At 43.5% G+C, this 60,948-nt stretch overlaps 2 protein-coding genes across 2 annotated transcripts; both read right to left on the reverse strand.

Moving 5' to 3' along the window:
* Window positions 1-590: 590 nt before the first annotated feature.
* CLDN15 (claudin 15) lies at window positions 591-10,343 on the reverse strand. The gene is made up of 5 exons (XM_042473050.1): window positions 10,077-10,343; window positions 5,052-5,216; window positions 3,882-3,963; window positions 2,060-2,170; window positions 591-1,289 (listed from the first exon to the last, which is right to left on the reverse strand). The coding sequence occupies exons 1-5, from the start codon at window positions 10,294-10,296 to the stop codon at window positions 1,166-1,168; spliced, it is 702 nt and encodes a 233-aa protein (XP_042328984.1). The 5' UTR covers window positions 10,297-10,343; the 3' UTR covers window positions 591-1,165.
* A 30,300-nt stretch (window positions 10,344-40,643) lies between these two features.
* FIS1 (fission, mitochondrial 1) lies at window positions 40,644-60,558 on the reverse strand. Its single transcript, XM_042473072.1, has 5 exons — window positions 60,402-60,558; window positions 49,779-49,911; window positions 45,889-45,965; window positions 43,426-43,531; window positions 40,644-41,801 (listed from the first exon to the last, which is right to left on the reverse strand). The coding sequence occupies exons 1-5, from the start codon at window positions 60,444-60,446 to the stop codon at window positions 41,704-41,706; spliced, it is 459 nt and encodes a 152-aa protein (XP_042329006.1). The 5' UTR covers window positions 60,447-60,558; the 3' UTR covers window positions 40,644-41,703.
* Window positions 60,559-60,948: the final 390 nt, after the last annotated feature.

Genomic DNA, 60,948 nt, shown 5'->3' on the forward strand with positions numbered 1-60,948 from the left:
ACCTCCTCATGCATAATTTAACCACCTCATGCCAGAAGAAGTATTTTCTTTTCAGCCAGAGCCCATGAAGGTATTTGACTAGCCACTGTTTTAGATCTTGAACTATGAATTATTCCTACACATTGCATTTTAATTTCCCTCCTGTAGGAATGGAGATTAACCCAAGGGACCCTTTTGGCAACAACCTCAACGGCAGCAACCTGATCACTTGGTGGAAGTAAGAGGCCTGCAGAAGGACTCCGCCAAGCATATGCCATGATGTGAAATTGAAATGTATCAACTCATTCCCTACAATGTAGTCTTCCATGAAAAAATAGCCATTTAAAAGTGGGGAGGAGACCTCTTCTACCTTTGTCAGCACAAGCCTATGAGGGTCTACTCAAAAGCAAGGTTTGCTGGCTTCAGTGGAACTTACTCCCTGGAAAGGATGTATCAGATTGCAGTGTTGCTAAAGCAAATATGTTTTCTGCATCAGTTCTCTTCATTCAACACTTGTGCTCCATTTCCTCCTCTTAAGCTTTACATCCCACCTCCCAGTCTATTAAGATATATATTCATAGGGTTCAGAAAGATACACAACATCCATAATATTAGGAAAATAGTCATTTAAATATATACAAGCAAATTTGTGGCTAGGTACCCCAACCACTTGGATCAATGCTAGTTCACAGCTCTGGAATATAGGAAGGAAGTATCAGTCCAGTTCTTTGCATTAGCTGAAAGGGTCCTTTACTTGATCTGAAAACCTCTGCAAGTAAGTGAAGAAGGAGCTGCTTCAGGGAAAAGATGTGATTTGATGGAGTCCCAGTACATTTCCTTTTCAATACCATCTACTGATCACAGAGCTACCAAAACCCTGCAAGATAATTTCATCCAACCAGAGGGAAAAGTGGACAAAATTGTGATACACAAGACAGTTTTCCTCGGCAATAAATAACCACATACAAGGCAGCATGATAGGGTCAAACTCAACAGAGCCTTCGTCCAGTTCCTAGCATCATTGTGAGTTCAAGTCCGAAGACCTGAGCTAGAGATAGGACAGCGATTTCCTTCGTCCCTTGCCATCTCTGTTTCCAAAGCAAACTCCTTCAGGTTCCAGGGTGCCAGAGAAGTACCCTGATAACGTCTTTCCAGGGGACCATATCCCCCTGTCTCCCACGCGGGCTCAGACGTAAGCGTTCTTGCCATACTTTCCACCACTGCTGGCATTAGACTCTATGCGAGGACGGGGGACCGAAGCTGCAGGAGCTGACATTGCATTCTTGGAAGCCTTGTATGGATACGTGTAACTGTCAAGACACAAAGGCAGAGGAAAGGGAACATCAGTATTACTGGTTGATAAGCAAATTTAAAGACATAACCATTTTTGTCTGGAAAAGCAGTATGCAAAGGGATCTTGTAGCACCTTTGAGACTAACTGAAAAAAAGCTGGTAGCCTGAGCTTTCCTGGACTTGAGTCTACTTCCTCAGATGCATGGGGTTGAGTGGAGGGTCCAGAGACTGACTATATAAGCAGGCTGTGTGGGAGAATAGCAATAGAAATGCAAACATTTGTGGGTATGGAGATTAGGTGACAAGTTGGTTGGATGGTCAATGGCTATTGTGACACAAAGGCAGGAGAAGGATGCTGCAGAAAGCCAAGGTGAGTAGATAACCGTACGAAAGAGTATTGGAAAGTAGTGTAGGAAGCAGAAAGGAGACATGATGAACTGGCCAAGAGAGCCCCTATGAGTCTGGGGGGTTAGTTAGTGTTAGAATGTGTGTAATATGCAAGGAAATCATTGTCTCTATTCAACCCACTGTTGATGGACTGGAGTTTGTGGATACATTTCTATTGTCGTTCTCACACACAGTTTAGATAGGTCCTGGCTTGGGATGGCAGAGTTGTCCAAAGAACAACATAACTATACTGTACACAGAAGCAACCAGCTGCTCAGAAAGGGACAGAGAGAAACAGGGCAAGCAAAGGGCAGTGATGACAATAGCAAGGAAGTGGCACAAGCCACAGAAATGAAATGGGCAGCAAGGGAATCATGCCCAACTCTCATGCTATTCTCACCTCTTGTCCTGTGATAACTGCTTCCGACATGAACTGAACAGACAACTGCCACCAATTATCACCAGCAGCGATGCACTCCAGCCCAAGTACAGAGCAGGCCCAATTTCATACCTAAAGCGTGAAAGAAGACACATTGGAAATCCCTGTCAATGAAGACACTGGAAGCCAACCCCCTCCCAGTTGTTTTGATCTGTATAAACACACCACATCTAGCACTTTCAACTTCTACCAATACACTGGATCTTGACAATAATAAAAATTTCCATTACATTACATCTGCACCAGAGAATTAGTCATTAAAGACCAAGTAGTGCTTTGACTCAAAATGAGTAGCTGAAAGTGGTACCCGTTTCAAGGTAGTGGTGAATCTACTCCAGGTTTCAGTATGAATCTTAAAGGCGCTCACCATCTTTTGAAAGATAGGGTTCAGCAATGTGTGTGTTTAATCACTACTGATTAAAACATGGACAACTCATAGCTGTATAGTCTTAACTATTTTAAAAAATAGCTGCTGTAATACAAGCAGCCTGCATATTATGCAAGGAATCTGTCCCAGGACCCTTCATATAAATATGACTTTTGCATAAAATCTGGAGGCATATTTCTCTTACCTGAAATGACAAAGTTTTTTCTTTAGGCATTTTCTAAATCCTCCAGCACAACTCTATGGTATACTTCTGCTGGACATGGACCATAAAGTCACGCAGGAAAATCTACATGTGCCTAGAGAAGTGTTCTCTTTAGGAAAGTCTAGGTCCTCCAGCATGACTCTATAGTCAACTTCCAGAGCAAGCATTTCATAGAATTGCCCTAGAGTACCTAGAAAATGCCTAGAGAAAAAAAAATTCCCGATGTATGAAAGTGAATCCATGTTATATGAACTCATATAATACGTGGCCCACCTGTAAAACCTGGGCTGGCATCCATAAAGGACCATAAATGATCCATAAATGATCCTAAAGCCCAATTTATAAGCTACTCAGCCATCTGGAGCAACAGAAGTCTCTTCTGCTGAAGGATGACATGGCACTCTCCCACCAGCAAGCAAGCCTGCAAAGAGCAGAAGCAAGGAGGCCTGTGGAGACCTGCCACAACTCTTCATCACAGCCTCAGTTGCCAGTGGGACGAGGCTGGAAGTTGGATACATCATTCTTTAGCATCTCGCTCTCCTGAAGAAAGACCTCCATCATTCCAGACAACTGGCCTTTAAGATGGGTTTCGTGGGGTGGGATGGGGAGTTAAAGCATAGCAATGAAATTGTAGCTATATATTTGTTGCAGAATCTCAGCCTCGGAGTGGATTTGTTTCCCCCACCGTACCAAGATGGGAACCATGGGCCACTGCTGGCAGCCATAGGAAGCTATCTTGGGACTACAGTATCTCAGGCCCTTGGGGTTTTAGTATTAAAACTTGAGACCTAGAGATAATCCCTTGTGATATTACAAGAAATGGGTCCTGGTGATGCCATTAAGCATAATACATTAAGCATCAATCAGAGTGGCATAAAGTGTGCCATTAAAATAAAAAGGACTAAGCCTAGCCAATGTGGAAAGCACATACTTTCAAGTCAGAACTCTCAACCTGAGATTCCTTCTCTTCAAGCCAGATGACTGAAGAATTGGTTCTAGGGCTTGAGGCTCAAGGCCAGGCCCTGAGATCTTGGAACCCAACCAAAAAACAATGTCTGTGGCAATCCAGTTATGGCTATTCCCCTGATGGCTAGCCTAAACATGTTTGCAATCCCTTAGTTTAGCATTATTAAATAATCTGCTGCCTAACATTCAACCCCAACTCCCTATTTGTCACTGTTTTATGCACTTACTTTGTGCCAGCAAAGAGCGGGTTAAAAAAATCACGGGTGATATTGAAAGCATACCAGGAGATAGTCACCATACCACAGATACCTAAGCAGGAAGAAGAAAAAGGAAAGTTAAGTGGAATGTGAAGTAGCATTAGGAAGATGATGCACAGAAATCCCTGTGTAGTGCTGGACTGCACAAGTTAAATAAGCTGCTATTAAGTAAGCTACAATTTAAGCCTTTGTGTGTTGTAGCCACAGTTTATGAGTGGCCTCCAAATACCAAGAAATAATATGCATGCAGGCATACCTTTTCTTTAAAAATTGGATATAGTAATACACATTTTTATATTAGCAAACATATGGAGGCTTTTACATTTTGTGTGCCTTAGAGCAGGGAATCATCTGTCCCTCCAGCTCCCAGCATTGCTCACCTCTGGATATACTGGCAGGTTCTGCTGGGAGGAATAGGCTTTGATGTTTTGGAAAATCATGGCCTGCACCTTGTATATATCCATAACTGCTCCATACAATATCCAGTAACACTACATATTTACAATCGTGACACTGTTGCAATGATCATAAATGTTCCTGCCATCCGTAGCCATTCCAGGTCTGGAGAAGCTGCTGGACAGATGGGAGAGGAAGGAGACTTGCTTTCCTGTCTACCCATCAAACCCAGAAAGAAGCTCCTTCCTGCCAGCACACTGGTTCACACACCCCTCTGAGGTGTCACCTAGTTCAGTCCATACACTTCACACACCCTTATTGATGCTTGGAATTAAGTTAGTGGTGTAAGATACCAATGGCTATGATTATTAAAGAAATTAATATGAAGTATGGCTATGTAGGTGATGAATACTCCATAGGCTTCAATAGTCTTTTCTGGGTCTGGTTGAACTGCTGTTTGAACAACAAATGGAGGCAGCTCTCTTAGCCACCTGGCCAACAAAATCGCCAGACGTGGAAGGCACCCTTTCCCACCAATGCACCAGATGACATCCCTTCTGAGGTGTCGTGTCATCCGGTGCAATCCACAGTCCTCGCACATTGAATGTATATACATATTTTCTGGCTTATACCTAGCAACTTACTCTACAGACCCTAGCAATTTCCTTTTTTAGTCGATGGCTGTCTAAATTCCTTCACCATTGTCTTTTGCAAAGATAAAAGGTCCCTCTTTATTTAACTTACCAGCCAAAATGAACATACATCCCCCAAGAACAGCCATCTTTGCCTTGACATTAGGGTTGCCTTCTGCCACTTTGGTGCATTGCAGCCCCAGCATGGCACAGAGAATTCCTAAGAAGCCCAGCACCAACGCAGTGATCATGAGCGCCCGGGAGGCTTGCAGGTAGGCTAGGAAGGAAAAGAGGGAGACATGATCAACAATGCAATAGACTCCAACAACACTTTAAACAACAGAAACTAGAAAACTAGGCTAGGATGTCAGGCCAATCTTACTATTAAGCCACAAGAAGCAGCTGCTTTGAGTATTAAGTTCAAGATGGAGGAATATAGGCTGATGCCATACTGCAGGATTGATGCAGTTTGACACCACTTTGACTATTACGGCTCCATCCCATGGAATCCTAGGATTTGCAGTTTAGCGAGAGTTGTTTAGAATTCTCAGCCAGAGTTTTGTGCCTCAACAAACTACAGATCCCAGAATTCCATAGGATGCTGCTATAGCAGCTAAAGTGGTTTCATAGCACTATATCTGTATAGTATGAAAGGGCCTCTAGACTTACTCTGCATAAAAATGCACATATAGGACTGCACAGAAAACAGCATTTCTGCTCAGAAACATTTTTGTCCAAAACATTGTTTCCTGCACAGAAACGTTCTTTCCTGCACAAAAGACATATTTTTTTGCTCAGAATAACTCCTGAAGTGAGAATAATCTTCAAAAACTGCAAATTTTTTGATGACTTCGTGAGGAGAAAAACAGTTAAATTATTCTCTCTTGCCTGCAAGAGCAAAATTTTTGGTTTATATCCCTAGTTCTACATATTGAATGGCTTTGTTATAGGCCATGAAACGGACCTGTTTACTCACTGTGCTTGCCAAAACCACAAATCCCTTTGCCTTTTCTTTCGAAAGGTGGTGACTGTTTGAGTAAAGTTGATAACATGGTTACCCTTCTCATGAGCAAATAAACATAACAAATAGCCTTTCAAAGTTCCTTCCTTCCTTCCTTCATGTTTTTCTGTCTATCAGGGGAAGACCATGAGCATGCAGTAGCCATGAAATGATGATTAAATGTAGGGAGGTGGAAAGGACTATCCTGGGAGCAAGTGTGAGTATCTGAGTAGGTAAGAAGATAGAGTTGGATAGATTTGAGTCCCTAAACTCCATCCATGCCACAGCATGTTATCACAGGTCCTCCTGGTCACTTCCTATGGTTCTGAAGTCATACTTAGGCAACCTGATTGTAAACCCTTGTTAGCCAAAGTTGGGTTTTGCTGGGCCTTTTGTACTAAGCTAGGATTGCCAGGTCAGGACTATACCAGATTTCAGGCCTAAGCCTGTAATCTAGAGATTCCCCCATTGTCACAAGACGCCCTGGTAAGCATGATGCCTTAAATCGAGCATAGTTGCACAGAGTAAGCCATTCAAATCAAAACCAGCAAGTCTTACCGAAAGAGGGCAATGTATAAACACACACACTTTTCAAGACAGCTCTCTCTCCTGAGATTGTTCCTGCTCACTCTGAGGATTGGAAAAACAGGGTCCAAGCCCTGAAACTCAACCATAGCCACCTTATCCTCAGTAGTCAAGCCCTTGGGTGAGTTTAAGCAGAAAGAACAAGGATGTATAGATAGTGATGCTAGGGGAGCTAGTTGGGACGAGGTCAAAGACAGGAGTGTTGGCCTGAGACTGGTCAATAATGCTGGGTTATGGGCCCACAGTTGAGCTATGAAGGGATGCAAGAGAGAAATGACAAAGCTCGTTCATTGCTTTCTTGTTTCTTTCCTGATTCTGTGCCACCTCCTCCAATTGCACAATGGACATCCACACACACATACACACACACCTTCCACAAAGGAATGGGACTGAAGCCAAAACAGGTCAGGGATGGGAGATAGTTCCCCCCAAAGGGTGAGGAAGTTGATGCTAGAGAATGGTCCAGGTTGGAGGCCTTCCTGTTTTCAACTTCCAAAGGTGCCACAAGCAGAATAAGGAGGAGGACTCGCCAAGTGCAGCAAATGCAACCAGGCCTGTTGTTCATAAAGCCTGTCAAGAAAGCCTCATTATTTTGATTGATTGATTTGCCTTAGAGTCACCATAAGTGAGAAATGATTTGAAGGCACACAGCAACAGCAACAATTCTATTGCCCAGATAACCCTAAAGCTCACCTTAAAAGCCAGACATCCAGAACAATGGAGGTTGGTTCTGCTGCTGAGAGGGGTGCTGCAGGATGATGTGACCACCCTTCTTCACCAGTGAGTAAGACTGTGAAGAACAGAAGCAGAGACCCCTATGTGGGGGCATGTCAAAACTCTTAATCGCAGTCTCACTCTCTGGTGAGAAAGAGTTGGCCATGGCATCCTGCAGTGCCTCACTCCAGGCGCATCACTACTGTAGTGCAGGGGTGCAAATCACACTGGGTGACACCTCAGAGGGGCGATGAACACACAGTGGGGCAATCACTCCCATCCATCCCAATACACATTCGCGATACCCTCCCTACACCAGCCAGGGCACCTCTGCTGCCCATTGCTGGTGGACACTGTTTGGAATAGGGTGCTACTGCCTCCTGGCAGCCTCTTTTGGGACTGGTGTGGCTGGTGGGCAAAAAAGGAAGGGCATCACCTCCCTTTCTCACTCACTGAACAGTTGTACCAGATCCGGAACAGGCTGGCAACAGCATACCCTATTCACATCATGGTAGAAGCAGCCTGGCTGGCAGAAGGGGTGTGCCAGTCAGGCAGCCTGTGGGGTGACCACATGAGTTATCACACTGGGGTGACACCAACTCTAATGATGCCAATGCCCCACTCAGCAGCCACAATAGACAGATGACTACCTTTTCAGGTGGTCTTTAGGTGTTGGATGGGAATTTAACATGTAGCTACAATGCTGTGGCTATGTGTCTGAGGCTGAACCTTGGTCATTACAGTCAGTGGTGTCCCTAGGGAGGTGCAGGGAATGCTGACCTCACTGGGTGACACCTGAGAAGAGGGGTGACACCTGATTGGACCCTCCTCCCACTGTGGGGTGAGAAGGAGCAAGCACAACTTCTAGGCTTGGCTGCAGCAGTGACTTCCTCTTGAGGAGGAGGCTGCTGTTGCAGCAAAGGAAAACATTGAATACATATTTTTGTCCACCCTACCCTTGGCAGCCCCCCTGTGCACCAGGTGACACCACGATTGGGGCCGTCACTGATCTTATCCATGTCCAAATTTCACTCCTCTGTGAAATGTTCAAGGGTACCCAGATCCTGCTGTGTCAAGGCAGGAGGTCAGCTGAGAAATTGGCAGCCTCTCTTTTGTGTCCAAGTTACCCTCCCTGGAGCGGAATTTCATGCTTTGGCCTTGCTCTCTGCCCATGTGCCAGTGGATACACAGCTTTTTTGAATGTTTTCAGCCAGCAGAAACCTACTGCAAACAACCTACCAGGATGCTAACAAGCACAATAAACAATGAAGAAAAAAAACTTGGCATTTTGGGCAACCGTCAAAAGCTACCTGTTCCCAGGTAGTCTTCTTAACCTTTCTCTGTCGAGCCTTCAGATAATTTGCTCCTTGCTGCTCCTTGAAGAAAGATGTTCGCAAGTTGACTCTGTTGTGGCAGGGAGGGAAACTGAGTGGCTTTCCTGATGATGGTAGACTAGAACTCACAACTTTCCTCACCATTACTTCTGGATAAGGACTGATGGGAGTTGCAGTCCAACAATGCCTGAAGAGCTCGACAAATTCTACTACACATTTGTGTCTCTGACTTTTCCAGATTTGATTAATATGTCCTCTCTAGGAATCTCTAAGTCCTCCAGTGCAATTCTGCTTTCTGCTGGAAGTTGACTAAAGAATTGTGCTGGAGAACCTAGACATTCCTAGAAAAAAGACTTCTCTAGGCATTTGTAGGTCCTCTAGAATGATTCTATGATCAGCACCTGGAGATTTTTAGGGAGGTATTTATGCAATTAAATTAGATTAAATTAAATTTTAAATTTAACAATTAAATATTACTAGACTATTGTCTAGTTCTTCCACAACTGACCTTCCAAGTCCTAAGCCGCATCCACACTGGAGAAATAATCAGTTTAACACCACTTTAACTGCCTTAGCTCAATTCTCTGGAATTCTGAGAACGGTAGTTTGTTAGGACACCAAAACTCTTTGAAAGAGAAGGCTAAATGCCTCACAAAACTACAGTTCCCAGAATTCCATAGCATTGAGCCAGGGCAGTTAAAGGGGTATCAAACCAGATTATTAGTCTTCTGATTTCTTGATTGCAGTCTCCATTCTGATCAATGACAGAATCAAGGTATGGGAAATCTAACTACAGTTGGGTCTTCCTTATCTGAAATGCTTGGGACCAGAAGGATTTGGGATTTTGGAGGGTTTTTTTCCTGATTTTGGAACATTTGCACAGGCGTAATGAGATATCCTGGAGATGGGACTCAACCCTCTAAACATGGCATTCCTTGTCCACATTGCCTGGAGGTAATTTTATACATGATATTTTAAAAATAATTTTGTGCACGAAACCAAGTTTGTGAACGCTGAACCATCGAGAGCAATCTCACTGTGGATCATTTGGGATTTTGGAGTATTTTGCTCTTTAAAGAGATTTTGAACTTCAAGCTCCCAGAAGCTTTAGCAAGTTGGCCAATGGTGTGGGATTTGAGGAGCTGAAGTGCCAAATCCCTTAAAGGGCACCGTTTTGGGACTGCTGGTTTTGAGGAAAGTGGAGGAGGAAGGTAGAGGAAAAACTTTCTCCCCCGAAGACGGGAAGGAAGCATCTGGGACACCTGAAGGAGCAAAGTTTGGTGCAGATGCACCCATTCAGAAGTCTATCAGTGAACTTGCTTCCAGCAATTTCGGAAACGAGTGTTTAAAGGAAAGTGGAGGAGGAGGGTAGAGGAAAAACTTTCTTCCCAAGGATGGGATGGAAGCTGCCTTCCAGGAGCCCACAGATCTTGTCCCTGGGGGCTGTGGGGCAACTGGGCCTCATCCATCATCATCCTCCTCATCCCCTGGGTTGCCAACTTACCAGGCAGCTCGAGCAAGGACTGGAACTCCCAGCAGTTGTAGACCCCAGTGGAGTCGGTGGCGCAGCTCTGCCAGAGGTTCTCGAAGAGGGTGGAGGTGGTGATGACGTTCCCGGAGACGGTGGAGACCCTCCAGTAGCTGTTGAAGAGGGTGATGGCCAGCATCCCCCAGCCCAGGGTCGCCAGGAAGAAGCCCGACGCCTCCAGCAGCGAAGAAGACATGATGATCAGGAGCAGGAGGAAGATGCACCAGGAGCAGAGAGGAGAGTGCCAGCCGGCCTTGGTCCTGGCACAGGTAAAGGGCCCGCCGGGCTACCAACCCTCCCACCCCTCCGCCCCCCGAGTGACGTGAGGGAGGCAAAGTCCACCTCCTCTAAGGGCAGGCAGAGAGGCAGGAGTGGGTCCTAGAGGTCATCTAGTCCGGAGGGATGAAGAGGGCAGGGGCTTTGCAGGTGGACAGGGAGGACAGACGGCAGGATAAGGAAGGAGGGAGCTGGGTTGTCCCCCCCCTCTCTCTCTCTCCTTTTAAGAGGATGCATAGATACAGAAGGGGAGCCCTAAAGGTCATCTGGTCCAGAAGGATGGAGTGGGCAGAGGAAGAGGCATGGAGAGGACGGGGAAAGGATGGGTTTATAGATGCCCCCTGTGTCTACTTTCTCTCCTTCTCCCTTTCTCTCCTCTTAAGAGGATGAATAGATATAAAAGGTACCCCTAAAGGTAATCTAGTCCAGAGGGATGAAGGGAGCAGGTGGATGGAGAGAACAAAGGATGCATAGATGTAAAAGGGATCCCTAAAGATAATCTAGTCTGGAGGGATGAGGGGGGAATGGGCATGGGGAGGACAGGGGAAAGACAGTGAGGGAGGGAGGGAGGGAGGGGTGTATGGATGCCTCCTGTGCCTACTTTTTCTTTCTCTCTCCTTTTAAGAGGGTGAATAGATGCAGAAGGGATACCCAAAGGTCATCTAGTCTGGAGGGATGAAGGGGACAAGATAGGGAAGGAGGGATGTATGAATGCTCCCTGTGCCTCTCTCTCTCTCTCCTTTTAAGAAGATGCAGATATGTAGAAGGGATCCCTAAAGGTCATCTAGTCTGGAGAGATGAAGGGGGCAGGGGCATGAGGAGGGCAGAGGGGAAGGCTAGGGAAAGAGGGGTGTATGGATGCCCCCTGTGCCTACTTTCTTTCTCTCTCTCCTTTTAAGAAGGTGAATAGAGGCAGAAGGGACCCCTAAAGGCCATCTAGTCCAGAAGGATGGCCACAACAACCTATAGGTCCCAGTATTCCATAGGATGGAGCCATGACAGTTAAACCGGTGCTGGTGCTTTAATAGTGGTGTCAGTGTGGCTTATTTCTGCAGTGCAGATTCAGCTGTGATGTTCTGAGTTGAAACGCCTGGCTGGTTGTTGGGTCTAGCAGCTTCCCAGGCAGGATTGGTTACAGGCTTGTGGTTCCTAGGCAAGCACAGGTTAAGATTTGCTTTTTAGTTACACACATACACAAATATAACTGGACATGCATATGCATATATGCACACACACACCCTGCATTATTCAGTGTCCTTGTGTTCTGTGTGCCTTCAAGTTTGTTTCTGACTTATGGCGACCCTAAGGTGAACCTATCATGGGGTTTTCTCAGCAAGATTTGTTCAGAGGAGGTTTGCCATGGCCTTCCCCTGAGGCTGAGAGCGTGTGACTTGCCCAAGGACAGCCAATGGGCTTCATGGCCAAGCTGGGAATTGAACCCTGGTCTCCAGAGTCGTAGTCCAACATTCAAACTATTATGCCATGTTAGCTCTTGTCTATGTCCTTAGCATCATAATACAATACAACCACTGCCTGGGTTTTACATTTTCTTGATTATACCGTTTGAAAATGTTGGGATCTAAGGGGTATGTATCAATAAATGAATAAATAACTTTGCTCCCTGAGGCAGCATCTTACTTCATGCTAGAGCCAGTCCTGCTCTTTATCATCTTTCTCTTCAAAACTCTCTCTCTCTCTTCCTCTTCAATTCATGCTATCTTTCCTTCATGTTTTCCTCACTTTCCAGCAGCTGGTATGCCTTCCATATTCGTGAGACACCAACTTGGCTCCAGATTCTAGTCTGAACTTTAAAGGAATGCTCCAAGGTGCTGAAACCAATTCTCCCTCACTCTCTCTTTCACATGCAAAAGTGCATAAAACAACCTCAGCACCTTGGACAGCTCCTTTAAAATGCCAACTAAAACCCGGAGGAGGATTCACTACCCTACTGACATGGAAGCCACCAATACTCCCCTTCTCTCTCTCCTCTGAGAAAAGGCACGTGCAATTAAAAAGTTCCTTCTCTTCCTTCATCTGAGGAATTTCTGGCAAGACTAGGCCAAATGTCTGGAGTGCATAACCCCACTTCAGAGGCTGTTAATATTCTACCGGATGCAGTTTCACATTTTGAAGTGCTGTGTGGCTATATTTAGCAGCCCAGTGGTGGATAGTTTACAGTCCTTCTTGTGTGACGTGCGGGAGATGATCCAGAGAGTCTTCTTCTGCCATTTCGGTTGTGCAAGGTTTTCCGAAACTAGAGGCCATCGAAAAGGGCTCCACGGATTGTACCTTTCAACTTGAAGTCTTGCAACACGATCCTAAGAATGCTGACTTGGGCTGCATTGACACTGTAGAAAGAATGCAGTTGGACACCACTTTAACTGCCATGGCTCCATCCAACAGAATCCTGAGATTTGTGGTTTTGTGAGATGCTGGCCCTCTTTGGCAGAGAAGGCTAAAGACCTTGTCAAACTACAGATCTCAGAATTCAAAGATATAGCCATGTTAATCTGTAGAATGAGTATTCAGAGAGATCTTGTGGCACCTTTGAGACTAACTGAAAGAGAGAAGTTGGCAGCATGAGCTTTCATAGACTTCCTCAGAGGCATTTATTTGGTGGAGTGGAAAGCCAGGGACAGACCTATATATGCCATTACAAATCCCAGGATTCCATAGGATGGTGCTACAGCATTTAAAATGATGAAAAACTGCATTCTTTCTACAGTGCAGATGCCTCCTTGGAATCAGTGGTGGAGAAGAGGCAGCACTGTGATTTTTGGATTAGCAGGGATTCTATAAATCCAGAAATCCTCCTTTTTTTCCAAAACTCCTGAAGAAGATGGCTCCTCAATACCAAACAGTTCTGGGTTAAAGTGCATGGTTGCTGGTTGCTCTGCTTTCCTAGTCAGGATTGAAAATCTGTGTTTCCAGTAGTGTGTACGCAGGTCTGTGATTGTTTTGTCCACCTACTGCAGGTGACATCCCAACATAAATAAGACAGCAGGTGATGTGTTGTTTAATATAGTAGCTCCTCCCAGTCAGTGTGCTCCTAAAAGTAAGAGTGTGCTCAAGGTTGTTGTGGGCTATATATATGGTCTTTTACCTCTTGCATTTTTCCTGCTGCACATTTGTGCATTTTGAGTAATCCCAAAATGCACAAAATGCTACCTCTTTCAGGAGTAGAAAACTGGCCCTTAGATATGCTGAGGTTGTCCACCGTTATTTTAGGGCAAAAACCACACATGCTCTTTGAATTTTAACATATCGATATTGTGACACTGTTGCTGTCCATCAGTCACTGGTGATTTTACAAGATTGATGTTATATGGGGCAGTCCCTGGTGACAGCATTACTATATGAAAGCCACTGGTGACCTTGGGGAAGTCACACTCTCTCAGCCTCAGAGGATGGCAATGCCAACCCTCCCTCTAAAGAAACTTTCCAAGAAAACCCCATGATGGGGTGGCTTTAGGTTCACTGTAAGTTGGAACCGACTTGAAGACACACAACAACAACATTAAGCAGGATACATTCAACCGCACAGAGTATGCCAATTCAAATCAAAAAATACCAAGTCCAAGAAATGGGAACAAAGTATATACATACTTTTCCAGGTAACGCCCTCACACTGAGATTCCTCCTCTTTGCTCTGAGGACTGGAGAAGTGAGTCTAGGCCACGGTTTCTCAGCCAAGAAGCCTCCAGTGGGAGGTCGCTAGAGCTTCTGTGAGAGAGACCATGGTTGGGAAAAACCATAAAAAGTTTTTTAAAGCTGGTTGTTGTTGTTGTTGTTGTTGTTGTTGTTGTTGTGTGCCTTCAAGTTGTTTCCAACTTATAGTGACCCAGCATGGTGTAGTGGTTTGAGCATTAGACTAGGACACTGGGAGACCAGGGTTCAAATCCTGCCTCGGCCATGGAAGCCTACTGGGTGACCTTGGGCAAGTCACTCTCTCTCAGCCTCAAAAGATGGCAATGGCAACTCCCCTCTGAAGAAATGTGCCAAGAAAACCCCATGATAGGTGAATGCCTTAGGGTTGCCATAAGTCGGAAGCCACCTGAAGGCACACAGCAACAACAACAAGCACGCCTATCATGAGGTTCTCTTGACAAGTTGCTTCAGAGGAGGTTAGCCATTGACTGAGGCTGAGAGAATGTGACTTGACCAAGGTGGGCTTTGTGGCCAAGCAGGGAATCAAACCCTGGTCTCTAGAGTCATAATCCAACACTCAAACCACTACTCCACACTGGCTCTTATTTTTAAGCTGTACATATAATAATTATTATACCCTGAGATCTGAACATTATTTCAAGGATTCATCCAGGTTGAGAAAGGTTGGTCTAGGCCCTGAGATTTGGCAACCTTAGGGAAGAGAGACAACTGGTAAGCTTGATCTGCATAGGTAGCTCTCAACTGGAGTATGGGTTGGCATTCCTTTCAGGTTCATTGCCAGACTGGCACAGACACTAAGCAAACACCTCTTTCCTCCTCCTGCTTGAGTCAGGATGGCCAATTTTGTTTTTCCTACCAGGGTGAGCAAAAGGGTGAGCAAAGGGGTTCCCCCCCAATGCCTGGCTCTTCCCCAGATTTCCGCTTTCTGGAGTAGGGCACTGGAAGGTTGGAGGGTGCATTGCACAATGCCAAAGGCATTAGCGATGTTTATTTAAGGGAAGAGGAAGAAAGGCACACTGTTTGATGGAGGAGGACCTGGGAAGGAAGATGCCTTCGAACAATAAGAGAGCTGTTCAAGGATTGCATGTGGGGTCAGAGAGTGTGTGTGTGTGCATGTGTGCCATCATTGTGTCGATCCTTGGGATGCCAAGTGTGTTTCAGGGATTGGAAAATCTCCTCTCTGGAAGCAATTGGTTACCATGAGAGGTCCAAGATGCCCCAAAAGTAACAACAGCAGATAGTGAGAGGTGGGGTTTTCATCAGACCTTAAATGACGTATCCATGATGCTGCTGGACCTATTTTGCAGCTAGGGCCAAACATAGTTGATAACTCATTTATTGTTGTTGTTGTGTGCTTTCAAATTGTTTCCAAGTTATGGCAACCCTAAGGCAACCCTATTTTAGGAGTTTATCACAATGGGAAAATCCCTTGCAAAAATGGGACTTAAAAGCTGGGGAAAACCTGAAAAAGCTGGTTGATTTTTATGCACATTGTTGTTAGTGATGTTAACCCGAACAGAAAGTAAAAAGGAGCAGCTTTTGTCTACTTTCCATCTACTTTCTACAGTATTTAGGTTAACACCATTTTAACAACATTGTGTGAAAATCAACCTGCTTTTACAGGGTTTTTTCCAATTTAAATCCCCATTTGTGCATGAGATTTCCCCCTGTATGATAAACTCCACAGGGTTTTCTTGGCAAGTTTCTTCAGAGGGGTTTGCCATTGCCATCATCTGAAGCTGAGAGAATGTGACTTGCCCAAGGTCACCCAGTAGATTTCTATGGCCGAGCCAGGATTTGAACCCTGGTCTCCCAGTGTCCTAGTCCAATGCTCAAACCATTACACCACACTGGCTGTTCCCACTAAAGCCCAGAAGGGATCCACTGACCCAGTGATATGGAAACTAGCCACTTGTTGTGTGTCTTCAAGTCGTTTCTGTCTTATGATGAGCCTATCATGGGGTTCTCTTGGTGAGATTTGTTTAGAGAGGGTTTGCCTTTGCTTTCCTTCAATGCTGAGAGAATATGACTTGCCCAAAATGACCCAGAGGGTTTCCATTGCTGAGCATGGATTCAAACCCTGGTCCCTAGAGCTGTAGTCCAACACTTAAACCACTACACCACACTGGCTCTCAAGACATTCACTACCACTGGAAATTGTTTAGTTACCATTGTAGAGTAAGGTCAATATTCTATATCAGCTGCTTGACTTAACTATGGCTGCATCCACACTGCAGAAATAATCCACTTTGATAACATTTTAACTGCCACAGCTCAGTGCTATGGAATTCTGGGAACAGAGCACTTTGACAGAGAAGGTTAAATGTCTCCCAGAACTACAATTTCCAGGATTCCATAGTACTGAGCCATGGCAGTTAAAGTGCAGTCAACCTGCATTATTTGTGTAGTGAGGATGCAGCCTAAGTTATCTTGTAGCCACATGGCAACAACACATATACTGTATTATCAAATCAGCCATAAATAATCTCTCTCTCTCTCTCTCTCTCTCAATTCATCTGAAATATCTATTATTAGTTAATTGTTCCCATTAAGTGGCTTTTACATTTAAATTCTCAACTTCAGTTCCCTCAGCAGCTTCATGCAAAAAATTAAAGATGGCATGTTCTCCCTTGTGATGTGTGTCTTTGTGTGTCTGTCGACCTATGATGATGCCATTTATGTCACAGAGAGTTTTCTTAAGTAAGGAATGCTCAGGGGTGGTTTTGCCAGTTCCTTCCTCTGAAATCTAGCCTAAAGCACCTGGAATCGTTGGCGGACTCCCATCCAAGTACCAAACAGGGCAGACCCTGCTTTGTTTCCAAGATCAGATGGGATCTGGTGCTTTTCGGATATTTGAGCCCTGTCAAAGCAGAAGCTTGAAACCACAAGGAAGTGGTCTTCTTCTGTGGCATCCATTGCTCCCGGCATGATACAAATGGGTTGTATCATTTCCTGCTCAACATTGTTGGCTCCAGCCTGTGATCTGACCTAAGGGAAAGCCTTCAGCTCCCCTGCAGGATTAAATTTAAGATGAATAAAACCTTGAAAGGCATCATATTTCTAAAGCAGGGGAGGGGGGTGAAACAGGATGCTTTCTCCTCTGAGCATCAGTGCCAAATTTGCAGGAGGTGGCTTGGCTTTTGTTTTTCTTGTGAGAATAGTTGCTGCTGTTTATTTAAGTTATTTTTCTTCTGCACTTATGTAACTAGTAGCTAAGGGCCTGACTCTGGAGGATGTGAGCAGTGTGGAATTGTCCTCGTCCTTCGAAACACAGAAAAAGAGAGAGAGAGAGAGAGCGGGAGGTAAGAAATAAAGATTATTACAGTGGTCCTCCACATTTTCTGGGGTTAGAGGTGAAGGACCCCCGTCACTGTGGAAACACCACAAACAGAAAAACACTATTGTTTTTTACCTAATACAACACCTCCCTAGGAATCTCCAGGTTCTCCAGGGCAAATCTGTGGTCAACATCTTCCAGAGGTTGATCACAGAATCATGCTGGAGGACCTACAAATGCCCAGAGAAGTGTTTTCTCTAGGGACTTCTAGGTTCTCCAGTGTAACTCAATGGTCAACATCTACCAGATGTTGACCAAAGAATCAACAGGTTTTGTCCTGGGCCCACTGCTATTCAACATCTTTATCAGTTATTTGGATGATGGAACAGAGAGCATGCTAATCAAATTTGCAGATGACTTCAAATTAGGAATGGTATCCAATACCCCAGAGGACAGGATCAGAATTCAAAATGACCATAACAGAGTAGGTAGCTGGGTCAAAACTAACAAAATGAATTTTGACAGGGAGAAATGCAAGGTACTACACTTAAACAGAAAAATGAAATGCACAGATATAGGATGGGGGACACCTCACTTGACAACAGTACATGAGAAAGGGATCTAGAAGTCCTAGTAGACCATAAGTTGAAAATGAATCAATAGTTTGATGCGGCAGCTAAAAAAGCCAATGAGATTCTAGGCTGCATCAATAAAAATATAGATCAAAGGAAGTAATAGTGCCACTCGATTCTGCTTTGGTCAGGCCCCACCTGGAATACTGTGTTGAGTTCTGGACACTACAATTCAAGAAGGACATGGACAAGATGGAACATGTCCAGAGGGTGACCAAAATGATGAAAGGTCTGGAAACCATGCCCTATGAGGAGTAGCTTGGTATGTTTAGCCTAGGGAAGAGAAAGTTAAAGGATGAGACTAGGAACCAGAGCAATGGATGCAAACTACAGGAAAAGAGATTCCACCTCAACATTATGAAGAACTTCCTGATGGTAAGCGCTGTTTGACAGCGGAAGACACTCCCTCAGAGATTGATGGAGTCTCCTTCTTTGGAGGTTTTTAAACAGAGGCTGAATGGCCATCTGTTGGGAGTGTTTTGATGGTGTATTCCTGCATGGCAGAATGAGATTGGACTTTATGGTCCTTGTGGACTCTTCCAACTCTATAATTCTGATTCTATAATTTCAATGTAATAGTTCCGTTAGTCTATCCAAGAAAAAAAAGAGCAATAACAAAAGATCTAGTGACACCTTGAAGACTACTCAGTTTGATTTGGCATAAGCTTTTGTCAGCTTAGGCCAAATGTGCCAAATATGTTTTTGCCATCTTATGCCAAATATGCCAAATATGCTTTTGTCAGCTCATGCCAAATAAACTGAGAATAAAGGCTCTTTACATGTGCGAATAGGGTTTTTTATCCTAAGTTGCCCATTCCATCCCCCACGTTAGTCAGGTGCAGCTGGTGGCTACCATGCCACTGGGGATGATTCCTTCTGAGTTTAGTCTAAACTTTAAAGTTCCACTATTCGGACAATTGACATCTGTAGCTTTTCATTGCCCCCCTTCTACCAAAGCCTGTGTCTCAGGGCCCATTCACATTACAAAAAAAATCGGTTCTGAAACCGATTCAATCACGTGAGTCCTACTCACCCGAACTCCACACAAGCGAATCCAGGGCTTGCACACCCGTTCCGGGTTAAATGGCCCCTAGCGCGGGTCTTTTGAAATCGGCGCAAATACGGTTCTTTTTTAAAAACCCCGGGTCCTGGAATGAGAACTTGGCCGATCACGATCGAGGCAAATTGAGGGAGTGATTTAGGTCAGAGGTGGGCAAAGGGCAAGGCATTTCCTCCCCTCATCGGAGGGGAGGGGGAGGAGGCAAGAGCCCTGGGCAAGGGAGCAGGGAAGGCATTCTTTAGGAGCCCCTTTTCCTGCATCCCCGCCCAAAGCCCTCTGTCGCTGGGCATTCCTTCCCTTGCAGGAGGAAAAATCAGGTCATGAACGGAGCTCATGTCAGGCAAACCCCCCCCCTTTTCAAATTCAAACAATTTTTTTGAGCGAACATGCGCATTGTGTTATATTCCAGAATGTTGCAAACAAAATGGGTACATTTAACATTTTTTGAGCGACATGCGCATGGTTCTATTCCAGAGGCAGATGGAGCCAGGCTGCACTCTTTCTGCAGAGGGAGAAGCTACAATGTTGCAAACAATCAATGTTCATTTTAACAATTTTTTGAGCAAATATGCGAATGATTTGTCTTCTTGAGCAGATACAGCAAGGGAAGCAAAGGGAAAGCTAATGTTGCTTAAAAGCATTAAAAAAAAGCATGGCAATCCCATCCTTGCCTGGGACAGGGGCAGATCTGACCCAAAAGCCCACAGGTTTATAAAAAAAGAGAGAGAGAGAGAGAGAGGCATCTCTCTCCCTGCTTCAGCCGCTGAACCCCTGTGCCTGGCTCTTTAAAAAGGGAGGACACTTCCCCGATGCCCTGCAAATCACACATGACGATAGCTTGATTGGCAGCGGCCACCTCGCCAGCAGACTACAGAAAGCACGATTTCTGTCAAATGCATCGATTTCAATTTGTAGTGGGCACTTGCTAACGGAGCGATTCGGGGGAGGGCACCGGATCATCCCAGTTCCTCCATGCTTTTAGGCCAGTATGAATGGGGCCTGATGTCTGCCAACTGCCTATACTCGATATTTACTAAGTGTGCTGCAGTCCACAAAAGCATGCCAAAGAAAACATGTCAGTTTTTAATGCACCACTGGATGTGTTTGTTGTTTCTCCTACCTCAAGAGGCTGGTCGGGGGCCTCCTGTCCACACAAAATACCAAAAAAAATAAAATAAACCCACCCTTGGCCATGCTGGGGTCATGCCAACTCCCCGGGACCTTGTTATCTGCCACTGTGATTGAACTGCAAACACCTCCGAGGATAGACACAGGGATGGGTTCCTTTGTTTTACTTTATCCTGCCATGGCAGCGCACTGTGGAGATCAGGTCCACACCCTGGTAAGGATTTTTTTCACGTGTTCACCAGCAACATATCTGCTTAACAAATGGGGACTGCCAATGAACAACCATGGAATGCCGGCCAGCCAAGTAAGTACTTCTGGACCTGGATGGCGATTTGTGGCCGAGAGGAAAAGGAGTGCACAGCTGCACCATACCACCCAACTCCTTTATTCACAAGACAGTCCCAGTTAATCTCTGGTGTCCCATTTTTCCAGTTGCTTTTAAAATGTCCCGGTTTCTCTCCGCTTGCTCCACCTTCCCCATTATCTTCAGCTTACTTCAGGGAACTACAGGTAAAGAGGTCCCACCTAAACATTAGGAAGAGTTTCCTGACAGTAAGAATGTTTGACAGTGGAATACACTGCTTTGGAGTTCAAAGATATAGCCATGTCATTCTGTAGAATCAGTATGTAGAGAGATCGTCTAGCACCTTTGAGACTAACTGAAAGAAGGAATTGGCAGCGGATAGCTTCAGTCAACTTCCTCATGCTTTTAAAAGGCTGAATAGCTATCTAATGGGGGACATGGCAGTGTTGGACTAGAAGGCCCTTATGGTTTCTTTCAACTTTGTGTTGTTGTTGTGAACTTTCAAGTCATTTCCAACTTATGGCAACCCTAAGATGAACCTATCATGGGGTTTTTCGTGGCAAGGTTCTTCATAGGGGGTTTGCCACTGCCATCATCTGAGGCTGAGAAAGTGTGGCTCACCCAAGGTCATGCAGTGGGTTTCCATGGCCAAGCTGGGATTTGAATCCTGCTCTCCAGTGTTATAGTCCAACACTCAAACCACTACCCCATACTGGCTCTCAGTTTTTATTATTTTCATTATCATTATTCATAATCATTTTCTTTGAAATTCCCCAGTTTTACCATGTAAATCAAAAACCATTGACAAATATTGATACTACTGAAAAAGACAAAAACACATGCAACATTGGTCTAATCTGCACTGCATAAATAATGCAGACTGGCACTGCTTTGCCATCACTCTATGCTATTCTAGGATTTGTAGTTTTGTGGGATATTTAACATTCTCTGCCAGAGAGCTCTGTTGCTACAACAAACTACCAATCCAATAATCCCATAGCATTGAACCATGGCAGTTAAAATGGTGCAAACTGCATTATTTCTACAGTACAGATGCAGTTAGTTCAGTAAGCTAAGCAGCGGGTGTAAAATACTGACCTTAATCTATAACGGTAACTAAACAATTTCCAGGAATATTGGATGGTTTAAGTGTCGGACTACAACTCTGGAGACCAGCCTCTCCCAGGATGCCAGGCCTCTGTGATACATGCCATATTCTTGCCTTTCTTATTAGCCCTTGTTGTTGTTGTTATTGCTGTTAACCTCCCTCGAGTGAGTCTCTACTCATGGTGACCCTGTGGATAAGACATTTCCAAGACTCCCTATTCTCCACTATTCTTCTAAGTTCTTGCAGATTCATACCTGAGTCCATCATCTAGAATGTGTTCTTCCCTTCTTTCTACTTCCATCCACCTTCCCTAACATTATTGTTTTTTCCAATGCGTCGTGCCTTCTCATTATGTGGCCACAATGACAGCCTCGGTTTAATCATCGTTGCCTCCAGGGAAATTTCAGGCTTGATCCATTCTAGGACCCATTTATTTGTTCTTTTTGCTGTCCATAAATCCTCAACACTCTTCTCCAGCACCACATCTCAAATGAATTTATTCTCTTTTTGTCCATTTTCTTAACCGTTCAGCTCTTGCATCCCTACATGGTAATAGGGAATACAATTGCTTGTACGATTCTAACTTTCTTGCTTAGTGGTATATCTTTGCTTTTTAGCAGCTTTTCTAGTTCTTTCATAGCTGCCCTCTTCATTTTTAGTTGTCTTCTGATTTCTTGACTGCAGTCCCCATTCTGATCAATGTTTGATCCAAGGTATAGGAACTAGTTTACTATTTCTATCAACCCTGCTTGGCAAAAATGTAGTGGAAACTTGATAGGCGAGAAGGAGTGTCTGCGTCACCCAAGGTCTATGTGAGTTAATATTTAGTTGCTTTCACCGAGGACGATTCAAAGATCTTAGCCAGTCGGTCATTTCAAGATGAATCTCGCACACTTGTCAAGCAATGGGCCATGGACACATAAGAGTGATAGAAAATTCATGATGACTCACCATGGAAAATTGCTGGGGGAGGTTCGGTCAACATGGACAGCTTGGGCGCTATTGGCATTGTTACATTCAATCTACAGTATAACTAAAGTGTATGAAAATTCAAAAGCCCAATGAATGGTTACTGGAATGTGAGTTAGGATTTTTTCCCCCTCTTCTCATTCTCTTCTACAGTCAGCCCTCTGTATCCACAGATTCTTTATCCATGGATTCAACCATCCACAGCTTGAAAATATTCAAATGTATATATAGAAATTCCAAAAAGCAAACTTTGATTATCCATTTTTATGTAATGGACAACATTTTATTATGCAATTGTATTTAATGGGATAAGCAGTCCAATAACATCTGGGAGGCTGTATGATTTCTATTCTGAGTTACACAAAGGATGAAACTTGTTGCTTGACCACAACTCCCAGTTTCCTTCACCATTGCCTATACTGGGCTAGCACTGTTGGGACTTATAATCCAAAAGCATCTAGTCTTTGGTATCAGTGAGTTAATGAGTCTGTTCTGAGGTTTAACATGAAATTTAAAGGAGTTCTCCAAGGTGCTGAAGCCTTGTTGTTGTCTGCCTTTAAGTTGTTTCCGACTAAGGCCACCATATTTTTTCCTGGGGCTGAGATTGTGTGACTCGCCCAAGGTCACCCAGTAGTTTTCTGTGGCTGAGTGGGGAATTGGATCTTGGTCTCGAGGGCCATAGTCCAACATTTAAACTATGCCACACTGGCTCTGAAGCCTACTCCCTCCCAAAAAGTGGTTTCTGTGGGCAGAGCTTGAAGAATGTCAAGCTGCCCTCCTTTCTCTGTTTTGTTTGCTCTTTTGTCCCTATAGAAGAGTGATGGGATATTTCCACTTGGCAGCTTATTAATTAACTCTCGCACATAAACATGATACAATAAAGCCTCTATCTGTAGAGACAGGTTTCCCATCCACGGCAGGCCATTTACCAGCTTGTTTCCTTCCTTGTGTCTCGGCTACTGGCAAACACCGAAGCCGGGTTTTTTCCACTAGTGAAAAGAGCAAATCTCAACCTCAATTTCCTCCACAGCCATTCTCTCGGGGCCATTTTACACGCGACCAGCCCCTCTGTCCCCTTTGTTCATATGGACACCAGCACTCCTGCCCTGGACCTCTCCCTTCCTGTTTCTCTTCCAAGCCTAGCTTTGCATTACCTTTTAATATTCATCCGATTTTTCTGTTTTTGTTGGCCTTGGTTTCCTAGCTCTCATGTTTTATATGCTCTTCCTAATCTGGGAGGACCACCTTCCTTTTCTCTCTGCAGGTTGTATACCTTCAAGTCAATTCTGACTTACAGCAACCCATCCTGGGGCTTTCTTGTTCAGAGGAAGTTTGCCATTGCCTTCCCCCTAGGCTGAGAGAATGTGACTTGCCCAAGGTCACCCAGTGAGTTTCATAGCCAAGCTGGGAATCAAACCCTGGTCTCCAGTCATAGTTCAAAATGGAAGCAGACACACTCTGGAGTGATATTAAGTGCCTCTTCCCCGTAGGTGTGGGGACTGAAATTGGGAACTTCTCCCATTATTTCAGAGAGCCAAACAAAAAAGAGGCCAGGAGTCATTTGTTGTTGTTGTTGTTGTTGTTGTTGTTGTTGTGTGCCTTCAAGTCATTTCCACCTTATGGCAACCCTAAGGCAGCCCAATCATGGGGTTTTTCTGGCAAGATTTGTTCAGAGGAGGTTTGGCATTGCCCTCCTCTGAGATTGAGAGCATGTGACTTGTCCAAGAAGATCAAGAGCTCTCTGATGCAATGCCAGAGGGCTATCTATATTCACATCCCACTGTGCTGCCCACTGCTGTCACCATACATTGCCCACTCTGAGGTCAGAACAAGGTGGCATCACCAGGATTGGCATGACCCAGTTGCAGTAACTCATGGCGTCATCTTCCCCATTGACCTCTTCCCATCCCACACCATACAGAATCCTTAGCTGCTCTGACAGCCTTTGTGGCTGAAGAGTGGTGTATAAATACAATAAATAAATAAATAGTATTTTTTTTTGTATTAATGTTACTCATTAATCGTAATTCCTGTATATTACTGAATGTAACAGTAATTATTGTAACATAAACAACTAGCAAAATTAAAATTATACCTTTAAATTACAATATTATATGATCAGTCTAAATCCATTTATGTATACATAGTTTCATGTGCTTGAAGTAAAAATTGGCCAATTGATGTTTTATATATATATATATATATATATATATATATATATGGAGACCTCTCCTTTTCTACTAAGCCTCATCCCACTCACACCATCTCTTCAGCATTTTAAAGGGACACAGCCGAATGCCGAATGCCACAGCCCATTTCTGCCCCAAGGCAGATGTTTGAGGAGCAATGGTGTCAACACTCAAGGCGTCACCCGGTGTAGTCTGAACTCCCCGCACTTCCTCAGTGACACCACTAACAAGATGCCAAGCCATGTTATTGCTGCTGTGCACTTCATTGTGACTTCAGAATGAGTGATGCACTGCCACTGCAGCTGTGCCAGAAAATACAGTGAACAGCTGTCTGGTGCCTTAACAGGGGCCTTGTTATGGGAGAACACCAGGGCAACTTCAGGTCCAAAATACTTTAGGCTGCCCCTGGGGTATTCTGACCCATGCAGACAGTTCTCAGCTGATTTTCAATGCTACAAACTGAGTTCAAAGTGCAAAAGTATTTACACTCACTTAATTCAGCAAGGAAGAGAAGAGAGGTTGGAATTTTGCCCTTCCCAGTAGATTCAGGCAAAAGCAAACAGCTGCAGCCTCTCCGAGCTCATTTGTTTTTTCTCATTAACAACCGTGGCCATCTTGACCACACTCTGATGATACTTGGCCACACATGTCCGAGTTTTCATCTGTGAAATGTTGGAAGGTATGACAAACAATTTAAATTTTATTGGTAGTTCCAAAGTAAAGTTGACCCATTGAAACATTTGTTGAATGATGAGCTGCGTAGTTATGTAAATCCCATTGATTTGATGAGTCATCTGCAGCTGGACTACCAACCAAACTCAGGCTAAGCACTGGGTCAATAATGGCGATAGGTTACTTAAGAAACACTGTAAGAAGTAACAAGAACAAATTACTTTCCAAGCTTTGCTACAACTTTGCTAGTTGCCTTAACTCTTCGAAGCAACTATGGCTGCTGTTGTTCCAACTGATGTAGTAACTGCCACTGTCCTAGCTACTGTTGTTGTATCTCTGTTGTTGGAAGGCATGGCCCATCAGCCTGCCAGGAATTAAGTTCTCCACCGCAGCTGTTTGGGAAAGCCCATGACGGAAGGACAACAATACCAGCTATGTGGCTGACCGCCACTGACCCCCCTACCCTGGCATTACCTGACAAGGGGTCCATTGTTATCGGCTGAGCCCGCTCAGCTAGAACTGTCAATGAGGACACACACAAGACGCTGCATCCTGGGAGAAGCAAAAGGCCAGATGATATGGGTGAAGTGAAGAACTCTGTCACATCATACCATTGGAAAGGTGAGGGAGTCAAAAGCAACCTTTTGCTAGCAGGCAGGGTGGGGATCATGGGTAAAAACCGGTCCCCTCCCCACCACTGAGAGCCCAGATCCAGACCTGAACATGTCAGTTGCAAGTATTGTCTCAGGCTGTATCTGTACTGCAGAAATATTGCAGTCTGACACTGCTTTAACTGCCATGGCTCCATCCTACGGAATCCTGGGATTTGTAGTTTGTTATGGCACCAGAGCTCTCTGACAAAGAAGGCTAAATATCTCACCAAACTACAAATCCCAGAATTCCACAGCATTGAGTCATGGTAGTTAAAGCAGTGTCAAGCTGCATTATTTCTGTAGTGTAGATGCAGCCTCAGTAGAGTAGCCCTCTGACAGTATCCTTCAACCAGCTTGGAAGTAAAGTGTGACTGCTCAAGTGTCATTCCCATCAGCCTTTGTCACTGGCTGGACTGACTAAAGGTGATGGAGGTTGCAGCCTAAAAATATCTGGAGAGCTACTGTAAATCTTCCCCACTACTCCTCTTTGGCCAGACACATCTCCTGGATGCTGTTGGAGTGGCCCCATTCTTCAACTCGTCTAGAGTCAGGCTTAGAGTTGCCTCACTGGAATTGATTTCATTGATGAAACTCCATTGATTGCAGTGGGGTCTACTCTGCACAGGGCTAAGTCTGCATCCAATCCTTTATGCCATGGGTGCAAAGTATTGCCTGGTATTTCTGGACTGCAATTCCCAGCATGTTTCACCATTGGTAATGCTAGCCAGGGATTTTGGTAGCTGTCATCCAACAAACATCTGGAGAGTTGTATGACTATCACTTTACGAGGCTGTTGCATGGTGTTTGTAATATAAGATTGGAGGAGAAGCGTGAGGTTATCTTGCCCTGACAACAAAGGTATTTTGTCAGGCGATAGATACAGGGGCTCCCTAAAATATGAGGTAATTGCTCCTCAAATTAAGAATTCTGTCCCCCATTATAAATTCCCTTCAGTCCCCAAATTTCTAGCATTGCAGACTGTGGAACACTGAAAGCTATGCACATCGAGAACTCTTACCTTTACTGTGTTAGTAAGTAACTTTGCTCAATTGAAGTTTCTAAGTGACTGCAATGCTAGAAATTTCAGGACTGAAGGAAAGTTTCATGGGGGTAAAAATGTTATTTGGGAATATAAAGTTGCTTTTGGGAGGACAATACTCTCAAAAGGCCACCTCTCCATAGCTACACCCCTGAATGTTATCATTAGCTTCTAGTCACTCACGTTCAGAATAAATCTTCACAGGGACTAGAAATTTGGGAGTATCTTTAAAAAATGTAGGAATTCAGAGGTAGCCATAATGGCCATACAGCAAAGTAAAATAACATCTAAAATCCACAAAACAGTAATACTTTTAATCAGTCAACCATAATGCACAAAATACATGACATGTTTTACCAAAACAATACCTAAAATTTTCCTAATGCATGGAGGCCTCTCTTAAGAAATTCAATGTTCTCTACCTAACAAAAAGGGCTGTGACCTCACAAAGGATGGAGATACTGTATGTGGGATCACAGAAGAAGTACCTCTTTTGCATGGCTAATGGAATTAAATTTTTATCACTTGGACTTTGGAAGGCTTTGTTCCCAAGGCCAGATGGCCAGGAAGAGGAAGGTGCAGCTTACATAGATATCCCTCCAATGAGCAACACACCAACATCTTGAGAAAATGCAAGCCTTTGATTGGCCAATTAAAAGTATCTCTGTTTTGTGGATTTGGGCTGTTGCTGTACTTTTAAAGGGTGCATATGAAAATGCTGAGGATATCAAGTTCTGCTTCCAAGCACTGTTCCTAGTGCCAACTAGCACAGACTGGTCAGAGCGTACACACCAAAAAAAGAGCTTAAATCTTTTTATTCATCATTTTTCAAGTCCAAGGGTTAAGAAGTACACCTGGGATGAGATCCACCCAGTAGGAGGTGACTGAGTTTGTGCCCACTGTGCTACTCTGTAAGACCATTTATGAGACACAGAGGATTCCTGAACTCCCACTCCTGGCAGCTGGGACAGATTGGCCAGCCGTATCAGGTGAAAAGATTGTACTCCTGGCAGGAGGCTGCTGCTCCCACGTAGCTTGGAAATGGGAGTTGCTGGTGCTGCCTATCTCCCAGCATGGGGCAGGTTGTGGGGCGTTCCAGCCATCAATCAAGCCTGAGGCAAGAGTGCATGGCACATTCCTGAACAGATGCTCTAAGCCAAAGGCCTGGATGCCCAGGCTTGGGGCATAGTCAAAAGTCAGGTGATGGAACGATCTTCGGGAAAGTTAATCAGGGTCAGTGCCCAGCTGGGAATATTACATGGCTGCCTTCCAATAACCTCACATCGGATAACATCTGTGTACCCGCCAACATTTCACAGATCAAAATGAGGAGACAAGGCCTAACAACCTCAGAGTGTGGTCAAGATGGCAAAAAGTTATTAATGGGGAAGAACATATAAGTTAAGAGAGACTGCAGCAGTTTGCTTTTCCTTGAGTCTACTGGAAACAGTAAGATTCTGCCCTCTGCTCCCTGTCACTTGAACACAAATTATTTTTCAAATTTATTAGTGTTCAAATATCTTTAAATGTGAAAACTCAAGCTAGAAGAGCCTACAGCAGTTTGCTTTTGCTTGAGCCTACTGAGAAGGGCAAGCTTCCTCTCCTCTCTTCTCCTCCCTGCTGACTTGAATCCAAATATTCTTCCCATTCATTTTTCTTGTTAACCACCCTCGAGGCAATCTCGACCCATGGTGACCCTGTAGATGAAACATACTCAAGACTCTCTGTCCTCCACTGCTCTGCATAGTTCCTGTAAACTCATACCTGTGGCCTCTTCAAGAGTCCATCCCTCTAGCATGTGGCCTTCCTCTCTTTCTACTTCCCTCCACCTTTCCTAGCATTATTTAGTCCAATGAACCATGCCTTCTCATGATGTATCCAAAGTACAATAGTCTACATTTTGTCATCTTGGCTTCCATGGAGAATTCTGGTTTGATCTGCTCCATTTGTTTGTCTTTTTGGCTGTCCACAGTGTCCTCACCAATCTCCTCCAGCACCACATCTCAAATAAATTTATTTTCTTCCTATCTTCTTTCTTAACTGTCCAGCTCTCACATCAGCACATGGAAGCAGGGAATACAATGGCTTGTATGATTCTAACTTTTGTGCTCAGTTGTATATCTGCATTTGCTGCCCTCCCCATTCTTAGTCTTCTTCCAATTTCCTGGCTGCAGTCCCTGTTCATATCCATGTTTGATCCCAACTATTAGCATTCAAATATTTTTAAATGTGAAGACTCAAGATCGGAAGGGCTGCATCAGTTTACTTTTGCCTGAGCCTCCTAGGAAGGACAAGATTTTAACACACACGTGTGCACTTCTTGCTCAGTTAACTGGGTACAAATGACTTTTGCATATGAATTCCATTCGCAGCAACTGAAATAAACCAGGAACAAAAAGGAAGAGCAGGAGGAAATTGCGTTCCCATTCTTTATCAATCAAACATCCTTAAACATGAAGACTCTCAAAAGCACAATATGTACTTGGAAGTATTCTGCTCATGTTCAGTGTAGCTTACTCCCAAGCAGGTATGTAAAGGATAGATTGCTGGAAGCCAATTTTTATTTCTGGGAGGGCTCAAGGACAATGAGTGCCTTTTAGTGCTTGATTGTTTAGCTTTTAATGCTTGATTGTTCATTTGTATACTTCTGATTTATAATGTCTGAGGAGGCTTAACTGCAGAGGAGACTTGGTGGTCCAGATCACTTGTACGGTGGCAGATCAGCCCTTCTAGCTTAGTCCTGTGGGGTGGTTCTGAAGTCCCTCTCACCACCTGAGGTCCATTGCAATGGCCCATTGTTTGCTTCTGGCCTCACTTTGAAACCGATGATGCATCTACACTGTAGAAATAATAGTTTGACACTAATTCAAATGCTGTAGCTCCATCCTATGTACTCCCAATATTTGCAGTTTTACAAAGTTTTTAGCCTTCTTTACCAAAGCTACAGCTGGTGCCTCTGTTGTTGTTGTTGTTGTTAACTGCCCTCAAGTTGATCTTGACCCATGGTGACACTGTGGATGAGGCATCTCCAAGACTCCCTGTCCTCCACTGCTCTGCTTAGGTCCTCTAAACTCATACCCATGTTCTCCTTAATACAGTCCATCCATCTAGCATGTGCCTCACAAAACTACAAATCCTAAGATTCTGTAGAATGGAGCCATGACAGTTAAAGTGGTGTCAAAATGCCTTGTTTCTACAGTGTAGAATGCATACCTAAATTCCACTTTGGTTGGTCAAAGCAACTAGATTTCTATGTATGGTTCTGAAAGCTGGACAGTAAAGAAAGCCGATAGGAAGAAAATCAATTCATTTCAAATGTGGTACTGAAGAAGAGTTCTCAGGAAACCGTGGGCTGCAAAAAGAGATGAATAAATGGGTACTAGAACACATCGAGCCTGAACTCTCATTAGAAACAAAGCTGACTATATTGAGGCAGTTGTACTGGGATCATATCTTGACATGATTCCTTGGAAAAGATTATAATGTTGACCAGAGTGGAATATAATGGACACATTGGTATAATATTCTTGACCTCATAAAGAGTATCACTTTCCAAAGACAAAAACTAACAAGAATGCATCCACACTACACAGTTATAGCACTGTGATACAACTTTAACAGCCCTAGCTTCATGCTATGGAATGCTGGGGTGTATAGTTCAATGAGAGAACTTGCAACTCTCTGCTGTGGATTACCGCATCAGAGAGCTACCTCTCCAAACTACAAATCCCAGGATCTTGTTGGATGGAGCCAGAAAAGTAAGTGGAATTAAAGTGCCGTAACAGTGTGCTGCTGCTAACACACCAGATGACACTAGTAGTAGTAAAAGTGTATTCAGTCATTGACCAGCAAACAGATGACACTATTTCTCAGTGTGAAGGGCAAATAAGAAGGGGAAAGCTTCTCTTATTAATATATTATTTTATATCATTATTTAAAGGCATAAGTGAAACGATCATACAAATTAACAAAGCTTGGTTTGTACTGGGAGAAAACAGATCCAAACCAAGAATATAAAGATTTTTATCTTTTTTTAAACCCGCTTTCTAGTTATTTATGTTTAAATAAGTAACTGCTTGGAAATTCCAAGATGTACTATTCAACAGACTCTGGGTGATCACTGTGGCAGGAAGCTCACATACTCAGAAAACAGCTCTTCAATAAGATTAGGGAGGGCTTTCAAATAGATTTCATTGTTTCCTCCTTCCTCCATTTTTCAAAAGTACTTCCCTCTTTCACAATTCCAGTGAATTTTCCAGTTATTTCATCAGCTTGCTCCCACATATGATTTTTTTTAAAATTAAGGAACATTATTATTTCATAGAAAAGGCAGACAACAAGCACATCGTCTCCCTAGCAATGCACACCGTTACAATCCAGTTACAGTATATAGACACATGGAAGCAGGGTAAAATCCCATTACAAAATTAAGAAACAGCATCATGAAGAAGCTTCATTTTTGGTGAAGAGTGCTTAGGATACCATGGACAACCAAAAAGACAAACAGATGGGTCCTTGAACAGATCAAACCAGAACTCTCCTTAGAAGCCAAGATGGTCAAATTGAGGATGTCATACTTTGGCTACAGGAGAAGGCTTGGATACTAGAGAAAACAATAATGCTAGGAAAGGTAGGAGGTAGAAGAAAGAAGGGAAGACTACATGCTGGATGGGTAGATTAAATCAGGAGGGTTACAGGCATGGGTTTGTAGGAACTGAGCAGAGTAATGGAGGATACGAAGTCTTGGAGATGTCTAATCCACAGGGTTGCCATGAGTTGGAGTCGACTCGAGGGAAGCAACAAAAACAACCTGTACAAAATGCCTTCTCTCAGGAAGAGGAAAACTGTCAGAGGTGGTTTGTTTCAGCAGATTAACACACTCCTGAATTTTGGGATTCTTTTTCTGTAGTCCTGCTATGAAGATTGTCATGATGAGCACTTGCACATCAAAGCCATCAAATCCTTCAACTGTGCCAGTTTGGAAGGGACAGTCTCTGTCATCCCAGTCATCACAGTTTTCCAGCTACTTTAAATGTCCCAGTTTCTCTCTCCTCCTCCCACTTATTTCCTCTGTCATCAGCTTACGTACTTCAATTGTTGCAAACTGAATGCATCTGAGGAAGTAGACTTAAGTCTAGGACTTCTCATCGGTAATAATAAAAGTACCATTTGAAAGACAAAGGTGAACAGGAAGAGAAAATTCAATTACACTAGATGGAACTGATGGTTCCATGTCAGCAGGGCAATGAATCCACTCCAAATTACAGCCCACACTTACACCCAGAGTAGAACCACTAGCACAATAGCCATCAGTCCTTATTGTTTATCTACACCAAAGCTTATGTTTCACAGGGTTCAAGGGATGATGCCAAAATCTGTGGGAAAACTGGTTTTTGAAGAGGAAATTGAAAGAGGAGAAAGGAGAGGAGAAAGAGGAAAGTAGCTCCTCTTTATTAAGGACCAGTCATACCTAAAACAGCTCCAACAGGTCAACACATCCACTATTCATAAGTGGGAAAGGGAGAGAGAAAAGTGAACCACCTTTGTAATCTTGCTCTACCACACAACTGTTCTTATCACTAGAACATTCTTCCCAACCCAGATCTTTTCTCCTTATATTTAATCCTATTACTTCCTGTGATATAACCACAGAGAGAATGATCCCTGGCCATTCTTCTTCAGCGGTGTTACAAAGAAGAAGGGATGTCTGCAAGATCATTTGATGCAGGTTAGTCACCCGTTAAATTCCTAGTTCAGTCCCCCTGCTTGCAAGGGACACTGGCTTATAGTTAGTAAGGTACAGTAAAACATTAACTCCATTGCTGTCCCTATTTATGGTTTTGCTGTCCCACTGATGGTTATGCTGCCTTGGGCATTCTGGAGGCAGGAGTCTTCCAAAAATAACTTTTCTAAGCTCTGAACAGAGTGTCAATGCTGAGATTATATGGAAAGTCCAGCATTAAAAGGAATAGCGGAACAACAAAGAGGAAGGATGTCAAAATGCTTCCCTAAGAACAAGGAATTTTGACGAAATGGTCTGAAGGAACATCATGTAACAGTCTTGCTCAGCCTAATGAGATCTTAGGTCCAGAGTCCATTCACACTGCACAATTATAGCACTTTCAAACAAAAATCCACCAAACTGGGATACCTTTATTGGCCAACCGAAATGCACAATATACTTGTTGCAAACTTTCAGAGCTCCACTGGCTTCTTCATCAGGCAAGATGTTACAAACCAAACAGGAGAAAAAATGGAGATGTTAGTAAGATGCCTGCAATTATAGCACTGTTATTGCACATTTACTGCCATGGTTACACCAATGGAATCCTGGGGTTTGTAGTTTTGGGAGGTACGGGAGCTCTCTGGTTGAAAATGTTGAGTTGTGTAAATATGTACATGCCTTCAAGCAACCTGCCAACTTATGTCAACCCCATGAGTATCATAGGGTTTTCTTAGGCAAGGAAAACTCATTTTCCCTCTAATATATATCTACATCACCTGGTATTCCTTAACTTCCAAGATCAGATAGAACCTGGAGTTTTTAGGGTATTTAGGTATACCAAAAATTTTAATGTAGAGAGATCTTTTACTACCTTTGAGACTGAAAGAAAGAAGTTGGGAGCATGAGCTTTCATGGACTTCAGTCTACTTCCTCAGATGCCGGACGTAGACTGAAGTAGACAAAATCTCATACTGCCAACTTCTTTCTTTCTGTTAGTCTCAAAGATGCTACAAGATCTCTCTACATATTGATTCTTCAGACTAACACAGCTATATCTTTGAATTCTGAAACTTTTAATGACTTTCCAAAATTGCCAATTTCGCGATTCCATAGGAGAGAACCAGAGAAGTTAAAATGGAATCTGTGGCAGGTTACAGACGGGCAAAAAGGGGTGTGCTCATGACATCATGAAGGTATAGCCTTTAGACGGCCCTTACCTGAATGCTGCCATGAACGCGCCGCCTGCACGCCCCAAGCGGTAAGAAGCGGCATTAAAAAGGTGCCACTTTTTCCGTTTCTTTTCTATATACTGCGCAACTGCGCATCTCCGTCTGTAAGCTACTGCACCTGTACGCCACAATTGTCACGCCACAAATTTAAGTTGCCCATTTAAAGGCTCCAAGTCAGCTGCGTCGCATAATGAGTCGGGGTCCTGGAACATGCACAGTTTGCACCGAGGCTCTAATTAGAGCATCAGATGCCATGCAGATGTGGAAGCTGCAGCACAGCTGCACTCTATTTTAATGCTTGTAACCCTAACCCTAGAGCAACATGTATGCATGCGCTGCTAGAATTGTGGAAAGTTTGGAATTTAAAGTGAAACCCCTACACACATTCCTGCGCCATTTTCACCTAACATAAAAAAAAACGCTAAAACTATAAATATTTACATATGTCAAGGGAGGTGATGGGGGATGGCAGGGGGACAGCGGTCGTCAGCGGCGACCAGCTGTGGCTGTGCATTGCAGATTCGCAAGAGCGCGGGGACCAAAGGAGAGGAGGCATCCATGATGCTGGTGACACTGGCAACGTGCAAGCGGACAAGGATGTCAACACCAGCTGATCACCAACTGGCAGGAGGCCACCTTTGTTCTTGGGTAGGGCGGGGGGAAAAGTTTAAAGGGGCCTGGGCGCTTTAAATGTGCACATACGCTTTCTGCCGCCAGTGCTGACTGCCGCAGCTGCGCAGCTGCTCATCCACCAGCCGGCAAAAGAAAAAAAAAGCCGCGTTTTTGGCCGCCCGTGTGGAAGCTGCCTCTCTCTTTGCAGTGTCCTGCGAGGCGGCAGTATGGAAGCTGCGGGTAAGAAACGGCCCCAGGTGAGGCGTCTTCACTACCCCCAGTGTGGAAGCCCCATCCACCTTAGCCACGCCCCCAGGGTGGGCGGTCTGGAGGCTCCATATTCAGGGGAAGACACCTTCAAGACATCTTCCCCTGCCCGTCTGTAACCCGCCACAGTACTATAACTGTACTGTGGACAGGCTCCAGGTAAGTGTGTGACAGGAACTGCCAATGAACCCTGTGGAGCTGGCTTGAGTTACAGAAAGAGGGGCAGAATTGTAATTTTTAAGAATTGCACAATTTGCCAGTGGTCAATATTCTCATCATAGCTATAATCTCAAGGACGGTCCAAAGAGAGTCCACTGTACTGATCTATTAGCAACAAGCCAGTTCTAGCAATTTTCTATCCACATTTATCTCCAACGGGTCTTTTGTCAAGCTAGTGGGTCTTAACTGCCCATTGAAGACCAAGCTACCCTACCAAAACATTTTGCATTAAAGCCAGTTTAAGTGATGGACTGAGACTCTAGAGACAAGGGTTCAATTCCCTGTTTGGCTACAAAATCCATTGGGTGGCCTTGAGCAAGTCACAGTCTCTCAGCCTCATGGCAAGGCAATGGCAAACCTCCTCTAAACAAATCTTGCCAAGAAAACCCCAGGATAGGTTCATCTTAGGGTCACCATAAGTTGCGAATGACTTGAAGGCACACAACATACAGCTTGCACAACAATACACTGCAGTTCAGAAAATCCATCCCTGTTTCCTTCTTGATCCTGTGAGGTCTACAGTTATGTTTAGAGGGGAAGCACATATGAACCAGCCTGATGCTCCTGGATATCCAACATTAAAACTCTGAGAAGGCTGCCAATCTGACCAAAATGAGAGGTGTAACAGCACTTGATCTCACTCCTTTGTAAAAGTGATCCAAACAGCACTCTTATAAAGAGTCAAACAACACTCTTATAAACAAATTGCTATAGAAGTTTAAAACAACAGTGTTAACAATACGCAGCATGAAGCCCATCAGAGCTCAGAAAATATTTCAATATTGTGTCCTAACACTCAGGTCAAAATATGAAAAAAATACATACCGCTAACTTGAAACTCTTTCGTAGGTTTCAGATGTAAGGAAGGCATTTCCTGCTTGGCTGGCATTCTTTTCTCAACACACTTTGGTTGGTGAGAAATCCTGGGCAACATTAATGCAGTGGCTGAATCTGAACTTGGTGACAGATTTATGAAAGGAGGAAGAATGTATGAATTAGAACTGTTATTAAATGAATGTGAACAAAGTTTACTTTCATACCAATAATCCACGGTAGGCCCTTTGTTGGAGGAAAGATGATACAAGCCCATTGCTGCAAACTGAGATGGCTTTCACCATCTTACCTTGTTGAACCTCTGTCAAAGAGGAAATACTGTTAGTGGGTTGACATCTTTAAACACTGAGTGTGAATAAGAACATGGTGAGAGGGATAAGAGCAGTTTGTTGTTGTTGTGTGCCTTCATGTCATTCCCTACCTATTGTGACCCCATCATAGGGTTTTCTTGACAAGATTTGTTCCGAGGGGTTTTCCTCTGAGGCTGAGAGAGTGTTACTTGCCCAAGGTACAACTAGTGGATTTGCATGGCTGAGTGGGAATTTGAACCCTGGGCTCCAGGGTCATAGTCCAATACCCAAACCACTATAACACACTTGTTTTCTTAAAGAGAACAATTAAGATTGTTATTATTATCATTATATAATAGCTATTATTATTTGCATGGCTCATAGGGTTGCTAGGTAAAATATGGGACAAGATCATAACATAATGCTTGATCAATACAAGATCAAGATAATACCTGTTGAAATTCCCTTCTACACAACTATTAAACGGACAGGAGTACGGTTCCTGATTTTACCAGGTAACCTTATATGCTCACTGTATACAGAGTACAGTTTGACATCCTAAGATCTCAATCAGCGATTCCAAAACTTTGGTCTTCCAAGTATTTTGGACTTCAATTGCCAGAAGCCCTAACCAGGTTGGCCAGCAGTCAGGAATTATGGGAGCTGAAATCCAAAAAATCTGGAGGACCTAAGTTTGAAAAGCACTGATCTAAAGGGTTCCTACCATTTCTGCAGTGGTGTCATTTGCCTGGCTCTTACTAGTTCACTGGGTTTTTATAATTTTTCTGGTTCACCAAGACACTTGTTATGAGGAGAGACAGTGAAGGTTCACTGCCCCTTTCCCCTTTGACTGGCATATGCTATGATCCATTTTCAGCCACCATCTGCAGCAACAACAGTAATTTGGAATGGCTAAAGAAAGCTGCATCCGCACTGCAGAAATAATCCAAGTTGACACCACTTTAACTACCATGGTTCAATGCTATGGAATTATGGAAATCATAGTTTGGCAGGGCACCAAAGTTTACTGACAAGAGACTAAATGTCTCCCAAAACTACAATTCTCCATATTCCATAAAATTGAGCCATGATAGTTAAAGTGGTGTCAACCTGGATTATTTCTGCAGTGCAGATGCAGCCACAGGAGAAAAGGGAGTTGCTTGGTGCATGAAAGGTAGCCCCTGTCAGGGAAGGAAAGACGAAAGGAGAGTTAAGGTCAGCCAAAGAGTAGCCAGTCCTGATCCCTCCCCTCTCCTCTGCTGCAGACAAGCGTGCATCCAGGCATATTTCTCCAATGATGAATCAGACAAGGGAACATTTTTAGTTAACATGTACCCTTGTTTACCACCTTCTTGAGAGCCAGCATTGTTTGAGCAATGGACTATGACTCTGGAGACCAGGGTTCAAATCCCCGCTGGAGCATAAAAGCCCACTGGGGGACCTTAGGCAAGCCACAATCTCTCATCCTTGGAGGATGGCAATGGCAAACCCATTCTGAAGAAACTTGCCAAGAAAACCCTTTAGGATCACCGTAAATCATAAATAACTTGGAGGCATACAACCACCACTTTCTTGTCACTTCCCTAGGCCCCTTTCACACTGCACAAATACAGTGGACTCTATATATTCACTGGGCACTATATTCATGGAAATTGAAAAACTGCAAACAGAAAAACTTTTTTTAACTGGAGAGAACAACTTTTTAGGAATCTCTAGGTCCTCCAGGCCAATTCTGTGCTCAAGATCTGCCAGATGCTGATCATGAAATTGCACCGGTGAACCTACAAATGCCCAGAGATGTGTTCTCACTAGGAATCTCTAGGTCCTTCAGTGTGACTTTTGGCAGAAGTTGACAACAGAGTCATGCTGGAGGACCTAGAGATTCCTAGAGAAAACGTATTAATCAAATCCGTGAATAATCAAATCTGCAAAAGTCAAAGCCACAAATGTGGAGGGCCGACTGTATAGCACTTTGTTACCACTCTGACTGCCATGGTTCCATCCTAAAATTTGTTGTTTCACAAGGTATTTAAAATTCTTTGCCAGAGAGCTCTTGTGCCTTGAAGCTGAGAGCATTTGTATTTTGTCACATCCCAGGAAAAGAGGGAGGTGTATGTGTATGAAGAGGAGAGTGAAGGGAAAAGGACTTCCAATGTCCACATTGTGACTCCAACAAGGCAACCATATTACTCACTACAGACCCATGGAGTAGGCTTCCCCACTGGGTTGTGCGACTGAATTGGGCTGTTAGTTCAGAGGACATAGCTGTCTGGCATTTGATATCCTGGTGAACCAAAACTATTCTGAAGTTCACTTAGATGTTAAGGACTGGACTCATCAGTGTCTCATGCATGCAGAAATTTCCCTGCAAAAAGGATTGGACACCACCCACCCCATGTGGACCATTTGCATTCGGTTTGAGATTTCAGAAGTGGAGTTTCATTCAGGTGTGACGGGGCTTTTTTGTGCAATATGGACCATTTGCATTCAGTTCAAGGTTTCAGAAATGGAGTTACTGTACTTGGTGTGCATTCAGTTGTATAGCTTCCAACTGTCTCAATTTGGCAGGGACAGCCCCCTTTCAGCTGCTTTTAAAATGTCTTTCTCCCCACTACCCACTCCCTCCCCTTTGTCCTGTTTACACCTCCCTTGCTGCAAACTGAGTTTGCACTCAATTAACTCAGTAAGGAGGATTAAGCAGAATCTTGCCCTTCCCAGTAGGCTCAGGCAAAAGTAAGCTATTGCAGTCTCTTCTTTCCCATTAATAGTTTTTGACACTTTGACCACACTCTGAAATTGCTTGGCCATGTGCATCTGTTTTCATCTGTGAAATGTTGCAAGGTATGAAGTTGCACAACTGTATCAGTGCACGGATTGCATAGCGCAATTATGCCACGCAGCCCACATGCAGGATCTCAGCCAAGGAACTGTATTTGGGTTACTGTGCTCAAGTAATGTTGCCGAGGTTAGGAAGAGGAGAAGCAAATCCACAAGTGCTTGGACCAGGCTGGCCTTTAATAATAATAATAATAATAATAATAATAATAATAATAATAATTTTAGCCATAATAAAGTATGTGTGCATATGTATGTGGGCCTGGCTGTGTCTACTGCTGGTGCATATGAAACTTTACACAGGAGTGTCTGCATTTTTTAAAAAACAGTTTTTTTAAAAAGCCTACCATCTGTCAAGCACAGCTGTCCATGGGGGACATTATCAGTGACCTAGTAGAGACCTTGCAAGGCTCGCTGCCACTTCTTCGAAAAAGGAGAGTGATGATTTGCAAAAAGTAAATATATAGTTACTTTATCTCAGTTTGACATGCTAGTTTCCAAGTTGTGTAATCTAGTGTGATGCTTGTGTGTGTGTGTGGGGAGGGGGGGTATTCAGATTATACATACTTCCTGACCAAAGGTTGGGTCAGTCTTAGTCATACTTAGATCATACTGAGTGAAGTGAGTGGAAATTAAATTAGTTGCATTCTTCAAGATATACTCTGCAGTGTAGATTTCAGGAAGTGTGTCTCAGATGCATACGGTAACATATGTCACAATATTTGCAACATCCATCTACTACTTTCTTAAAATCAGAGTTAACGAATTAACTTTTTAGAAGCTCTACTCAAAGTAAAGGCTCTGAAATGTCTGCGCATACTGACATGGAAGAGGATTGCTTGGATATGTCATCTTTACCCAGGTAGCTGTTGCCTGGCCTTCTCCACCTTGAAAATTCCAAGTGTCAGAAACTCTGGAAGAAAATATGTGCATCTGGGATAATAATAATAATAATCCAAACTTTTTAAAGCTCTCAACACACATGGCTACTGCTGCAATACAATTTCAAGTTTCATCCACTCACATCAGCTCCAGGAATAAAGAACCCTCCTGAATCAGAAACTGCTTGGCTTACACTAGCTCAGCAACTCTGTGCAGGGAGCTGGGGGACAGAAAAAGTGAAAACAAGTGGCCTATTCCAGTCCAAAGTCTGCTCCAAAGACCTCAATGTTCACTGGGCCAAGAGGGGGCTATTAAGATGCCAGCAAGTGTTTTCGCCCATAGTAACTAACATATTCCAGTCTCGACAGTTACCAGCACCACCCCCGCCTTGCGAAACCAGCCATCTTTCCATTCTTGAAGATCAGTTTTGGTTATCTGCCACACTTGGCAGGAGCTATCTTATAGCAATTAAAGAGCAAATTGCTGCCAAGGATCCAGAGTTCAAGGAAAGCTATCAGGTGTTTATACCTGGAGGAAGATCCTGGCAAATACTCAGGAGTAAAAAACATTACCTGGAGCTGACAACAAAAACAAGATGACTGACTGCAACCATTTAGAAGACTGGGGTTGTACCATCAAATCCTAAATAGTAGAAATCAAGATTATCAAAGCCATTCCCAGGTACATCTATAATATTTATTCACATTCCTGCCTCATACCAGCAAGAGGCTAGAAGAAAGATATTAAAGCACCTGTTAGAGGAGCAGAGAAATTAAATTAGCCGAGGAGGAGGAAAGTGATGCTTCCAATACTGTGAACGTCTGTCACAACACTGTGACATCAACTCAGGAGCAGATGAAATACAATATAAGGCATCTTCAGCTTCTGGTCCTCCCTCTGTCCTCCTTACACATCCATTGTTAAGACAAGGCAGATGCAACTCATCCTTGTGTCGGCATCCCTCTCGGTCTTCCAGCTCCACCAAATTTTTTTAAAAGTGGGTGGAACGGCTGAAGTAAAGTATGCATAGCAAGTTACAAGGAGGAAGACTCTAAGGGACCAAGGGACAATGTTAAGTTCCAAGAGGGTTGTGAGGGTATACAAACATTAGTGTAATACATGCTTTCCCCCCGGCATGTGGAGGTTAGCTGAGGCAGAGGGCATGAAAGAGGAGGTACATCTGTGCATGTGAGAGAGAGTATTTGTCAGAAAAGGAAAGATCACAAATGAGGAAATGGAGGACAGGGACTTGGCTTTCTCAAGGCCCTTCAAGCCCCACTCTACAGACCAGGGCTTCTTTGAAAAGACCTGTCTTATTTTAGTCTTCTCCAAATGCATCCACTTCCCAACAGTTTGGCAGCCTTAGTTTCAAGTGAGAAAAACAAAAAAGGGCAAGTGAAGGTAATGGAGGAAAAGGAGAAACCATGTGCCTTTTTGTGCCCATGTCCAAGTGGCAAAGGATAGGTTGCGGGCCAAACATTTGGGTTACTGGGTAGGAGACTCAGGTTCTAAGACCTAAAGGCAACCCCAACTCCACCACCAACACCACACACATACAAACACCCATATTGCTACTGGTCAGTCTTCTACTGGGCTATAGAGCTGATCTGCCATCTTGACCACTTGAGTGTGGCAGCCAATCAGTCATGAGGAGAACAGGAGTCCAGGAATCAGTCAGGTTAGCATGTTTTGAGTGAGCATTTTTAATCACCCTTCAAGCTTCTCCAACGCTTGTTACGGTTTCGCTTTCGAGATGGCCAAGCCAATTAGGCCAGCCAGGCCGGCTGCACCCAGGGCCACACCACCGACAATCGCCATGCCAACCAAGCCATCTGTGGAGAGAACAAGAAATCGTCACCGTTGATCACTAGTTAGGGATTGATAGGCTCAAGGGATCTTTGGACTGTGGCCTGGGAGAAGGGGAATGGATGAAACCCTGGGACCCAGCTGCCATGCTGACCATCTCTCCTCCTCCACCACCCATGTGAGTGAAGGTGAAGCTGTGATGTTCTGGCCTTATGTAGAAAATGTTGCATTTATTAAATTAAGATGAACAGTTATGTATGCCATGTATAAGATAAGGATAAGGTGCTTATCTTAAGATAAGGATTTGTTGGAAGGAGTGGGAGAATGGAAAGTTGGGAGTGACTGGTGATTGGCAGAAAGTCTAAGTTTTTGTTTTGCTTTTTGAAGGTGTTGTGTATCACAGTTAAGAAGAGGAGTTAGAGATATTAGGAGGGTTAGAGTAGTTGGGGTATGAGAGAGCAATGTGAGCTGGGGTTAGAGTCAGTCAGTTTTCAGATGTATAAAATAAGTAGTCTTTGATGTTATGTTAAATTTCTGTTTAATAATTCGGATTTTTTATACATTGTGTCTTTGAGAATGCAACATAAGGAATATTGGAAAGCTTGGTTTCAAACACTGCCGTGTCCATGGTGGCAGCAGTTATTCAAAGATATTGGTGTCCAGTGGGGAGATTAGGTGAATAAAGTCTCACACAAAAACCATGAGGACATCTAAAAGGTCCCTACTTTTGATGCCATAGCAGTGGGACAGGAGGAGAGCCTGACATTGGTGGCAGAGGTGGGGGATAAGTGGAAGCCCTCACAGAAGCAACTGCTACCTCCTGGGCACAGAATACACTAAACATTGTATCAAGATCTTAGACCAGCCTTTGCTCATTCAAAATGGCCCCTGCAACGCCTTTATCATCCTACAAAAAGGGAACAGGGGGCATGTGCACCTTGAGATGTTGGGCTGGGATAACTCCTAAGATTCTTCACTCTTGACAAAGGCTGATGGGAGTTGAAATTCAACATTATCTGGAGGGCTACCCATTCGATATCCTGCCCTACTGAGATTTTAGACCGCTTCCTAGCCTTGCTGGGAACACTGAGAGATATTGTGGAACCTAATTAACATTAGGCCTGGTTAATTAACATTAGGCTTGGATCAGGGACCAGGTGCTGGAGACTGTATTTCAGAGGAAGGCAATGGTAAACCACCCCTGAGTACTGCTTGCCTAAGAAAATCCTATGAAATGCATGAGATCAAAATGACAGGCAACCTGAAGGCACACAAATACCCACACAAGACTTGATACTACCAGCCACTGACAGATGGCTGTTTTATTACTGCCTATTGTCTGATCCCTTATGGTTAGGTGTAAAAATAACAATTCCAGCCCAAACCCTGGTTTGTTGGACCAAGAATGGGCAGAATTTCCTTTGAACCAAATGTAATTTAGCTCCCTTTGTTAAGCCATGATGTGCCATGAAATCTACCCTGGAAAGCTGTTTTGGGGACAAGCCCTATTAACCAGGATCAAACTGTAGCTTATAAGGAGTGCCATAACCATTGCTTGTTGGACTAAGATCATGATGTCTGAACTGGACCTTGAAGGTGGATGAAAAGGGGACTAAGCTCTCTCTCTCATCCCCACTTCTGCCTTCTAACCTTTCTGCATGGCCTTGTTGATAAGCTTCTCCAACTCCAAGGCCTGTGTGTTACCCGGCTCTGTCTTCAGCAGACCCCGGATGTACTTCAACGCTTTCTCATATTCCTGTTAAAAACAGAGGAAAGAAATGCACTCATCTCTGCAGTTAGGTCAGGCACAGTTTTATTTGTCCATCTGAGATGGAAGCAACTCGTTCAGAGAGAAAGGTAGGAACAAGTGAGAGTTTCCCAGCTCCCAAAAGGAAAGTAAGTGGGGAGGCGATAGAGGTTTGTCTGGCAAGAGTGAGGTCGAAGGGAGTACAATGGAGCCTTGGAGTGTCCCCAGAACAATGGGGGAAAGAATTAGGAATTATTTTTTCAAGCACAACATTCATATACACTTTGAATCACTCAATGAAGCTCATTAACTGTAGAAGCAGACTGGACAATGTGCAACTTAGTCTACAATGTGATCACTGAAATTTCTTCTTTTTTAAATCTTACTCTTTTTCTTTTAGCACCACCCACCACCACTGGAATACTTCACAGAACATCTCTGAAACCTTTGGGCTGAATGATGTTTCCCACCCTCATGATACATGGACCTTTGGTATGAGGGATTCCTTGAGCAGAGGTATCTTTCTAGGGAATTAGTGGCAGTCTTCTGATATGTAAGCCCAGGTCAAATGTGTCTCCCCCTGATATATGGTTATGCACACACAAAGCAGGCCCATTCCCTCTTCTTCCTTAAGACAGGAACCTGAGCTACGTAGAAGAATAAGAACACTCTCTAAGAATAGTTGGGAAATGGCTGGTTTTCTGTAAAGACAGTTGTTACTCATTGAAGGATAGTTATTTGTTTATGGTCACTCTTATTTAATTTATTTAAATATTTACATCCTGCCTTTTATATGGAGATCTCAGGGCATTGTACAATAAAAACAATCTAACCAATTTAAAACACTACAAATAGTTCAAATGATTTTAAAATGCTAAAATAATTCTAACAATTAACAAATCAAAAGACATATTAAAAATGTTAAAATAGTTTTAAATGGATTAAAACCAAGTGCATAGGAGGGCTTTTGTAAAACCAATCAGCCCCCAAAGGCTTTCAAGAACATCTATGTTTTTACTTGGCACCCACATAGCAGTAAAGTTGGTGCCCATCAGACCTCCAAGAAGAGAATGTTCTGTAATTTGGGTGATACATCAGAGAAGACCATCTCTTATGTTCTACACAGCATACTGCTTTACCGATAGGACACAGAGGAAGACTCCTCCAGCAGATCTGAAATACATCCCATATGTTTTCAGCTAGGCAGGACTGAAAACTGGATTTCCCCCCTTCCTTCCAGTTTACTTGCTGCACCAAACAAAAACATATGCAGGCAGCACAGATTGCTAGCTTGTTGCCCTTCCTATGCACCATCACTCTTCAGGCTGTAAACCCCCAGACATGCTCACTTGAAAGCAAAGTGGGACTTTTGAGTAAACATGCCCAAGACTGCACCATTAGCACTGTCTTGGGCTGCTGCTCCTCCCTCCTCCCCAAGCTCCTTATCTAAATTGTTGCCTCCACACACCCCAGAATCCAAGAGTCCATCACTTGGCAGTCCATAAAGTGCACAGATAGGATTGATAGGCTAAAAGCACTACCCTGGTTTTGAAAAGGTTTATGAAGTTAGGATTAGCTGCCAGAGATAAAGGGTAATGAGAGGTGAAAGACTTTCACCTTGCTGGAGGAACGGACCTGGCTGAATGTGCACATAGGAAGTAAAATGGTTACAAATCACATATTGACTTAGGATCTCCCTCCACAAACCCCTACATATACACATCCGTTTCAGCATTCACAACAGAACACATCTGTTTCCTATCTTCAAAAACCTGCAAGTTGTTACAAGCCTCAGATTCAGTGGGAGAAAGCTGCTGAGAGCAAACCTGAACTCCCTTAGGTGATTATTAGTTTTAGGATTGGGGGGGGGGGGGAAGAGGAGCATTAACACAACACTACCTTGGCTGACCTGCTGAACTCTTTTGAGAACAAGAGTTCCCTTCTCAGATGGTAGTCACCAGAGCTATTGATGAGGAAAAGCCAACAAAAGCTACCTTCTGTAAGAGTTTGTTATCTAAATGTTTTAACTAGGAATCAGCACCCAGCAATCTTGGGACAACATAAGTCACATCAGAGATAAAGGGAGAAGAACTGGGAGAGGCAGCAAGGAAATGTGGATATAGCATTTAGAAGTGGTGCTTTGAAAAGGAGATAAAAGAAAGGGTGGGAGGATCTTCACCTTCTCCTCCCCAGAGAGAATGACACTTAAAATGCCGAAAAAGAGTGTATGGTTTTTGTAGGTTTTAACTGTAAAGTTCTTTGGAAGGCAATCTTGCAAGAATGTACATAAAGCTGGTTCAGTGCCCAATCCAAGATATTGGCAAGCCAGGGAAACTGGGCGGAGGACAGAATACCAGAAAGCTCACCTTCAGCCGGTAATTGGCCACTGCCAAATAGAAGACATAGTCACGCTGCTCTTCTTTGGTCCCTTTGGGCAACAGATCTAAGATGGAAAGGGGGAAAGTGTTCAAATAATAATGTAGAGAATCCAAGATCATCATCTCATTCTGGACACAGCTTCAAAAGAAACTTAGGCCTGTTACAGACAGCCAAAATAATGCTGCTTCGAGTCACAGTGGAGGTATGGTGTTTCAATGACGCATGCATCCTAAGAGTCCAGAAGTCGCACCAAAGCCATGCTCCAGCCCTAAGGACTGGAACGTGGCTTTGGTGTGGCTTCTGGACTCTTAGGACACATGCATCATTGAAACACCATACCTCCACTGTGACTTGAAGCAACTTTATTTTGGCTGTCTGTAACAGGTTTTAGAAAAGTTGCAGTGGGTCTGATCGGTATTTGAGTGGGATGCCAACTGGGAATACCAGAGATCTCCAGGTTGGGCTCAGAAAAGTTTCTGCCTCAAACTCTGGCAAGCGTCTACTGCCACTTAAAGGTTGACAATGGTCTGATTCAATACAAGTCAGCTCTCTATGTATGCATGAAGAAAAAGGAAGAGAAACACGGGCATTGGGCATTGTCCATTACTTCTGTCTCCTAATTCCTGAAGCACACACATATATGAACTTGCAACTAGACCAACACTAACTGGATACTTGATAATCAAATTCCAAATGGCATCCTGGCACTTGGACTTTGGCAAGCCAAAGCTGAGAAAGAAAGTGAGCATCATTTATGGGAAGTCATCATCCATTAGGCACAGAGTTCTTTGTATCAAGAGATCAAGCCTGATTGAGGAGAGACTGTAATGGGATGGAGAGCAGGCAATAGGGTATACCCAGTACTAGAGCACAGACACCTCAAGCAGACAACTCTGAATGGTTTTCTCCATTCAGAATTATTCCCAATGAGTTTTGGTTGATTATGAACAGCAGGGCTGGGCAACTGTGGGAGGCCTCTCACCGCAAAAAATAAAATAGAAAGTTTTTATCCCTAACTCTCTCCTAGTGCCTTCTAGGGAACATGGGAGGCATTTCTGGCATATTTGTAGTCTCCTATGAGCCATTTCAGGCCCTGGAGTGGCTTTTTTTCAAAATAAGAAGTGACCAGAAGACACTTCCAGCTTACTTCAGGTCGTTTTTTTTAAAGGCCTTTCCTTGGCCTAAAATGGCCTGGAGTGGGACAAAACGTGACCCCAAAAAATATTATTTTTAACATCCCTGGTGTAAAGGAACAGTGAGAAGATGGGATAGGAAATACGTAGAGACTTATAAAAGTAGGCACAGCATGGATACTCAGCCACATGAGTATTACACAAGGTTACCCAATGAACAGATTTAGGACAAAGAGAAAAAAGTCCCCTTTATGCAGTCTATAATTGCTATATGAAATTCATGACCAACAGATAGTAGTCCAGTATTTGGAAATGTGGGTGGGTGGGTTAGACTACAGTTCCCAGAATCCCTCAGCCAGAAAGACCATCTGGGAGCTGCAGTACAAAGAAAGTTATATCTCTTAAGTTTCGATGGGTATGATGGCAAATGGCTGTGACTAGGGACAGAACAAATGTCATGGTGAATGATGGGCTTCTTGGTCTGATATTCCACATTCAGAGACATGGCGACAGTGAATTCCAACAGCTAGGGAAGCACAGTGAGACAGTGCAGTGGCACCAGTGCCTGGATTTCTAGGCTTTCCTGAAACATCTGGCTGGTAACCTTCAGGAAACAGGATGCCAACTAAGATGAGCCTTTGGATTCAGCCCAACAGGGATCTACCTGGCTTGCCAAATATGTGGTTTGGCAAATAAGCAAATAGCTGATTTTGTAATTAACTGGGGAATTTAATAAGGCAGGGATGGGGAGGGGAGTGTTGTCCTCCAAAGATTGCTAGACTGAAACTTCCATCAGCCCCAGCCAAAATAATCAATTGGAGAGGGATGAGTTTGCAGTCTAACAACATCTAAAGCAGGGGGACAAACTGAAAAGTCCTTCAAATGCTTTTAAAGTGCAGTTTCTAGTAGCTCTAGCCAGCAAAGTCAGTGGTGAGGAAAGCGGGGAGTTACAGTCCAACAACACCTACAGAGCCACATGGCTCCCATCCCTGATCTAGAAGGCTGTTAAAGTTGCCCATCCCTGTCACAGTGCATGAGGTCTCAGGCTCTGTGAGTCTTATTTGCACCTTTGGGGAGAAAACAGTGGCTTGTTTTACTACTCATACCTTCCTTCATCTGCTGTTTGGAGCTAGTCACTAACAAATGTCTGGTGTTTTTTATAAAGATGACAATCCAAACTGGTTGCACTGTGAAAAGGAAAATCCCTTGTGTAGGAAAATGGACGTTAGTTTTACCTCAGGGGAAGTCTTATTTGGTAGAAACACGTCAAACAAGACAAAATAGTATGTGTGGCAGATTGGGTGCACAAGAAAGGTTATTTTCCTTAACCATATGGTTCTTTTTCTAAAACAGGCCCTTATGAGGTTTTTTCCAATGTCAAGGTAGCAACTCAATAACTACAAGGACAGATTTCCCTACTAGATGCCCTCTGCATGCATTGATAGGAGCTGAGTTGATGGGAGTTGTGGGAGACCAAGGGAAAGCCACAAGGTGACCTTGGGCAAGTCACACCCTCTCAGCCTCAGATAAAGGCAAAGGCAAACCTCCTCTGAACAAATCTTCAAGAATACCCATGATAGGACTTTTTCCTTAGGGTTGCCATAAATTAGAATGACTTGAACAACAACAACAGGAGACCAGTAACACCAAGGGATACCAAGTCTCTGGCAGATCAGGCCTAGAGAGTACTTGGATGGGAGGCCACCATGAAATCTCCAGGTTAGCCTAGGAAAAAGTCCTGTGAAAAATCCAGGGAAGCCCCACTCTTTGTCACAGTTGACTATACTGGGATAGGTGGACCAGACGTCTGATTGAACAGAAGGCCGCATCCTACATAGTCTAAGACCTCTGGAGGGTAATAGGTTGGCGAGGGCTGCCAAAGGAATTAAGCCTCCAGACTCAAAGCTTCCTAAGAGACTAATAAGAAAAGCTATCTTGTACCTGGGTCACTCACTCCCCATCTTCAACAGTTGTTTCTCAGCCTCTCTTTTTCAGCCCGCTGCCATGTTCACAACAAAGAGTTTATTATTGACTGAGAACCACCTTGATTTTTTAAAACAGATATTTATTCTTGAGGTGGCATTTAAACAGCTCTTTCCCTGTGACTTGGAGCCTATCTGGCAACTACTTCACAAAGGAAATCTAGACTTATTACAAGTATATTACATGGCATCTTGTCTCTCTTCAAAGACAATCTCAGGATGGCGTATATGGCTCTTCTCCAACCCACTGAGTCCACACAACAACCCTGTGAAGATGGTAGGCTGAGAGAGAGACAGCAACTAGCTCAAATGCCCACAGGGAGTTTCAAGGTTCAGCAATAACACATTTTTGGTGTTTCTTACCCGACTCTTCTTAAGGTTCGAGGTGGAGTACAGCATAGATTAAAATACAATATATAACTAAAGACATGAAACCATTTAAACACAGGTTTAAACACATAAACATAGGATTAAATTGATCATTCCATATTAAAATCATCCAGACATAAAATTAAAAATAAACATTAGAGACCAGAACTCATTCTAATCTAATCTTTCTAATCTATTTTAATCTAATACTCTAATCCAGGATGGGCAAAGTGCTGCCCTCTTAATATTGTCAGACTGTTAACTCCCATGAGCCCTAGCCAGCACAGCCAATGGTGAGGAACGTTGGGAGTTGCAATCCAACAACATATGGAAAACCCTGTTGCCCACCACTGCGGCAACCACAATGCTACACTGGCTGATCTGACAGCTCACCTTCCAGGAGTACAACACCTTTCTTGATGTCTTCATTGTATTTACTACGGACCAGGCACCAGGCATACTCAAACTTGGTTCCTTTGGAGACACTGCCTGCTTTCAACTCAGCATTATACTTCTTTTCAAATCTCTGCAGAATGAAAAAGAAAAAATGGGATGGATTGGGGAAAAAAGAGGTTACAACCATAGATCCTGGGTGGAGGAGGTCAAAACCCTTGAGATTAGTCTCACTCCCCAAAAATAATCAGACAAAATTACCACCAAAGCAGTTGACCTTTCTTAAGAATTATCAACCAGTATTAAATTATCATTATTTGACAAATGGTTTCGTTATATTTTTATCACGTTCAATTTGAGAAGGATTGTTTTAATGCAATGTGTTGTGTTTTCATTGTTTTATTAAAAACGTACCTGCAATTAGTCAAAATTAAACATGATTTGCTTGCCAAAATTGACATCATCCCTTAAAAACTATCCTTGGTTACAGTGGTTCCCAGGTAGTTTCGGTTTACCTTGCTCCCTTAGTCCTCTTTACCCAATATGTAAACTGATATATTTGGGTAAATTCTTTTTATCTGAGGGGCTCATCTGACTTCAGATAAATTCTCAGAGGCTACATTCCAGTGTTGGTAAAAATCAAAAGGATGGAACCAAAGATATCAGTTTACTTTAGCTTTAAGCTCTTTCTACCAGTAAGCCAATCTTAAGAGACACATCTCAATCGTTTAGCAAAATAAGTGTATAAAAACCAGGAAAACAGAAGGTGGTCATTGAAGAAACTCCATAAAAATTGATTTGGCCCAGGACCTGAAGTCCTCTGTCCTTGCATTCAGTGATTTCAAAGGACTTCAAAGTAATGTGTCCATAGGATCAGCCTGAGACATTCCTGATCTCAGATGATCAAAAAAGAAGAAGATGAGAAAACTAATCACAGAGGAGTGATAATGAAAGAAAAGATGGCACAAAGTGGCCATGAGAAACCTGTTGTGGTTGCCATAAATATCACTTCACCGCTTCCCCCTGGCACAAGACAGCTATGTTCCATGGCCTGTCTTCCACTTGTGACCCATGCAGGATCTAAACAGCATGTGGTCAAACTGCTAGTCATCCAAGACAGAGGGAAGATGCACGTGATCTTATTGCTATTATTTACTGTTCACAAAGCCTTTTCTCAGAAGTACACTGCCACAATGTACAGGTGGGGCCCTCTAGTTCTTGTCAAACTGAGCTCCCACCAGTCCTAGATGGCACAGCAAGTGATCTTGGATTATGGGAGTTGCATTTTCTAGCTACCTTCCACAACAGCAACCTATTTAAGGCACAGGGATGGGCAATATTTGGTTCTCAAGATGGTGTTGGACTGCAGCCCCAACCATCCCTCATCCTTGGCTAAGTTGGTCAGAGATAAGAGCTGCACCCTATCATTTGGAGGGACACATTTTGTCCATCCCCACTATACAATGAGGCCCTTACAAGAAACTCAACTCAAGATTCAGGAAGCTCTATACCAGACCAGACTATTTGCTCACCTAACCCAGGAACCTTTGGTCTTTTTGAAGTTTTGGCCTACAGCTTCCTTCAGTTCCACCCAGCATGGTCAATGATAAGGGACTATAGAACCCTTTCAATGCATCCAGGATGTGTTGCATGCAAAGCATTCCCTCTCCCAATCAACTAGGGGAGAGCTTTGCTCCGGTTCTGAAGAAAGACACTTCATCACAGCTCAGAAGAACCAAATTTTTTGGACTACAATGCTCAGATTTCACCGGCAACATGGCCATTGGCATGCTCACAGGAGGAATCTGGGAGCTGTGATACAAAAAAAGGAACTTTTCCAGGATTCTGATGGCTTGTCAGTGCTTCCTTACTTGGATGCTTACTTCATAAGGTTGTCTAGGGGACAAAGCCAGATCAGCCAAGCTGGAAAAACAATTCAAGAGTTCCTTGGCACTCTTACCCCACCTCCCATTTCCCCAATAACTGCCAGCTGGTAACAGAAGCCTGCTGGTTGTTTGCCAAACAAGAAGGGTGCCATCCCGGAACTTCGCCTTTTAACAGCCACGTGCAGCAGACTGTTCTCTGCTTAGAGAGCCATAGTAGGCCAAGCTTTTGGTCTGCTGAATTTCTGTTGGGTAAAGATGCCAAAACGCGACGGGGGGGGGGGGGGGGGAGGAAACTGGGATCATCATACGGAGTATATTAAAATTTCCTGGCTACACAGAGTAGGTCTTTTCAAAATGGTCTCTGTTTTACAAGCCATCCCCATCTAGACTAGCAACTGGAGATAACAGAAAGTGGAAGAAGATGATGGTGGGGCAGGTTTGTTTGTTTGTTTGTTTTGAAAAAGTACAACTGGAAAATTCTCCAGTGCTCTAAATATTACCAGATTTAGCATGTTTGTTATAACTGTTATATTCAAACACACTGATGTACAAATTATTTTATTGGATAATGTGTAATAATGCAAAGAACCCATGATTTCCTTATATTTAACAACAAAAAATGACCACACCTGAAATAATACTATTTTTTTAAAGGTCACCTATCTAGGGACAGTTCTACTTGATATATCTTATATCAACAGATTAGCTTTCTTTTGCTGAGGTATAACTATAATGCGGTCACCTTAACTCACTCTCTGCACTACTTATCTGTGCCATTTCAACTTGATAAAAACTGATTTTGTACAACTAGTTGAACATTTTATTTCACTATGGAAGTCTGTGGGCAGTTTAATATACCTAACAGAGTTCTTGTGAGAACAAAATGGTGAGAACAAGAAAATTATATAGGCTGAATCTAGATGATAGAAATAAAGCAGGTTGACACTTTAATTTCCATGGCTGAATTGCTATGAAATTCTGGGATTTGTAGTTTGGTGGGGCACCAGAGCTCCCTGATAGGGAAGACTAACTATCTGACAAAGCTATAAATCCCAGAATTCTACAGCATTGAGCCACAGCAATTGGTGGTATCAAACTGCTTTATTACTATAGTGTGACTAGCCACTTTCACTGCTTTACAGAAGGAATGGACATGATATCAAGTTGTTGATATCTACTTTGGATGCTTCCCCCATCCCTAGAATCTTATAATCCAGCATCTCAACTCACACATAAAAATAGCTGAAGAGAACCCACCCATCTAGAATTAAGGAACAGGGCACCTTCAGGCACATCTCAATCCAACAAAGCTCAAATATCCCTTCTGTGCATGGATGGTGCCCTCTGAATACATAAGAATCCCCATCACAGCTCAGAAAAGTTCTGTTTTGACCAATGACTTTCAGCATCCCTTGCTCGGTGTGGCCAATGGCTGTTATTGGAGAGCCAGAGTCCAAAAAAAGGAACTTTTCTGGCCCACCTTCACCCTTGAACACTGGAAACAGAGGAAACGATGACTTAGTTAAAAATAAAAAGGTGGAGAGGAGAGAGATGACATGTACATATTTCATTTTAAAAAAAGCTCAGCTGTTCAGTTCAGCCTCACCTCAAACTTTTGTTTTAAAGCACTGAGTGCTCTGTGAGAACACTTCATTCCCAGATGAGGAATTGATCCAACAGGAACAGGCTTACCGACCGGATCCTTTATGAAGGCTTATGCAAGAATTAGAGAAATAAAAGCACAACAAGGACCTCTGTAGCCGGAATTGTATTGTCGGAAACCAAACACTGATCTTTTTGTCTCCTGTCAACTGAGCGAACCGGGCGGGTCATACCAATTGCTACCTGAGGCAGCTGGGCTTTTTATGACCACATCAGAGAAACACTTGTTATTTGGCATGTCCACAAACCTTTCGAAACCCAATGAGGGTGGTTGGGTGCAAGAAGGCTCACCAAGTGCATCCCGTTTAATCAAGAGCTCAGATGAGAACTCTTTAAAAACATAAGGCAGAGTTTCCAGGACCAGGATGAGAATTAGGTGACATTTAGCAGTCAGGAGGAAAGGAGATGGAATGCTTCTAAAGTTTACTGAGAAGACCAGACAAGCCACCAATCTGTCCAGGTGGAATGATGTCTCACAAGCTCCTGGGGAAAAACACAACATGCTGTTTGAAAACAGTTGCTTGAGGAGGAGCATCACCTGTCGTTAAGTCCCTTTTCATCTGGGTTTTAAGGAAACAAGAGGTCTGTTAACAACACCCTGGTTGCATATGGCTACTTGAAATCTGGGAAATCCGGATGAGACGGCAAGAAGAGCCCTTCAAGAGCATCTTGCTTTCTTCGGGGTTAATCACATGCAGCTGCGCCTCATCCATCCGCTCAGTTGCCAATCTGGAGGAACAACAGAGACAGGTAGTAGTAAAGGTAGGCTACAGGACCTGCTTGGTAGTCACCTAAAGGTGCAAATAGAGCTTTCAATAAGGGGGATTGTGGTTGTCAGGTCTACTGCTTGCCCTACATCCCCAGTTCTTTGGGTCACTTCACAGGAGAAAAAGGGCTGCATGCAACTCTCCAGCTCGCCAGAAGAGCAACAGCTTCCTACAGTTTGCAAGGTTTAATAGATTTCTTGCTGCAACTTGCAAGACTCTCCAGGAGATCTATGTATTTACTTAGCTAACTTCTGCTAATCAAACAAGCTAAACTACCCAGCTTTCTAAGTCGCTTCTCATAGGGCATGGCTTCCAGATCTTTCACCATTTTGGTTGCCCTCCTCTGGACAGCTTGTCAATATCCCTCTTGAATTGTGGTGCTCAGAACACAGTATTAAGGTGAGGCCTGACCAACACAAAATAGAATGGTACCATTACTTCCCTCAGTCTAGACACTATACTCCTATTGATATAACCTAGGCATTTTTTTAGCTGCCGCATCATACTACTGACTCATGTTTAACTTGTGGTCTACTTGGACTCCTAGAACCCTTCTGCATGTACTGTTACCAAGCCAGGTGTCACCCATTCTATATCTGTGCATTTCAAATTTTTTTCTGCCCAAGTGTAATACCTTTCTTAGTACATAATATATAACACTTAATGGCATCAGCAGGGACTGTTTTAGGTTTGCCTGGCAGCCTCATAGCTTGGCATAATTCTGAACTGGCTATGCTAAGAGCGATTGATTTAGGTCAGGATGGTGTTTATCACTGAATTCAATGCTAAGCAAACTATTTCAAATCTCTGGTTTTAATTTAATTTTTTCTCCTGCACACTGAAATTCAGAACATGAGAAACAGGATCACTGAGCTCAAGTAACTGGAAGTCATACAGGAAGAAGTACGGATCATTCACTGTATTCTCAATTAAGTATCTCAGTGGTAGGAAGGAGAGATGGGATATGTTCTTGGATCCATAAGAAAGCCTGTTCATGTATGAGTTCTAGCATAATTTATAATGTTCTACCTCAGAAGTCCAACCAGAGTTTGAAAAAATTTTGTTTTAGACTAACCCGCTTTGGTGTAAGCAGAGATCTAGCTTAACAAGAAATGGGCTGAATGAAAAAGTTTTTTTTTTTAATTGGAGGCCACCAATGAAGACCAGATGCTGTACAGACTATATTTCAGAGGAAGGAACTAAGAAAATAATTCACAGGGTCAACAAGCGACTTGAAGGCACATAAGCATACATCAGTATCAAATTCCAAAAGATCACATGTGCTAGTTTGTTGCAGCAAAACATTTTGCAGCACCTTAAAAGCTAACATTATTTTATGACTTAACCTTTGGCAGACTAGACTCCACTCTCAATACATGAATGAATGCTCAGTTGGCATTTTATACATTATTGTTTTCTACTGCACACATACACAGAACAAATATAGAGCAAGCATTAAAATATGTAAATAGTGGGACCAAATGGTTCCATTGTCTCACTTACTTAGAGACTTTCTAGTACAATGCATGTCAAGGAACAGCACACACACATCCAGACAGTCTGTCATGTCCACTGTTCCAATTCAGAATTTAGCCACATCCTTTTGCCACATGCATAGGCCAAGATTTGTTTTTAACAATGGTTTGAACAATGAACTATGACTCTGGAGACCAAGATTCAAATCCCTGCTCAGCCACTGGGTGACCTTGGGCAAGTCATATACTCTCAGCCTCAGAAACCCTCATGATAGGATAGCCTTAGGATGACCATAAGTGAGAAACAGCTAGAAGCCACACAACAACAACACAAGTTAAACATGTTACGATTCCCATTAAAGCTGATCATTTTAAAAGGACAAATGAAATAGTTGAACTCCCATTATTAGTTTTATTGACTGTTTTATTTGTATTTCATCTTCTCCAAACTGGGATTCAAGGCAAGACTTCCCTCTCACCCTAGTTCCACTCCCTATTCCATGCCCGGTGCATTTTAACAGACCTCTGTTGGTACTGATTGCCAAGAGCAATTTAGACATCAAAATAAAACACATTGGTAACTTGGGTCTTCTCATCAGCATCTCAGTCATTTCAGAATGCATTATATCCATTTAGTCTGGTGCAGCTGAGGATATCCTTTATTATTTATTAGGGTGCTCATTGGCAACACTAAAGCAAACTTATAGTCCAAAACACACTGCAGAAATAATCCAATAATCCCAGGGCATAATTTAGCTGCCCGTCTGTACAGCCTCAAAGTCCAGTGCAAATGCAATAGACATATCCAAACAAAACTATACTTTTACAACCAAGACCATGTTTAGTGATTTCAAAAAGGTGTTAAGTTGAAGAGAAAGTAGTAACTACCCAGACTTCAGTGCTACTCTAGAAAAATAATCTCTGGCAGCAATCTTAATCATACTTAATGGGATGTAACCCACCCTGCATTTCACAGAAGAAATGTCTAAGATGAACAGACAGACTAAATGGAAGACAATGATGCTCCGATTGTAGCCTGTTTGTTGCTAGATATCAGCAATAATTTGGTGCCCTCTAGCGGTGTATTGGTTTCAGCAGTGGACCATGACTAACGAGACCAGCGTTCAAATCCCTGCTCAGCCATGGAAATCCACTGGGTGACCTTGGGCAAGTCACACTCTCTCAGCCTTAGCAGAAGGCAATGGCAAACCTCTTCTGAACAAATCTTGCCAAGAAAACCCTGCGCTAGGTTCACCTTTTGTTAACTGCCCTCAAGTTGATCTTGACCCATAGCGACCCTGCTGAGACATCTCCAAGACCCTCTGCCTCCACTGCTCTGTTCTACTCCTGCAAACTCATACTCAAAGTGATCTCTTTAATAGAGTCCATCCATCATGTATGCGGCCTTCCTCTCTTTCTACTTCCCTCTACCTTTCCCAGCATTACTGGGTTTTTTTCCAATGATTCATGTGTGTCCAAAGTACAACAACCTGAGTTTTGTCATCTTGGCTTCTTGGGAGATTTCTGGCTTGATCTGCTCCAGGACCCATTTGTTTGTCTTTTTGTTGCCATAAGGTGGAAATTACTTAAAGGCACACAACGAAAATGCATCCTCCTATGATAACATATACCCATCTCATCACAAGCTGCTCATGTGATTCTTTATGAGGCTACTTTCAACAACCAGCTTCAGGCCACATTAGAGGCATGAGTCACTGAATCAGTAAGCCTCCAAAGCAGCCGGAAGCCACTTCATTTGGCGTGCATTTTACTCCTATGTCTACTTCACCAGAGGCATGGAATTAGTCTCAAAGATGCTACAAGACCCCTTTGCATAAATGAGGCATGTTGTTGTTGTTATTATTACAGTATGTTTATTTGTATCCCACTCTTTTCCCAGAACTGGGACTCAGAGCGACTTCACAATATTAAAAAAACAATACAATTAAAAACATAGAAAAGAGGTGCATTAAAGAGGAATTACATTATTACAATGTTAAAATAGATAGCTACTAAAAGAATAAAATAAATTAAAAAAATAAAAATGTATAAAACACTTTAAGATGACACAACACCCCAAGCCATTCCTTTACAAGCATTCCTTTTTAATAGCCTGTCTGAACAGGTAGATCTTAGCCTGCTTGCGGAAGGCACACAAGGAGGAAGCCATTTTGGTCTCCCTGGGAAGGGGGCAGCCACCGAGAAGGCCCTCTCTGGCGTCCCCACCAACCATGTTTGTGATGGTGGTGGGACTGAGAAGGGCCGCTTTGGAGGATCTCAGGGTCTGGACCGGTTCATACAGGGAGATCTGGTTTGCCAAATAGCATGTACCTGAGGTATATAAGGCTTTATAGGTCACAACCAGTGCTTTTAATTGTGCCCGGAAACAAACTGGCAGCCAATGGAGCTGTTTCAACAAGGGCATTGTGTGATCTCAGTAACCTGCCCCATTCAACAGGTTGGCTGCTGATCTTTGGACCAGCCAAAGTTTCCGAACACTCTTCAAAGGCAGCCCCACATAGAGCCCATTACAGTAGTCCCAAATGGGATGTAACCAAGGCATGTCCCATCGAGGCCAGATCTGTTGTGTCAATGAACGGGTGCAGCTGGTGCACAAGCTTTAAATGTGCAAGTCTTCAAGAAAAAGCTTATGCTACCAGTCTCTTTCTCTCAGGTCCAAAACACACTGCAGAAATAATCCAGTTTGTGACCACTTTAACTGCCTTGGCTCAATGCTAGGGAATGCTGAGAACTGTACTTTATTGTGGCATCAGAGCTCTCTGACAGAGAAGGGCAAATGTCTCCCAAAACTACTGTTCCCAGAATTTCCTAGATTTGAGCCAGGGTAGTTAAAGCAGTCTCAAACTGGATTATTTCTGCAGTGTGTTTTGGACCTCTGTGCTACTATACCCATTTGCATAATGATCCAGACTAACACAGCCATATCTTTGAACTGCCTCATTTGGTCAAGTTTGGCAGGAGGCGGGAGATGCCCTTTTGTTCAGTTTGTTCTTCCAAGCCTTATTTGCAATGTTGAAATAAAGGGGATTTTTGAGTGCATGCCATGATGCAACACTTTCACAACCCTCTGGGAACCTACAGGTCTGAAAAGTGGAAAGAGATTGGAAAAACCATTTCCAGTGTTGTGTGATGTGGTGGAAAGTGGGACAATGTGCTAAAATAAAAGAATTACAGGGGCATCAGAGGTTCTGGAGAGACAAGAAATAAAGCCCAGGAATGTATCTCACTGCCTATATGTTGTCCAGCTCCAGCTCCACTTTGCAATACACAGACAAGACAAGACAGGGCAAACTGGCAAAAATCATATAGGTGGCATGCAAGCCCATCCATGCAGAAAGGACTTCTACGTTGATAACAGATGAAATAGGTATGTTGTAATTCCAAATTCAGGCAAAAGCAAGCCTCTCCCTCATTAAAAACTTCTGTCATTCTGATCACATTCTGACATTGCTTGGCCACAAATGTCCCTGCTTTCATCTGTGAAATGCTGGATGGTATGGGACACAGGAGGTGGGCAGAACCAGGCCAAACTATTCTGGAGCGATCCAAGAGCTTTTCGTTGGTGGGAAGTGTATACACATAAAGGTGCTACCCATAAAGATTCATAATGGTTACTAAATTAAACTAAGCTACCTAAATACATATTAAGATTGTAACCTACAGTCAGCCCTTCTTATACATGGATTTTTTATACACTGATTGAAGCATCCACGGTTTGAAAATGTTCAAAAAAGTATAAATCCCAAGTATCAGACCTTGATTTTCCATTTTATATAAGGGACACCATTTTGTTCTGCTATTATATTTAATGGGACTTGAGCATCCATGGATTTTGTTATCCACGGGGGATCGTGGAAACAAACCCCAGCGTATAACAAGGGTCCACTATACATTTGTAACAAAGGTACGTAGTATTTATACAGCCCTCCACAATCTGTTGGACTGCATCTCCCAGTATTCCTCAGACCAAGGACTGCGCTGGCTAGAGCTGCTGAGAGCTGGAGTCCGAAGGCATCTTCATAGGCGTAACATGGCTAGAAAGCCCCTTGCCTTCAGAGTCCTGATGAACAACAACTCCCATTATCCCTCTCTATTAGCCAGGCTGGCAAAGGTGGATCAGAACTAGAGCCCATCATCCAGTGGGCCACAGCTTCTCCATTTCAAATTCATGTCCAGAAGACCAACAAACATCTCCTGTTCTTCTCTGCCATGTTTCAGTGGAACGAACTCCATCACTATTTCCACCACGATCTGGCTTTCCATCGCTTCCTTTAGAACCAGCAGATTCTACATCATCCCATGTTCCCCTTCTCTCCCATCCTGGAATAGATCCCATCATGCCAACTAGGCTTCCTTTAGAGCCAGCAGATTCTCACATTCAGACCAAGCAATTATTCTGCTGCAGCCCTAATTGAACCTTTAATAGAGGCAGTTCAAAGGAGGCGCTTGTTTGCAAAGAGGGATGAAGCAGCCAGAGGAAAGAAGGAGACCAACGTCTTCCATGAGTCCTCTCCCCAAAAGAACCCGAGGAACCAGGCCCAGCAAGGGCCCTGGTCGAGGCAGCAGAGCCCACCGTCGGCTGTGGAGCTACGCTTGGTGTTACTTCTGAGTCATGCTCAAAATGGAGGACGTTTTGGAACTCAGAAGGCTGAAATGTAGGGCATGTCCTGGAAAAGGAGGACGACTGGCCAGCCCTGGCCCCAACTACTTTGTTTACCCACAGCAGCAGCTGGGAATCCAAGGTAGACTGCTCCTGAAGCGGGAGGCTTCATGGCTGCTGTGGGGTAAGACGCTCAAAGCCCCTTTACTCACCTGCAGGTCCTCCAGCGCCACAACTTCGCTCAGCACCGACTCCATCTCGCCCAATCCCGGAAGTAGAAGGGCCAGCTGTCCGGAAACGGAAGTCCTACAACGGAAACTCTATGGTAACCTCCCCCTCATGATTCCTCCACACACCGATGCCCGCTTTCTACGTCACGCCTTCAGTTCACACAAGTGCGCATGCGCCCGTCGTTTCTCAGCGTTGCTATGGGGCGGGTTCCTTTCCTCCTCTTCTCTCTGTTCATTGGAGGAGAGGGACAAAAAGGGCGTCCCACTCAGCCAATCGATCGCAAACCAACTGCTGACAAGGGATTAGTGTGCTCACCCACAGGCGCTTCGCCAGACAATGGTACGGCGGCTCAGCAAGCCCAAAAATAAGTTGTAGTTGAGCAACGCTTTTTTTCCCTAGTGGGCGGGGCTAATGTGGCTTCACCACAGAAAACACTATTATTATTATTATTATTATTATTATTAATCATCTATCTATATATAAATGTTCTACAATATATAATATTATAATATATTATAATAATATACT

Source organism: Sceloporus undulatus, chromosome 6 (assembly GCF_019175285.1).
Source record: "Sceloporus undulatus isolate JIND9_A2432 ecotype Alabama chromosome 6, SceUnd_v1.1, whole genome shotgun sequence".
NCBI classification, from domain to species: Eukaryota; Metazoa; Chordata; class Lepidosauria; order Squamata; family Phrynosomatidae; genus Sceloporus; species Sceloporus undulatus.

What these genes read in the sequence shown, in the direction of transcription:
- CLDN15 (XM_042473050.1), bottom strand. Translation starts at nt 10,296, where the DNA reads ATGTCTTCTTCGCTGCTGGAGGCGTCGGGCTTCTTCCTGGCGACCCTG. An exon ending in GTCCTTGCTCGAGCTGCCTG is followed by an intron (nt 5,217 to 10,076) that starts GTAAGTTGGCAA and finishes TTTCCTTCCTAG; the next exon opens with CCTACCTGCAAGCCTCCCGG. An exon ending in ATGTATGTTCATTTTGGCTG is followed by an intron (nt 3,964 to 5,051) that starts GTAAGTTAAATA and finishes CTTCCTGCTTAG; the next exon opens with GTATCTGTGGTATGGTGACT.
- FIS1 (XM_042473072.1), bottom strand. Translation starts at nt 60,446, where the DNA reads ATGGAGTCGGTGCTGAGCGAAGTTGTGGCGCTGGAGGACCTGCAG. An exon ending in TGGCGCTGGAGGACCTGCAG is followed by an intron (nt 49,912 to 60,401) that starts GTGAGTAAAGGG and finishes TTCATTCTGCAG; the next exon opens with AGATTTGAAAAGAAGTATAA. An exon ending in TGGCCAATTACCGGCTGAAG is followed by an intron (nt 43,532 to 45,888) that starts GTGAGCTTTCTG and finishes TGTTTTTAACAG; the next exon opens with GAATATGAGAAAGCGTTGAA.